Source organism: Neoarius graeffei, chromosome 15 (genome assembly GCF_027579695.1).
Source record: "Neoarius graeffei isolate fNeoGra1 chromosome 15, fNeoGra1.pri, whole genome shotgun sequence".
Lineage (NCBI taxonomy): Eukaryota > Metazoa > Chordata > Actinopteri > Siluriformes > Ariidae > Neoarius > Neoarius graeffei.
In genome coordinates this window covers 11,189,414-11,251,336 of record NC_083583.1, presented here as the reverse complement: position 1 = coordinate 11,251,336, position 61,923 = coordinate 11,189,414, and the positions used below count along the sequence as shown (strand labels likewise).

Below are 61,923 nucleotides of genomic sequence, written 5' to 3'. Positions count from 1 at the left end.
TCAAACCCACTTCAGAGGTCAGAGACCTTGGTATCATAGTTGACCATCATCTAACATTTAAGACTCATGTCAATACACTATGCCTGTCAGTGTACCAGTACCAGTCCCTAACGACCACTGGGAGAACCAGAAAATACCTTTCTGATCATGACATTTAGTTCATGTATTAATTTCATAGAAAGTTGACTCCTGCAATGCCATTCTCTATGGCCTTCCAACAACAGAGATCAAGAAACTACAGTGTCTACAGAATACAGCGGCCCAAATCATCTCAAGAACCAAGAAGTCCCAACATATTAAACCAGTCTTAAGACAGCTTTACTGGCTGCTAGTAGAAGAAAGGATTTTATTTAAAATCTTGTTAACAACATACAAAGCTATAAATAGCATTGCTCCTGATTACATCATGGATCTTCTACATGAATACAAGCCAGCATGTGCTCTACAGTCTGCATCTAGGAACAATTTAATAATTCCCAAAACTAGACTTTCCACGTATGGTGACAGAGCATTTAGTGCCACTGATCCAAAGCTATGGAACAGTCTTCCATCTTATCTTAAAAAAGCCACTATGCCTGAAGCATTTACATCTCGACTAAAGACTTTCCTCTTTCGCAAAGCCTATGGATTATAACTCGTACAACTTTTAGTTAATTTTACAATTATTTTATTTTATTCTATAAACGTATTGAGGCTTGGTGTAATGTGTCTCTAAGAACGTTTTATTATTTTTATTATAAACCCTGCTTGCCTCTGCCAGAAGGATAGCACTTGACCACAGATCGATTATTTAACAAAATGATGGTCCAAATCAACACATATGATTCCAGGACATTTTACAAAATCAAGACAACGACCATCTGAGTATCTGGATTTACACATGAAAGCATATGGTCAGAAATATTGAGAACATCCACATGTATAAACCAAAGAAGCTTAAAATGTGGACCAAAATCATATCCAAGATAAACCTTGTGAGACATTACAGGAAGAAACTCACCAAAATGGTGCAGCAGAAACTGTTCTGGTCAGGAAATCACAAGTCACAGCCATCCATGGACCAAAATTGGCCATGCTCTCAGGTGGGAGAGATGTTATACTGTCCCTTCCCTGTCACAGTGAGACTAGCCAGTTGTGTGCAGCTGTGAGCTCATGTATGCGGAAGAGGGCAGAGAGTGCATTTCTCCAAGTGTGTTACACTTCCCTGTGATGCTACAGTTAGTTAAAAAAAATGCAGCTGGCTGGCTTCACGTGTCTGAGAAGAAGCACACGTTAGCCTTCACCATCTCTGTTTGGTTGTTGTCATGTGATAGAGAAAGCTGGCTTTTGGGTGGGAATTGGCAGGTGACATTAGTTTTCTCAATTAGTTGAGAAAAAAATGGTGAGTTATAATAATATGAATCAGCGTTTGACAGAAAATAAAACTATCACCGCCGTATGTTTAAGCTCATATTATCCCTCATTGCATTCTTTGAATAGGTATATTTCCTAAAGATACTGAAGGATCTGGATGTTTGGAAACCTTAAAAACCTTTTCATTCAAGAGTAGCATAAGAAGGAGGCACTGAGGTGTATGAAGTTTATCTTTGAGTGGTGAATCGATATATCATGAGTCAGCGAAGTGAACAAGTGATATATTTTTTAATACAAGAAGATAAACTTCATATATTTTCACCATCATTGAATGTTCTTGATATTATATGGATACATTCACAAAAAATACACAAGTTAATCAAAAGAATTTTAATTCTGAACCGGTTCGCTATTTTGACAATGCGCATCCAGTCAGCAGGAAAACACTGGGAGTGACATCATCGGAGTGAAATATCAAATTATTATACATACAGGACACTTTTTCGATGTAATAAAAATGTGTTCTATTCCCTTCGAGCAGGTTTTATTCATTTGGTTCGATAGCATGCAATATTGTTAGCATATCGCTTATCCTATGTGTATTATGTCACTCTACCCAATGGAGAATGAGCATTGAATATGGTTTTCGATATTGCATGGTTGTCAAGACAACATGACGTCACACATCAGAGATGTAAAACTTCCACGCTAGCATGTGACTGTGACAATTTGTAAATAAATTGTTTGTTTCATTAAATATGGAAGATTTTTGAGAGAATTTTGAAAGAGAAAGACGTGTTGAACTTAAATCTGAATAATAATAATAATAATAATAATAATAATACAACCCCGATTCCAAAAAAGTTGGGACAAAGTACAAATTGTAAATAAAAACGGAATGCAATAATTTACAAATCTCAAAAACTGATATTGTATTCACAATAGAACATAGACAACATATCAAATGTCGAAAGTGAGACATTTTGAAATTTCATGCCAAATATTGGCTCATTTGAAATTTCATGACAGCAACACATCTCAAAAAAGTTGGGACAGGGGCAATAAGAGGCTGGAAAAGTTAAAGGTACAAAAAAGGAACAGCTGGAGGACCAAATTGCAATTCATTAGGTCAATTGGCAATAGGTCATTAACATGACTGGGTATAAAAAGAGCATCTTGGAGTGGCAGCGGCTCTCAGAAGTAAAGATGGGAAGAGGATCACCAATCCCCCTAATTCTGCGCCGACAAATAGTGGAGCAATATCGGAAAGGAGTTCGACAGTGTAAAATTGCAGAGTTTGAACATATCATCATCTACAGTGTATAATATCATCAAAAGATTCAGAGAATCTGGAAGAATCTCTGTGCGTAAGGGTCAAGGCCGGAAAACCATACTGGGTGCCCGTGATCTTCGGGCCCTTAGACGGCACTGCATCACATACGGGCATGCTTCTGTATTGGAAATCACAAAATGGGCTCAGGAATATTTCCAGAGAACATTATCTGTGAACACAATTCACCGTGCCATCCACCGTTGCCAGCTAAAACTCTATAGTTCAAAGAAGAAGCCGTATCTATACATGATCCCGAAGCTCAGACGTCTTCTCTGGGCCAAGGCTCATTTAAAATGGACTGTGGCAAAGTGGAAAACTGTTCTGTGGTCAGACGAATCAAAATTTGAAGTTCTTTATGGAAATCAGGGACGCCGTGTCATTCGGACTAAAGAGGAGAAGGACGACCCAAGTTGTTATCAGCGCTCAGTTCAGAAGCCTGCATCTCTGATGGTATAGGGTTGCATTAGTGCGTGTGGCATGGGCAGCTTACACATCTGGAAAGACACCATCAATGCTGAAAGGTATATCCAGGTTCTAGAGCAACATATGCTCCCATCCAGACGACGTCTCTTTCAGGGAAAACCTTGCATTTTCCAACATGACAATGCCAAACCACATACTGCATCAATTACAGCATCATGGCTGCGTAGAAGAAGGGTCCGGGTACTGAACTGGCCAGCCTGCAGTCCAGATCTTTCACCCATAGAAAACATTTGGCGCATCATAAAACGGAAGATACGACAAAAAAGACCTAAGACAGTTGAGCAACTAGAATCCTACATTAGACAAGAATGGGTTAACATTCCTATCCCTAAACTTGAGCAACTTGTCTCCTCAGTCCCCAGACGTTTACAGACTGTTGTAAAGAGAAAAGGGGATGTCTCACAGTGGTAAACATGGCCTTGTCCCAACTTTTTTGAGATGTGTTGTTGTCATGAAATTTAAAATCACCTAATTTTTCTCTTTAAATTATACATTTTCTCAGTTTAAACATTTGATATGTCATCTATGTTCTATTCTGAATAAAATATGGAATTTTGAAACTTCCACATCATTGCATTCCGTTTTTATTTACAATTTGTACTTTGTCCCAACTTTTTTGGAATCGGGGTTGTAATAATAATAATAATAATAATAACTGGATTTTTTTCATGGTATTTTAGATATAGTCAATTTAACTCATTCAATATCATGCTAACTGACTGGAATATATCTGATATACCACTCAACGCCAGCCAATATTATTTAAATTTGTATTTCGTATGAAAAATGCAAGTTTTTCAACACAAGAAAATAAACTTAATATCTTAAAGCCAACATGTGATTTTCTTTTTATTATATCAATACATTCACAAACAAAAAGTACCCAAATTTATCAAAACAACTTGCTCATCGATTTCCTCACGAGTGACAGATAGAGATTTAAGTCACAGTTTTGGTTCTCCATGTCCCGGATGGAGCTCGGATGAAAAATACAAGTGGCGTATTTCCCAGTAAAACACTTGTGTCTATAGAATATATATAAAACCATGAGTATACCTGTGATTGATGAATACACGAATGGCTTCACTGGTCTATCTCTCCAGCAGATGGGTCACTCATTTCCATCCTCTCCTTCCCAGAAAGCTGATTATCCAGGCAGCTGACGTTGGGAAGTCCCCACTGTAATGCTACATGGATTAATTCCTTAAAAAGAGATTAAACAGATCCTTTAGCATGCTGCATAAACAAAACATCTACAATTTCTGACTGGAAAAAAGTCATGATCAAAGGCAAAAGATGTTGATTTGCATATTATGGGCCTTTTTTGATTGTTTGTTCAGAAGTGTATGCCATGTCTTTACTTTGGTAGTGTAATTTAATCAAACAGTCTCCCTGGAGCCCTCTTTTCAACATCTATTAAATTACTGAAATAGATTTTAGGCTGCGAAATGCTGTGTAAAGTCATGTCATGCAGTTAATTACCAGATACTGTAATATTTAATGAAACAGTTTCAAACATACTTGTAAAAGTATTTAAGAGCATTGTGTAATTCATATTAAGAGAGGTTTTTTTTTTTTTTTTAGGTTAGCAAAATTGTCCATGTTAGCATGCAGCTAAGATGAACTAGGCTCACTGTGTGTTTCCTGTTTGGGTTCAGCTTGACAGACTAATAGCTATTAATGCCATCTTATGTTAATTAACACTGATATTTCATAGTTTCTCATAATGAGGAGTAAATAAAAGTAGATTAAACACGATAGCACCATCACTGCCTATTGTCTTAACCCATAGCCTATTGATGATAGATAACTAGGCTAGATTAACTTTTAATCCCAATCTTATAATTACGAGATCTTGATATTTTCTCGTAATTATGAGATCTTTTCTTTATGAGACAGTAGACATACCAGACGCTCACTGACCGTGCTGTGAATATTGTGCATGCAGACGCTCATCTAAGTTTCCAAATCTGTTATTGGTTAATGCTTGAATATTTTCTATCATGAATACTATCATTAATAAAGCTTATAATCTCTGCTTTCTAAATAAATTTATGTGGTTAAGATCTGTTCAGGGCGGCACGGTGGTGTAGTGGTTAGCGCTGTCGCCTCACAGTAAGAAGGTCCGGGTTCGAGCCCCGTGGCCGGCGAGGGCCTTTCTGTGCGGAGTTTGCATGTTCTCCCCGTGTCCGCGTGGGTTTCCTCCGGGTGCTCCAGTTTCCCCCACAGTCCAAAGACATGCAGGTTAGGTTAACTGGTGACTCTAAATTGACCGTAGGTGTGAATGTGAGTGTGAATGGTTGTCTGTGTCTATGTGTCAGCCCTGTGATGACCTGGCGACTTGTCCAGGGTGTACCCCGCCTTTCGCCCGTAGTCAGCTGGGATAGGCTCCAGCTTGCCTGCGACCCTGTAGAAGGATAAAGCGGCTAGAGATAATGAGATGAGATGAGATGAAGATCTGTTCAGTACTTTGGGAGTAACGGCAAGTTGAAGTCGGTACAACAGAGTAAAAACTCTGCTTGCGTGATGTCAGGAAACTGCGGGTGCTTTTTGAGTCACGAGAAAGCGGTCAGGCTCTCTCTCTCTCTCTCTCCTGATTGGTTTCTGACTGGATTACTCATGAATATCAATCAGATAACTTTTATAGGGATGTTCTCTCGCTCTCACTGTTTCTGATGAAGGATTCAGCAAAATTTTCCGTCTGCTAGTTTTGATGTTCTGATTCACGGGAGACTTTGAAGTGAGTTTTCATAGCTTTACCTACTTATTTTTTCAAATCAAACTGACTCCTGTAAATAAATAACTTTTTTAGAATATAACTGGAGTTGTTTTGATGAAAAATATTGAGATCTTAGTGGTCGGAATGAGATTTAAAAAAAACAGAAGTCAGAAACATGAGTGCCAATTTCAGTTCAGTTAATGTGAATTGTTTATTGGATGTGGATCAGGCAGTTTTTTCAAGATTCTCCGTGAAAGCTGTGAATATTAATCGAAATAATCATTTATATTCTTTCATATAAACACTAGTAAGCCCTACTTTGGAGAAATACAAAGATCTCCAGAGCACAAAGAGGGGATTAGTAATATTTTTTTAAAACTTTTTTTTTATGAGTATACCAATTTAACATTTTTACCTAATTAGCCCATCCATCCATTATCTGTAGCCGCTCATCCTGTGCAGGTTTGCAGGCAAGCTGGAGCCTATCCCAGCTGGCTATGGGCGAAAGGCGGGGTACACCCTGAACAAGTCACCAGGTCATCACAGGGCTGACACATAGAGACAAACAACCATTGGCACTCACATTCACACCTACGGTCAATTTAGAGTCACCAGTTAACCTAACCTGCATGCCTTTGGACTTGGGGGAAACCACAGCACCCGGAGGAAACCCACACAGGCACGGGGAGAACATGCAAACTCCACACAGAAAGGCCCCCGTCGGCCACTGGGCTTGAACCCAGAACCTTCTTGCTGTTAAGCGTGCCATCCCCTAATTAGCCTAATTAATACTAATTAAATATTAATCTGCATTATTGTTTTTTGCTAATTTTTCAAACTTTGTATTCAGTATACAACCATCTACAGTATGTGCCCATCAATTTTCATGTAAATATCTTGAAAAATAGAAAAGTTATTAAGAAAAAACATTTGATCTCATTGGTTAATGAGGCCCATTTTGGACCATGTGACCCTCAGACAGAATATTACGGCAGTTTAATAAAAATTAAGCCGTTTTTTCAATCTTTGATTTGTAATATCTCAAGAACAGATAAACATTTTAATTCTGTAAAAAGTATGTTGGGCGGCACGGTGGTGTAGTGGTTAGCACTGTCGCCTCACAGCAAGAAGGTCCTGGGTTCGAGCCCCGGGGCCGGCGAGGGCCTTTCTGTGTGGAGTTTGCATGTTCTCCCCGTGTCCGCATGGGTTTCCTCCGGGTGCTCCGGTTTCCCCCACAGTCCAAAGACATGCAGGTTAGGTTAACTGGTGACTCTAAATTGACCGTAGGTGTGAATGTGAGTGTGAATGTGTCTATGTGTCAGCCCTGTGATGACCTGGCGACTTGTCCAGGGTGTACCCCGCCTTTCGCCTGTAGTCAGCTGGGATAGGCTCCACCTTGCCTGCGACCCTGTAGAAGGATAAAGCGGCTTGAGATAATGAGATGAGATGAGAAAAAGTATGTTGTTCTGCATTCAATTCTGAATTCAATGAGACCAGATTCAAGCAATTTGGACTGAATTTGAATTTTAACCTGATATGCCCAGAGACGGTAAGTAGTATTTTCAAGCTAAGGTGTATAATTGTTTCTTTTGTGAACAACACTCAATGGTGAAAAATATCTTTCTCTAAACTTTAGGAACAAAATGGCAGTGAGCTTTTTGGGAGCCAAAAGAGCTGACTCTTAGTGGCGAGCAATTAGTCGAATGATCTGATTCGCTGAAAAGAACCTGGGAACAGAGGACTACTGTCCAACTTTAACTTTGTACTTTGGCAACACTGACCTCTTCTGGTCATTACTCACTCATGCAACAAAATTATGTATGTGTGTATTCAAAGATTCAAAGATTATTGTCAATTCACTATATATCCAGGACATATAGGAGAATCGAAATGCTGTTTCTCTCTCATCTTACTTGTAAAAAAAAAAACAAATAAAGATCACACACACACACACACACACACACACACACACACACACACACACACACACACAACGATAGATAGATAGATAGATAGATAGATAGATAGATAGATAGATAGATAGATAGCCTTGAAAAAGTATTCATACCCCTTGAAATTTTTCACATTTTTCCACCTTACAACCAGGAACTTAAAAGTTTTTTATTGAGATTTTATGTGATAGACCAACACAGAGTAGCACATAATTGTGAAGTGAAACGAAAATGATAAATGGTCTTCAAAATTTTAAACAAATAAAAATCTGAAAAATGTGGTGTGCATTAGTATTCAGTCCCCTGTACTCTGATACCTCTAAATACAATCCAGTGCAATCAATTGCCTTCAGAAGTCATCTAATTAGTTAATAGAGTCCTGCTGTGTGTAATTTACTCTCAGCATAAATACACTTGTTCTGTGAAGGCCTCAGTGGTTTGTTAGAGAACACTGAAGAACAAACAGCATCATGAAGACCAAAGAACTCACCAGACAGGTCAGGGATAAAGTTCTGGAGAAGTTTAAAGCAGGGTTAGGTTATAAAAAAATATCCCAAGCTCTGAACATCTCAAGAAGCACTGTTCAATCCATCATTCAAAAATGGAAAAAGTATGGCACAACTGCAAACCTACCAAGACATGGCCGTCCACCTAAACTGACAGAGCGAGCAAGGAGAGCACTGGTCAGAGAAGCAGCCAAGAGGCCCATGATCACTCTGGAGGAGCTGCAGAAATCCATAGCTCAGGTGGGAGAATCTGTGCACAGGACAACTATAAGTCGTACACTCCACAAATCTGGCCTTTTTGGAAGAGTGGCAAGAAGAAAGCCATTGTTGAAAGACAGGCATAAGAAGTCCTGTTTGCAGTTTGCCAGAAGCCATGTAGGGGACACAGCAAACATGTGGAAGAAGGTGCTTTGGTCAGATGAGACCTAAGTTAAACTTTTTGGCCTAAATGCAAAGCGCAATGTGTGGCGGAAAACTAACACTGCTCATCACCCTGCACACACCATCCCTACTGTGAAACATGGTGGTGGCAGCATCATGCTATGGGGATGCTTTTCTTCAGCAGGGACAGGGAAGCTGGTCAGAGTTGATGGGAAGATGGATGGAGCTAAATACAGGGCAATCCTGGAAGAAAACCTGTTGGAGGCTGCAAAAGACTTGAGACTGGGAAGGAGATTCACCTTCCAGCAAGACAATGACCCTAAACATACAGCCAGAGTTACAATGGAATGGTTTTAGATCAAAGAATATTCATATGTTAGAATGGCCCAGTCAAAGTCCAGACCTAAATCCCACTGAGCATCTGTGGCAAGACTTGAAAATTGCTGTTCACAGACGCTCTCCATCCAATCTGGCTGAGCTTGAGCTATTTTGCAAAGAAGAATGGGCAAAAAATTCAGTGTCTAGATGTGCAAAGCTGGTAGAGACATACCACAAAAGACTTGCAGCTGTAATTGCAGCAGCAGAAGGTGGCTCTACAAAGTATTGACACAGGGGGGCTGAATACTAATGCACACCACATTTTTCAGATTTTTATTTGTTTAAAATTTTGAAGACCATTTATCATTTTCATTTCACTTCACAATTATGTGCTACTCTGTGTTGGTCTATCACATAAAATCTCAATAAAAAAACTTTTAAGTTCGTGGTTGTAAGGTGGAAAAATGTGAAAAAGTTCAAGGGGTATGAATACTTTTTCAAGGCACTGTAGATAGATAGATAGATAGATAGATAGATAGATAGATAGATAGATAGATAGATAAAAATACACTAAAATCAAACAATGTACAAAATAGCAGTAGTGCAATACAGTACAATAACAGAGAAGGTGCTAGAAGAGCAGCTTATGAGGTGTATATGACGTGCAAATGGATGAAGTAGTTTATTTGTGTGAATGAATGTGTTACAGACCAGGGGTAGGGGGTGGGTAGTGGATAGAGTTCAGCAACCTGACAGCCTGGAGGATGAAGCTGTTAGCAGTCTTGTGGAGCGGGCCCGGAGGCTCCGGTACCTTTTCCCTGAGGGCAGGAGGCTGAAGAGTGAGTGTGAAGGGTGGGAGATGTCACCAGCAATGCTGATGGCTCTGCGGGTGAGACGGGAGTGTTAGGTGTCCGTAAGGGAGGGCTGAGGGGTACTGATGATCTTGCTGGCCGTGTTCACTATGCATTGCAGAGTCTTCCGGCAGGAGGCACTGCAGCCTCCGTACCACACAGTGATGCAGCCAGTGAGGACACTTTCAATGGTGCCCCTGTAGGAAGAGCACATGATGGGGGGTGGGACTCGTGCACGCCTCAGTTTGTGGAGGAAGTAGAGGCAAGTTTGAGCCTTCTTGGCCAGTGATGCGATGTTGTTGGACCAGGAGAGGTCCTCAGTGATGTGCACCCCTAGGAATTTAGTGCTGCTTACCCTCTCCACTGCAGCACCATCGATGGTCAGAGGGGGATGCTGTGAGTGACCTCTCCTGAAGTCGACTACAATCTCTTTGGTGTATGTATGTACGTATGTACAACCCCGATTCCAAAAAAGTTGGGACAAAGTACAAATTGTAAATAAAAACGGAATGCAATGATGTGGAATTTTCAAAATTCCATATTTTATTCAGAATAGAACATAGATGACATATCAAATGTTTAAACTGAGAAAATGTATAATTTAAAGAGAAAAATTAGGTGATTTTAAATTTCATGACAACAACACATCTCAAAAAAGTTGGGACAAGGCCATGTTTACCACTGTGAGACATCCCCTTTTCTCTTTACAACAGTCTGTAAACGTCTGGGGACTGAGGAGACAAGTTGCTCAAGTTTAGGGATAGGAATGTTAACCCATTCTTGTCTAATGTAGGATTCTAGTTGCTCAACTGTCTTAGGCCTTTTTTGTTGTATTTACCGTTTTTTGATGCGCCAAATGTTTTCTATGGGTGAAAGATCTGGACTGCAGGCTGGCCAGTTCAGTACCCGGACCCTTCTTCTACGCAGCCATGATGCTGTAAATGATGCAGTATGTGGTTTGGCATTATGTTGGAAAATGCAAGGTCTTCCCTGAAAGAGACGTCGTCTGGAGGGGAGCATATGTTGCTCTAGAACCTGGATATACCTTTCAGCATTGATGGTGTCTTTCCAGATGTGTAAGCTGCCCATGCCACACACACTAATGCAACCCCATACCATCAGAGATGCAGGCTACTGAACTGAGCGCTGATAAAAACTTGGGTCATCCTTCTCCTCTTTAGTCCGAATGACACGGCGTCCCTGATTTCCATAAAGAACTTCAAATTTTGATTCGTCTGACCACAGAACAGTTTTCCACTTTGCCACAGTCCATTTTAAATGAGCCTTGGCACAGAGACGTCATCTGCGCTTCTGGATCATGTTTAGATACGGCTTCTTCTTTGAACTATAGAGTTTTAGCTGGCAACGGCGGATGGCACGGTGAATTGTGTTCACAGATAATGTTCTCTGGAAATATTCCTGAGCCCATTTTGTGATTTCCAACACAGAAGCATGCCTGTATGTGATGCAGTGCCGTCTAAGGGCCCAAAGATCACGGGCACCCAGTATGGTTTTCCGGCCTTGACCCTTACGCACAGAGATTCTTCCAGATTCTCTGAATCTTTTGATGATATTATGCACTGTAGACGATGATACAGTGGTGCTTGAAAGTTTGTGAACCCTTTAGAATTTTCTATATTTCTGCATAAATATGACATAAAACATCATCAGATTTTCACACAAGTCCTAAAAGTAGATAAAGAGAACCCAGTTAAGCAAATGAGACAAAAATATTATACTTGGCCATTTATTTATTGAGGAAAATGATCCAATATTACATATCTGTGAGTGGCAAAAGTATGTGAACCTTTGCTTTCAACCCTCTTGTACAGCAATAACTGCAGCTAAACGTTTCCGGTAACTGTTGATCAGTCCTGCACACCGGCTTGGAGGAATTTTAGCCCATTCCTCCGTACAGAACAGCTTCAACTCTGGGATGTTGGTGGGTTTCCTCGCATGAACTGCTCGCTTCAGGTCTTTCCACAACATTTCCATTGGATTAAGGTCAGGACTTTGACTTGGCCATTCCAAAACATTAACTTTATTCTTCTTTAACCATTCTTTGGTAGAACGACTTGTGTGCTTAGGGTCGTTGTCTTGCTGCATGACCCACCTTCTCTTGAGATTCAGTTCATGGACAGATGTCCTGACATTTTCCTTTAGAATTCCCTGGCATAATTCAGAATTCATCGTTCCATCAATGATGGCAAGCCGTCCTGGCCCAGATGCAGCAAAACAGGCCCAAACCATGATACTACCACCAACATGTTTCACGGATGGGATCAGGTTCTTATGCTGGAATGCAGTGTTTTCCTTTCTCCAAACCTAACACTTCTCATTTCAACCAAAAAAGTTCTAGTTTGGTCTCATCCGTCCACAAAACATTTTTCCAGTAGCCTTCTGGCTTGTCCACGTGATCTTTAGCAAACTGCAGACGAGCAGCAATGTTCTTTTTGGAGAGCAGTGGCTTTCTCCTTGCAACCCTGCCATGCACACCATTGTTGTTCAGTGTTCTCCTGATGGTGGACTCATGAACATTAACATTAGCCAATGTGAGAGAGGCCTTCAGTTGCTTAGAAGTTACCCTGGGGTCCTTTGTGACATCGCTGACTATTACACGCCTTGCTCTTGGAGTGATCTTTTTTGGTCAGCCACTCCTGGGGAGGGTAACAGTGGTCTTGAATTTCTTCCATTTGTACACAATCTGTCTGACTGTGGATTGGTGGAGTCAAAACTCTTTAGAGATGGTTTTGTAACCTTTTCCAGCCTGATGAGCATCAGCAATGCTTTTTCTGAGGTCCTCAGAAATCTCCTTTGTTCATACCATGATACACTTCCACAAACATGTGTTGTGAAGATCAGACTTTGACAGATCCCTGTTCTTCAAATAAAACAGGGTGCCCACTCACACCTGATTGTCATCCCATTGATTGAAAACACCTGACTCTAATTTCACCTTCAAATGAACTGCTAATCCTAGAGGTTCACATACTTTTGCCACTCACAGATATGTAATACTGGATCATTTTCCTCAATAAATAAATGACCAAGTATAATATTTGTCTCATTTGTTTAACTGGGTTCTCTTTATCTTCTTTTAGGACTTGAGTGAAAATCTGATGATATTTGAGGTCATATTTATGCAGAAATATAGAAAATTCTAAAGGGTTCACAAACTTTCAAGCACCACTGTATGTTCAAACTCTTTGCAATTTTACACTGTCGAACTCCTTTCTGATATTGCTCCACTATTTGTCGGTGCAGAATTAGGGGGATCGGTGATCCTCTTCCCATCTTTACTTCTGAGAGCCGCTGCCACTCCAAGATGCTCTTTTTATACCCAGTCATGTTAATGGCCTATTGCCAATTGGCCTAATGAGTTGCAATTTGGTCCTCCAGCTGTTCCTTTTTGTATCTTTAACTTTTCCAGCCTCTTATTGCCCCTGTCCCAACTTTTTTGAGATGTGTTGCTGTCATGAAATTTCAAATGAGCCAATATTTGGCATGATATTTCAAAATGTCTCACTTTCGACATTTGATATGTTGTCTATGTTCTATTGTGAATACAATATCAGTTTTTGAGATTTGTAAATTATTGCATTCCAATTTATTTACAATTTATACTTTGTCCCAACTTTTTTGGAATCGGTGTTGTATGTATGTATGCATGCATGTATTTATTTATTTATTTATTTTAGAGTTACCTCCAGATCCAGTGATCAAATTTTGGGGTTCTTGGAGACTTCTTTTAGCATCAAACGGTCTGCTGTTGTGCTGAGTATGCTACGGTGGCCAGTCCTGAACAAACTGGCAGTTGTTTGAAATCTACACCACTTGTTCATGACTTTCCTTACAGTGGAATTATTTATTCCTAATAATTTGGAGATCGGGCGGCACGGTGGTGTAGTGGTTAGCGCTGTCGCCTCACAGCAAGAAGGTCCTGGGTTCGAGCCCCGGGGCCGGCGAGGGCCTTTCTGTGTGGAGTTTGCATGTTCTCCCCGTGTCCGTGTGGGTTTCCTCCGGGTGCTCCGGTTTCCCCCACAGTCCAAAGACATGCAGGTTAGGTTAACTGGTGACTCTAAATTGACCGTAGGTGTGAATGTGAGTGTGAATGGTTGTCTGTGTCTGTGTCAGCCCTGTGATGACCTGGCGACTTGTCCAGGGTGTACCCCGCCTTTCGCCCGTAGTCAGCTGGGATAGGCTCCAGCTTGCCTGTGACCCTGTAGAAGGATAAAGTGGCTAGAGATAATGAGATGAGATGAATTTGGAGATCTTTTTAAATCCCTTGCCAGATATATAGGCATCACAACCTTTTTTCTGACATCCTTAGAGAGTTCTTTAGATCTTGGCATGATGACACACACCACCTTGCTACTTCTTTTTTTTTTTTGACTGATTTTTTTAAATTAAATAATGAAAATGACTACAGAATGTCAATTTTATGTGTCATTTGTTGGAGTATATTACCTTTATTTGTAGGCACGGTTTCAAAGAGAGTGAAATGTTTGCTTGTTTAAATACGTTGAGAAACATCTACAATTTCCATAGGATGTATTTATGTTTTCACATGACTGTATATAGAGACGAGGATGAAAAGCACTGTAGCATTCCTTTAATATAATGAGTTCACATTTTACTTACATTAATGAAGGTTAATGACAGTCTTGAAATAATGCTACATATTTAATAATAATAATAATAATAATAATAATAATAATAATTATTATTATTATTTAGTGCTTGGACCCCAATAATTCATACTGCATTACTTATTGTCCTGAAATCCGTGAAGTCATGGTGACAAATCAAAGACCTGTGAATAAGTAACTAAAATCCTGAAACACCCAAACAGCTCCTTCTCACACCAGCCCTACCTACATATATATATATATACACACACACACACACACACACACACACACACACACACACACACACACACACACACAGTCCTCTCACACCACTCTTCAGCCAGCAGTAGAAGAGGCACCAAGCCTTCAGCAGCAGGAACAAGATGTCCGGTCAGATTTTTGAATCAAGCATGAAGTCCAAGATGGAGCAGGGCATGAATATGAAAGATGAGGAGAAGATTTACAGGAGAAATGGGATCCTCTACTCCACGATCATGAGCCCACCAGAGAACCTGGATGCCTTGAAGGACCTGGAGGCCAGAGAGGATGATGTCTTGCTGGTGGCATATCCCAAATGTGGTGAGTAAGATATGATATTGGATAAAAGAAATCTCAGCTGTTTTTTTTTTAAGGATCGGATTACACATTACATAATTCCAGATTCATAGCTTAGAGTCTGTAAGTCCAGTGTGAAGTTCAGTGTTCTCAATACTAAAGTTTTGGAGTGAACTGAAAAGTTCCCAGATGTCCAGGATGTTGCATAACACTCACAGTGGTGTGTGCACGTGTGTGTGTGTGTGTGTGTGTGTGTGTGTGTGTGTGTGTGTGCGTGCATGCTTTGTGTCAATACTGCTGAATCACTATTTACTTTTCAAGTAGACAAAAAGAAAATGACAGATTAAACACAACCGCAAACAGATTAATTGCTGAGCCCTGATTATGTCCCAGGTTACAACTGGATGGTGGGTGTGTTGAGGAAAATTATGACTACATGTGGATACACTGTCCCTGAAAGGCACCCGATGATCGAGTTCCACTCTCCAGATGCACAGAAGGTCTGTAGTGTTCTCAAAGCATTCTGAGGTTAAGGGGATCAAACATTCCTGCTATTGAGGTATTTCACCTGACGTCACAGGGTCACGTGACCCCCCGGTGTCCGCCATTTTTAAGGTCAAGCTAGCTAATGTCAACAACATACTAGCTAGTATGTTACTGTAGCAATGTTTACGTTCAGTCATTTGGATGACTGTTAAAACCTTTCAGTCTCAAGTTTTTCCTTTACTGTATTTACTAGTTTACTATAATTATGATCCGGCAGCTATTTACACCGGATCCAGTGTAAATAGCTGCCGGAGAGCGCTCCGGCTTGCTCCCCCTCAAATTAAGCAGCGCGCTCCAGCTTGCTCCTGGAGTGCTCCGGCCGAGGTTCCGGAGCGCGCTCCGGCTTGCTCCCCCTCAAATTAAGCAGCGCGCTCCGGCTTGCTCCCGGAGTGCTCCGGCCGAGGTTCCAGAGCGCGCTCCGGCTTGCTCCCCCTCAAATTAAGCAGCGCGCTCTGGCTTGCTCCCGGAGTGCCAGAGCGCGCTGTTTAATTTGAGGGGGAGCAAGCCGGAGCACGCTATGGCAGCTATTTACACTGGATCCGGTGTAAATAGCTGCCGGATCATAATTACAGTAAACTAGTAAATACAGTAAAGGAAAAACTTGAGACTGAAAGGTTTTAACAGTCATCCAAATGACTGAACGTAAACATTGCTACAGTAACATACTAGCTAGTATGTTGTTGACATTAGCTAGTGCTAACAGCTAGCTGCTAGTACACTGCTACAACACAGACACCGACCCTAATAATACAGTTCTTGGTCATTGCCTGGTAACAGCAAATTTATAACGGGCCATGTCTCAACAGACTAAGAAGTTATTTCAATGACATTTAATAACATTTTGTTTATCCTGAGGACCGAAAGTAAATGAAAATGTGAACAAACCTTAGCTGTAATAAGATGGCGACCACCGGCTCCAGGGACGACCCACTGGTGTAGGCATGTTACCCAGCCTGACACAAAATATTTGTAGGCATCCAAACTCTTATACGCTTTCAGATCAATACCTGTGTATGGCGATGGGTTTTTAACGACATTGGTATACAGATCATGTGGGCCGAAGTCAGGTAAAGACGAGGGCTTCGTGTACTTCCATACGTCAGTGAACAATCCTGGTGGAAGCAGGTAAACGTCGTTCTCTAAGCCTGCTAACCTCAATTTTTGCAAATACTCCTTCTGCTCGCCCTGTAAATGCCCTACGTCGCTGGATAGTGAAGGTGTTTTCTGCATCTCGCTCCTTTTTCTTTTATGTTTTTTGTTTGTCGCCTTCCTCGCATTCAAACTGATTCGAGCCGTGATGTCCAAAATGGCAGCCTCACATGACTTGGTCACGTGGGTGAAAAACCTCAATACTGAAAGCTTTTCTTTTCTCCCCAATTAGTATTCCACTGTAGACAAGCAACTGTTGGGCTGCTTTCACACTTGGCTTCTTTTAAGCACCATTTGTGCTGATATTTAAAAAAAAAAAAACTCACTCAATGTACACTGTGATCATAACAACTCTCTTACCAGTCCGAGCTAGTAATCACTAACTTACTAGCCTCAGCCAAGTTGTAAGTAGTGGTACACGGTAGTGAAAGCATCACATTGAACTCCCTCTCTACTAGTTAAAGTGCTAGTCTAACGAAAATGACATCACCCCTGGAAATTATACCTTATAAAACTAGACATGTTAAATAGTTTACTGCCTAAATTGTATTTTAATATGAGACCGGGAACATGTTCTATTTAGCCACTAAATTTTGGCTCTTTGAGTCCGCCATTATACGAATGCGTTCCTGGTAAGTTATAGTTCTTTCAAAGGAAGTGACGTCAGCTTTCAAACACTTGAAAGTTTGAAGCATTTCTGGCTTTGTCTGCTTTGGAAAGTGCAGTACGTTTTGAACGATTTTTTTAAATTCCAAAACAAAATTCAAAACCAAGCATGCCTCCTATGAGGTGTGTCATTCAAGGCTGTTCAAGTGTAGCTGATAAAAAAAAAAGAAAAAGCAGAATTTCAATCCATTATAGCCCAAAGTTGGCAGGACACTTACAGATTGAATGGGTTCGATTTGTATGGACAAAGAGAGGTAATTTCAAGCTGACAGGATGGTTTGGTGTTTGCTCCATACTTTTGAAAAAGATAAATTCGCATAGAAGGATTTGAGCAACGTCTGGTACGCGGAGCAGTTCCTATGATCTGGAAACAAAAGTCACAAGCGCCATCCCAAAGAGCTCACCGCACAGGAAGTGTCAAACTTGTGTTAGGCACTTTCACATTCAGCGCTGGAGCCAACAGAAGCGGGTGACACGTTGCATTGTATGTATTGTGTGCCGCGAGCACACAGCAGCCAGGAATTTGTTAGGGTTAACCTCCAAAACTAAGTTGCTCATAAAACTTCATCTTTTTCTGGTTATAACAGTGACAATTAGGATCATGTAGACCCTTTCTATTTTGTGGTACAACATTAGGTAGAGGGGTGTGTGTGGGTGTGTGTGGGGTGGGGGTCAGCGCGCAATTACCGTTATTGATTTTTACTAAAATTACTGTATCCCTGCACCCGTAGATGATAGGCCTCCTCCATGATAGGCAGGTCCTCTATGTTGTTGAGGGCAGTGTCAGAGATTGTTGTTTCATGAGAATAAAGTTCAGAGTAATGCTTGACCTGTCTGGCCATTTGCTCCTTGTGGTCAGTGATCTTCTCCCCTGTCAGGGATCCCAAAGGAGCTATCTGGTTCACAGTAGGTCCAAGAGCCTTCTTGATGCCATTGTACATGCCATGAATGTCTCTATATTCTGCACTATGCTGGATTCCTATGCAAAGTTGTTGCCAGTTTGCACACTGTCTGGTAGTGCATTGGGCAATGCTCCAAGCACTTCTGACTGCTGCGAGTGTCTGTCCACTTGGACTGCTCTTGTGTGCCAGGAAGGCTTTGTGTTTGGCCTCGATTACTGGTTCCAGGTGTGCAATGAACCAGTCCTAGCTGGGCCAGTCCTTCTTGCCAAATGTGGACATGGCTGTGTTGTAGATGGCATCCTTCATGGCGTTTCACTTTACTGTACTGTTTGAGTCTGGCAGGTCCTGGAGAGCTTGGTCCAAACCAGACACACATTCTTCCACCTTGAGGGGTATTGACATCTGTGCAGTGTTAATGCAGGTTAAACCTTTTGGTTTAGAGTGGTGTGCCCTACGAGGTTGTAGGTGCACTTTGCTGCATGCAAGAGCATGATCAGTGTCACAGTCTGTACTGTGGTAACTCCTGGTAATGAGAACACTGTTAAGGGCAGAATGCCTAGTGATAATCATGTCAAGTTGGTGTCAGCGGTGAGACCTGGGGTGCTTCCATGACACTTACCCTACCTACCTTGATCAGGTCTTCATTCGTCCGTAGATGAGTCTGCCTGCTCACGCTCAACCAAACAACGTTTGGCGACACGCAGGAGGTGGCATCAGTTCGAGTGGTCTAGCATGCAGAGTTTCCCCATAGAGAAATTGCAGCCTCTGAATGACTCTAGGTCTTTCTCTAAGGTCTTGATAAGGCTCAGTCTTGGATGTCTGACTCCTCAGAAACCATGTGCAGGCACCCAATTCAAGAAAAACTTGGGAAGTCTGCCCTCAGACCTCCTCACTACATGTCCAAAGTAGAGAAGGCAGGTGTAGCTTATCATGATGTCTAGGCTACAGCAACCAGCTCTTTCCCTGATCTCTCGGTTCGATATGTGATCGTAAAACCAAACCTTCAGAATCCTATGTAGACAGGTATGATGGAAGGCATCAAAATGGTGTAGCTGCTGTTGCTTTAAAGCCCAGGTGGTACATCCATAGAGTAGTGTTGTAATAACTCTGTACTCATAGATTTTGGTCTTAGTGGTGAGGGAAATCCCACTGTTCCTCCAGATGTTGTTGAGGAAATGAAGGCACTCGAAGCTAAACCAACCCGAATGTTTATTTCTTTGTCAAGGGACCCATCACTGGATATTGTTGAGCTGAGGTATTTGAAATGATTTACTTGCTCCAGATCTTCATCGCCTACTTTGATATCAAGTAACTCAGAGAGGTTGTATCTCGCTGTGTCTGGGACTTTCCAATGAGCATGGTCTTGGTTTTGTTAGTTCCGATCTGTAAACCAGCAGCCTTGCCGAGATTGGCAATAAGAGTGGTTGTCTCCTGAAGGCCAGCAGGGGAGCTGTCCAGAGCAGCTATGTCATCAGCATAGTCTAGGTTGGTAACATAGACTGCTGGGTACCGAGAACTCGTATGATTCTGCAGCAGAAAACCTCCGGAGGTAGATTTTGCTTTGGTTGCCTGTTCTAGTACCCAGTTTAGGACAATATTGAAGATGAGGGGGGCTTGAATGTCACCTTGCCCTGTGCCAGCCTTTACCTCAAACCAATCTCTCAGCTCATCTCCAACATGCACTGCACTGACTGTGTTGCTGTAGAATACCTTGAAGATGTTAATGTACTTTGCTGGAATACCATAGTGCTCAAGGGCAGCCCAGATATAATCTTAGTTCACTGAGTCAAACGCTGCTTTGAAATCTATAAAGTTGATGAAGAGTGGTAGGTTGAATTCCAAAGCTCACTCGATGATGACTCTCAGAGGAAAAAAGCTGATCAATGCAAGAGTGGTTCTTCCTGAAGCCACACTAGTTTTTGCAAAGTAAGAATTTGATGCTGTCAGAGAGTCTGAAGATTATGATGATCTGAAAAAGCTTGGAAGCAACGCAACGTGATACTTCTGTTGTTCTCACAGAAAGAGGGGTCCCCTTTCTTCCCCAGCTTAGTAATAACTCCTTTCAGCCAGTCAGTGGGTACTTGCTCTAGATTCCACACCTTCTCAAATACAGGCAGTAGTTTCTCCACAGAGGCTTCACTGCCAAAACGAAGCTCTTCATTGCTAATTTGGTCGATACCACCGGCCTTGTGGTTTTTAAGTCTCAAGAGTGCACTACGTAGTTCTTCGGCTATTGGGTGATAGATTGGAAGGTGAATAAAGTTGTCATCCTCAACAGGATTTATAAGGGGGAACGTCTGAAGCAGCTCCATAGGAGGAATTCAGAAGCTCTTCAATGTGCTCCTTCCGCCTTTCTAAATTCTTCTCTTGGGCAGTGATGAACTCACCGTTCTTGTCACGGACTGCAGATGAAGATGTCTGCTTCTTTCTGGATAGGACTTTGATGTTGTGCCATACCTTACGCTGGTTGCCGACATTGGCTGCATGCTGGAGCCTGTCCGCGATACAAGATGCCCATTTGTCATCATCCTTCCTCATGCTCTTCTTAACCTGTTTGTTAGCCTGAGAATAGACTGTGCGGTTTCTCTCATTTGGCTTTGCCTTCTTCAGAAGGTTGCACTTGTTGATGAGAGCAATAGTTTCCATGGAGAGACGTTTATCGTGAGATTTTTCTGGCTTCCTGCCTAGAGTTTCTTTAGATGCTGCATGATAGACATCTTTAATTTGTTGCCAGTCATCATCTAGGGACATGGTTGAGACTTTGTGCTGTGGTTTACACCCACAGAAGGAGTTTGTAATGCAAAGATTGTGATATGAGCATAATTCCAACAGTCTCTGTCCATTCACATTCATCTTTCCAGTGCCATGGTGTCCAAAACATATGGGCCATGACTCATGATTTGCGCCAACTCTAGCATTGAAATCACCTAAAAGGAAAAGGAGCTCATCTTTTGGATAACCCTTGATTAGTTCATCAAGCTGTCCATAGAACTAGCTCTTTGTGTCCTCTGAGGAGTTGAGGGTGGGATTGTAGATGCTGAGAATATTGACAGGGCCCATTACAGTGCTGAAACACATGGACAGAAGGCACTCAGTGCACCCTGAGGGAGACTATCACATCCAGAAGGGTGTTTCTGACAGCTGGTGGGGCTCCTCAGGCCCTCTGCCCTTAAAGAAGAAAGTGTAGCTCTCCTCTCTAAGGGAACTGCTGGCGGCAAGTCTGGTTTCTTGGAGGGCAGCTATGCTAATATTAAGTCGAGTGAGTTCCCTGTCAATAATGGCCGTCTTCCTAGTGTTGTCCACCTCTTGGAGGTCATCAGAGAGACCTGTGCACATAGGGTGCATATTCCAGCTAGCAAGTCAAAGAACTGGTGTCTTTTTTGTTTTCAAGTTTCTGTGTTTGTCAGGTGCAGGGTTTCCATCCACTTATGCTTGAGTAGTGCACTAAGCTCCATACACCCTCTGGAGCAGCAGACATTGGTGGGCCGACACTTAACTGTTCGAGGGCTGCCCGGCTTGAGGTGGGTGGTGATTGGCCAATAAGATATGATGATCCTTCCCACCATCAAAGCTGACCCATGGTGCCCCATACCCTACACCTATTGGGAGGGGCTTATAGCCCATAGACTGACAGCTTCCATATTGTGTCCTCACTCTAAGGCAAGGCTGGAGTGGCCTCTCCAGGGCGCGAAGCCTGGGCAAAGAGTATAGAGATCCTGGGCTGCCCAAACATCAGAATCCCCCTCTCAGCCTTGATGGTGGTAATCCAAAGGAATGTAGAGCATGATGTTTGGCGCCATCTTGGCTGCGGGTTTAAAATCAGGGTGCCTTCCCCTAGATGGACTGCCTTTCCAGGATAATGAGCTCCATCTACCCATGTGCTATTTACCCATAGCTGGGGGTCTGAATCATGGGCATCAGGGTGTGTCCACATGCTGGTGGGCCATGCATGCCACATGTCTGGGGGCCAGACCTCTTCCGAGCTCCCCGCAGTTTAGCCTGGGGCCTTGCAGTGCCCAGTTTCCATCTGTAGCCACGTGGAGGCACTGCGTAGGACTTGCTGTGGAGATGCTATGTACTGTCAGGAGTATTTACGCACTCGGCTCTCTTTTCACAGTGCTGCACAGCAGCTCTGCTAGCCAGTGGTGAGGGCTGAAAGCAAGAGGTGGCAAGCACACAGACACTATGCCTACACACGAGATGCATCACACAGCCATTTACATACAATGTGGTAACAACATGATAATGACTTTCACTCTTTTGGTTTCGATTGGTTTCTTTTTCATGGTGGGAACATCCACTGTAAACAGGATAAAATATGTCAGCCATAGTTTCGGCTACCTGTTTGTGTTAAAGGATCATTTATTAGCACTCTCAAAGCAAAACACACAGGCATGTGTCTTATGTACAGTATGTACAGTGTCTGTCATGCCACTGACTGTCTGAGTGGGTCTGTTACATGCAGGAGTGCCAGGAGTCTGAGATCAGCAGTCATCTATGTGCTGCAGGATTTCATGCACCCAGATTCGCCTTTTCTTCTTCTTTCGGCTTTGCCTTCTGTGCAAAATGAGCATCAAAAGCAGCTCTTCCAGCTGCCACTGTCAGCCATTGTGTGCTGCTGAGTGCACTGGGTGTGCACACAACTGCTACATTTTCTTGCGAAAACCAACAACCAACAATCAGTATTATAGTTGTGGTGTGACTGCTCCAGACTGAAACTAAATTCAGGTGTAGGTATACTTATAGTTATATGTATAGGTATAGTTATTGGTGTTGTGGGACCAGGGCATCACTCCAGACTTTACAAGACAGCCACTGTCATCAAGTGCACCTTTTTCCTCTAATTTATGATAACCACCTAACTCTGAAATCAGATAAGAAAGCTCTGCGGTCCAAAATTAAAAGACTGGAACGTAAAGTAAAAGAAAAGGAAACACGAGTACATGTCAGTCAGAGCAACTGGGTGACTACATTTAAAACTATGGTTGATTCTCCAATAACTGCTTCAGCAGGTACATATACAGGTTTTATTTCTTTATTCATGCTATTTTTATTTCCTTTATTTAATCTGAATTCAAATCCATTGCATTCCTAAGAATGTAATGAATCTGGTGTGCCTAAAACAGTACTCAATATTCCCTACTATAGGCACCTAAAATAAAATTATTAAAATTATAATTATTATTATTATTATTATTATTATTATTATTATGACACTCGTGTGCTATCCCCTTGTAGCTTTCGTCATCTTTTTCAAAAGAATTAGTATCAAGAACACACACCATTGCAGAGAATATTATAGAGTTAGTGTGGGCACGGTGGTGTAGTGGTTAGCGCTGTCGCCTCACAGCAACAAGGTCCGGGTTCGAGCCCCGTGGCCGACGAGGGCCTTTCTGTGCGGAGTTTGCATGTTCTCCCCGTGTCCGCATGGGTTTCCTCCGGGTGCTCCGGTTTCCCCCACAGTCCAAAGACATGCAGGTTAGGTTAACTGGTGACTCTAAATTGACCATAGGTGTGAATGTGAGTGTGAATGGTTGTCTGTGTCTATGTGTCAGCCCTGTAATGACCTGGCGACTTGTCCAGGGTGTACCCCGCCTTTCGCCCGTAGCCGGCTGGGATAGGCTCCAGCTTGCCTGCGACCCTGTAGAACAGGATAAAGCGGCTAGAGGTAATGAGATGAGTGTTGACACAAAAGAAGGCAGTTGCGCATATGACGTCACACACGCACCACTGCTGACCAATAAATCGCTGCAATCTAATGGTGGACAAGCTTTTAGTGATTTTTGGAACAGAATTCAGACGCAAAAAATTTATTTTTTGAGCCAATTTATTATTTATCGGTGAAATTTACAACCTATTTGAGCATATCACACACAAAAACCCTAGGATTTTATGATACAATTTTCATGAGACTAACACTTTAAGATTACTTTAACTTTCTTACTATAGATTAGACTTATGATATCTGTAAGACAAAAATGAAATAAAGATTTCATGAATTAACCCTGAAGATGAGCTGGTTGCTTGGGAATTTTGAAAAGTGGGACTGCACCTATGCTTTTTGTCATCCGTAATAGCTGGCAGGCTAGTTAACTACTTGTAAACTAGCTTGTTGACATTTTAATTTACAGCAGCCAAAATATACCACCACCACCACAACAACAATGCCATTTATCACTAACTAACTAGGAGCAGTCTTGTTAGTTAGTTAGTGTGTCTGTGGCTATAGGTTCCCTGTTCCCATATCATCCTCTTATAATCTGCACATTTGTTTCGATTGAAAATTGACTTAAGCCACCAAATCTGTGCTTGATGAATTAATAATTTCAAGAGTTCAGGATTACTGTAAGATGAATAAATATTACAAAAAGTGGAATTGGTTTAAGTCTGATGTTTAGGAGGGTGCTTGCCTTCACTGTGGCAGAAAATCAGTCAGGATTTTTTTAAAAGCTGCATGTGTGACTTAACTAAATGTAGACACAGTTAAAACACTATTAAATACACATAGTATTGGGGGGGGGGCTGGCCCACCCAATCACAAGGCTGGCCCACCCAATCACAAGGCTGGCCCATCTATCCAAGAGGGAGACAGAGAATATTTTTAGATATATTGTGTATTGGCCTGATGCCAAATCTGATTTTTTTTTTCTTTTCATGCACACTTTCTTCTTTGGATTTTCTCACCCCCAACTTACAATCTGATTTGTTAAGAGGCCTAAAGGTTGCTAGTTTGATTCCCTGGACCAACAAGAATGGCTACAGTGCCCTTGAGCAAGGCACCTAACACCCAAATGTTCCCCCAGGCTGCTCTGGGTCCTGTTGTACATCACTCTGGATAAGAGTAGCTGCTAAATGCCTGTAATGTAACTAAAAATGCTTGCGGAACATCTTGCCTGGACACTCTCTTTCCAGATCACCAGAGGGCACAATCTCAATTTTGAAACCACTTCTTCAGTTCCATTACTCATTTCCTGTTTGCATAGTACAAAATTTGACTTCACTTTGCAATGAAAGAAAAAAAAGGGAATTCTGCAAAGCTTTTTTAAAAAGAACTTGCATTCTAGCTGATTCCCACAGGATGACAAGTAAACCATGTGTTGGTGCGAAGAATGAAAGCAGCCTTGTAGTTTTTCTTCTGTCCTCAGGAATAAAGCTGTGCCAAATTGACTTTTTTCAATGTTTGTCTTTGCAGGCTGTAGCTCAGATGCCATCACGGCGTTTTATTGCAACTCATATGCACCCTGATTTAATCCCTGCTTCATTTAAGACCCATAAAACAAAGGTCAGTGTGAGAGCAATTTGGAGCATGTGACAGATCACATGACTCCAGGTTTACTGTCATTGTTGGATTAATATCAGTTGCACCAAATATTCAATCCTTAATTCTTAGATGATTATTCACCTAAAAGCACACTATTTTACAAACTACCATGAATTATTCAGTAAATATGCTGAAACTATAATGCAAATGTGTTTACATGAGTGAGGAATCAGCCTCACTGATAGGCTAGAACTTAATTTAAAAATCATAATTTTGAGCACATGGCTAGTTTCAGATTTTTTAAGCACTTCAGTTCAGTCAGGGACTTGGGAAATGTTGTGTCTTGGATTTTGTCTTGTCTTCACAGTCACCTTCAAAATATCATTTGCTTTCAGATCTTGGTGATATTTCGAAACCCCAAAGACACTGCCATCTCTTATTACCATTTCATGAACAACAACCCGGTGCTGCCCAAAGCTGAGTCCTGGGACAAATTTTTCTCTGATTTCATATCTGGTGAAGGTAAGGTGAATAATCTAGAACTTCTGAGTTCAATAATGTTTAATTTTTCAAAGTTTGCTGAGTATAGACCTCTTGCACTGACCTGATTTTTACATGCAGTTGGCTGGGGTTCATATTTTGACCACGCCGTGGCCTGGAACAAACGAATGGACGACCCTAATGTGTTGATTGCAACCTATGAGGAACTAAAAGAGGTAAAAGGAAAAACAGTGTGTATATATATACCTGTATAAAACAGTTATTCCACAAAATCGATTCATACATGAGCTGATACCCTATTCAGCTATAAGCCATGTACGAGAAGATTGAGTGGAATAACTGTTTTATTCTATCCACATTCTTTGGATTTTGAGAAACAGAGCATTTTTATTTTAATTTCTTGCAAATTTGATGAATAAAAACTTTATACAAAATGTCTGACAAAATATTTTCCGCTAAGAATATAAACAAACCACTGAAATGACAGTAGCAATTTGTGGAAAATGCTATAATAATTCTTGAAAAATAAAAAAAAGATGTGTTCTGACCATCAAATTCTTTCATTCCATATTTTGTTGCTTTTTTGTATTTTTGGGGTTTTCTTCTTCTTCTTTAGGGATTTTTGGTGGTTGGCAAACCAAGTTAAAGGTGCATTACTGCCACCGACTGGGCTGGAGTGTGGAACAGGAGATATTGGGGAGAACACCTATTCTTTTAGCCATTTCTGATTCTTTGACATACTTGATAACAATTTTGGGGTTTTTGTTTTTTAAGAGTTTTTATTTCTTCCTCGGGTGGTTCAGCAACATGCTCCGCCACTTTGTTTTTCTCTACTCACAGTATATGAGCTGATATCCGAGTAGTAGTCAATCAGAGCGTATACGTAATTGCTCATATCCAGTGAATGTGGATAGAATACACACACACACACACACACACACACACACACACACACACACACACACACACACAGCATTTCTTAATGCACTGGCCATCAAGGTGGCCATGCTTGATTATTACTATTATTATAATATGTATATGAAGTTCAGAGTACAAGAGTTCATATTTTTCTTACTGGGTATCTTTCCTGTGCTTGCAGCTTAAAGTAATAATAATAATGAATTGGGCTCTTTTACCACCTGTAGCAGCAAATGATACAAAAATGCTTTTCTCCTATAACACTCTTTTCTAATCTTTATTAGAACCTGTTTGAGAGCGTAAAGAAAATTGCAAGCTTCTTCAGCTTCAATCTGACAGAGGAACAGGCCAAGATGATTGCCGGAGAGACCACATTCAATGCCATGCAGTCAAGTCATGGACAGTTTCGTAATATCTATTTCCGAAAAGGTAACTAAATTGAGCATTAATGGTGGGTTTGTGAACGGGTTCACCTATAGGCCAAGAGTATGGGTTCTTCTTGCCATTTAGTGACACCCACAAAACCTCCTAACATGCAAACAACCTAGAGAACTGAACATCAATGGTAAAAGAGCACCTCCTTAACACCAAGTCAAAGTCCCTTCCACGCTAGGATCTGGTCTTCCCAGGCAGTCTCCTATCCCAGTACTAACCAGGTCTTTTGAAGCGTATGGGTGCGGCACCGATCACCCATACAGCTAGGGTTACAGTGGGGGGCTAGTCCTCTGGTAACTGCAAGAGTTTAACTTCCCTACTCGCATCTGTATTGCAGCGTGCCTTGCCAGATGGCACTAGGTACCATTTTTATGATGGCCTTTGGTATGGCCCAACCAGGAGTAGAACTCGCGAAAAAGAGCTACCATAGTCTATCAGTGCATCAGCTACTATAGTCTCTCTCACACACACACTCTTCCTCGTTTTCTAGGGTGCCATTACTTACAATCCTGTGGTGGGTTTCCCAAAAGCCTCTTAATGCTAAGAGCATCTTAACGAGGAGAGAGAGTGTTCATTGTGCTGCTCACTCTACCATTTAACAATGCTCATTGTGTTACGATGCTTTTGGGAAACTTGGCACTAATTGGTTAATCTTGTTTCAAACCATACCAGCTGGAAGGCAATAGAAAATAGTAAACTTTCAACATAAAAGCATTGGAAGATGGCCAGAAATCAAGAGAGAAAAATTCTGTGTGGGTGGGATGGCACTCTGCCATGTCAATAACAGTGACACTAACACACACACACACACACACACACACACACACACACACTGGTGTGTGTAAGATCATGTATGCAGAAGAGAATGAATAGCGGTTTCCTCCAAATGTTTTACTCTTCCCTGTGGTACACCAGTTTGAATAGATGTAGAAGTTGGCTTCACATATTAACAATATGAGGAGGGTGAAGCAAACATGTGCCCCCTCCAAAATGAATTACTTAGTGGGTGGGAACTGGCAAGACCAAGGTAAGGAGAAAATATCAATGGAAAATGTGATTCAAACAAACAAAAAGACAGATAATTTGATGTTTGGTGCGATTCAGTATGCAGAAACTGTAGTGATGACATCGTTATAGTGCATTTATTCTGCAAAACAACGCGATTTGACACATATTGCTCAGGTACATAAATATTTAGACATTGGCAAAATTTAGTTCTCTACTGCAGTATATTGGAGATGTTGAATGGTCAAGTTGGACCAGAACAATGGGAATAAAAGAGTATGAGAAGGAGAAGGGAAGGAACTGCTCATGATCTGAGACATATTATGTCATCTTATGGTGTGGGCATGTATGGCTGCCAATGGAACTGGTTCGCATGTATTTATTGATGTCACTGCTGACAAAAGTACCAAGATGAGGGGTCAGTAGTTTATATCATTGTAACAACTCTTTAACTCGTGGGAAACAGAGGAACTGGAACCAGGCTTCAGAACAGGTGTGTTTTTATTTTGGCACTTTTCAGTGACTTATAATGACACATAAATGCACTGTACACACATGCGACGGGATGTCACAGCTCTCTCTCTCATTCCTGGCTGTTTGAAAGATACACAGAGACACAGGTTAATAGACAGCCAGGAATTCGACATGAGTGCACCTCATCACATGTTACCTGCCGGTTCAACCTGTCTCCTCGCCGTTCATAGCGGATGCTCAACCATGCCCCTGCTGCCACATACCCCCCCCCCCCATCACCTGGCTCAGGCCAGGGAGTTGTCTGGTTTGCAGCTGACTCCCCCCGCTGGTGGGAGAGGTAATCCACCACCACCACCTGTGCCCCCGGCCTGTGGACCACCTCAAATTTAAAGGGCTGAAGGGCTAGAGACGGTACCAACGAGTGATCCATGCGTTGGCATCTTTCATGCGGTGGAACTACTGGAGCAGGGCATGGTCGGAACAGAGGGTGAATGGGCATCCTAGCAGATAGTACTGGAGAGAGAGGACCACCCACTTGATGGCTAGACACTCTTTTTCTACTATGCTGTACTTTGACTCTCACATGGAGAGCTTGTGACTGATGTATAGCACCGGATGCTCCTCCTCCTCCACCACCCGGGACAAAACAGCCCCCAGCCCTCTGTCTGATGAATCAGTCTGTAAAACAAAAGGGAGAGAAAAGTCAGGAGAATGCAACAGCAGGCCCCCACACAAAACCACCTTTACCTAAAAGCCTGTTCGCATAGCTCCATCCACTGGACCAGATCTGGCACCCCCTTTTTAGTGAGGGGAGTCAGCAGGCTGGTGACATCCGGACAGTTAGGCACGAACTGCCTATAATAGCCAGCCAGCCCCAGGAACTGCCTCACCCCCTTTGTGGTCTTCGGTCTTGGGCAGGCCATAATTGCTGCAGTCTTGTCAATTTGGGGACACACCAGCCCATGACCCAAGTGGAAGCCCAGATACCGTACCTACACCCGTCCAATTGCATACTTCTTCGGGTTTGCTGTGAGCCCAGCACGCCTCAACAATCCCAGGACTGCCCTTAGGTGCTGTAAATGCCACTCCCAATCATTACTATAAATGATTATGTAATCTAAGTAGGCCATTGCATATGCATTGTGGGGACAGAGCATTCAATCCAGGAGACGCTGAAACATTGCTGGAGATCCAAACAACCTGAATGGAAAGGTGACAAATTGTTGTAAGCCAAACAGAGTGGAAAAGGCCATTTTCTTGCAGGATAATAGTCAAGGGGATCTGCCAATATCCCTTTGTTAAATCCAGTGTTGGGTAAAAGCGATCCATGCCTAACTGATTGAGCAGTTCATCAATGCAAGGCATCAGGTAGGCATCAAATTGAGACACCACATTGACTTTTCTATAGTCCACACAGAATTGGCCTGACCCATTGGTCTTGGGAACGAAGACCACCAGGCTGCTCCAGTCACTGTGCAACTCCTCAATTACTCCCTTTAAGCATAGCCTGGAGTTCATCCTAAACCACATTTTTCTTGTGCTTGGGGAGCCGATATGGGCGGCTGCGCACCACCACCCCTGGGGAGTCTCAATGTGGTGTTCTATGAGGTCAGTGTGACCAGGGAGGGGCAAGAACACATTACAGAATTCCTCCTGCAACCTAATGACCTGTGCTCTCTGGGACAGTAAGAGGTGGTCTCCACAGGGGACCAGGGTGAATTGGGCCGCACTTTTTAGCCTTACGGCTGGTCCCAGCTCCGCCCTCTCTGGAACTACCATCACCAGAGCCACAGGAACCTCCTCTCTCCACGGTTTCAGGAGATTGAGGTGGTAAATTTGACGTGTCAGCCCTGTCTGGCCGTTTGACCTCATAGTCGACTTCCCCAATTCACAGTGTGACCTCAAAGAGCCCTTACCAATTGGTGAGCAATTTTGAACTTGAGGTGGGCAGTAAAATGAGGACTTTATCTCCCAGTGCAAATTTCCTGAGCTGTGCCCCTCTGTTGTACAGGCGAGCTTGATGTTCTTGGGCCTGTAACAAATTCTCCTGGGTTATGTGATTCAGTGTGTGGAGTTTTTGCTCTCAGGTCAAGAATATATTGAATTTCATTTGTGCTTTGAGAAGGCCCTTCCTCCCAATATTCTTTAATGATGTCTAAGACACCACCTTGCACCCATACAGCAATTCAAATGGGGAAAACCTGGGGTACGCTTGTGGGACCTCATGCACTGCAAACAACAGAGGGTCTAGCCACCTGTCCCAGTTTTTAGCATCCCCGTGAATGAACTAATGAATCATGTTCTTAAGTGTTTGGTTAAATCGTTCGACCAGCCCGTCTGTTTGTGGATAATAAACACATGTATGAATTGATTTAATCCCCAATAATGTGTACAATTTCGCAGTGTGCATGACATAAAAGTAGTGCCTAATCAGTCAGAATTTCTTTTGGAATCCCGACTTGGGAGGTAATGTGGAAGAGTGCCTCCACAATACTATGTGCTGAGATATTGTGGAGAGGCACTGCTTCCGGGTATCACGTTGCACAATCCACTATGACTAATATAAAGCGATACCCACGTTAAAATCAATCTAATGGCCCAATGAGATCCATGCCAATTCTTTCGAAGGTGATCTCAATTAATGGTAATGGGTGCAATGGCGTTTTTGGCGTGGCCACTGGATTTACCAGCTGGCATTCGCAACATGCCACACACCACCTGTGGACATTGGCATGAATCCCTGGCCAATAGAAATGGGCCATGAGATGATTTAGTGTTTTATCCTGACCCAAGAGCCCAGCCATAGGATTATGATGAGCTGCATGGAATAAAGGTTCCCTACGGCTCTTCAGGACCAACAACTGTGTCATCTTTTCTTTAGTTTGACTGTCCTGTGTCACTCGATACAGCCTATACTTAATAATACAAAAGTATGGGAAGGAAAGTTCAATGTTAGGCTGGAGGATTTGGCCATCAGTTATTTTCACTTGGTCAAAAGTGTATCTCAGAGACTCATCATGGCCCTGCGCCAATGGGAAGTCCCCTAAGGGATTCCCCAGAGAGGGAGGAGGGCTGTCCCCACTTTCTGTCTTTGGGGATAGGGGAGGGGAGGGGTGAGGCGAGGGAGAGGAGGGGTGAGGCGAGGGAGGGGTAGAAGGAGAAAACAAAAGTGAGAGAGAGAGAGAGAGAGAGAGAGACAGGAGAAGTTGTAACAGCACCTGCTTCCGGAAACACCCCGAGGTGGTCCTCGGCCAGCCGGACCGCCTCCTCTTGTGGCGTCGTCCGGTGACACCAGACCCAAGCTGACATCCTGCTCGGCAGCTGGGCGATGAACTGCTCCAGTGTCACTCACTTGATGTTGGACTCAATGTTGCACTCGGCGGCCAGCAGCCACTGTCGGCAGGCATCCCGGAGCTGTTGTACGAATGCAAATAACCATCCCACTTCGCCATATGCCAGCGAGCAGAAGTGCTGGTGCTGCTCTTCTGGGCTGCAGCCGACCCACTGTAGGGTGGCTCGTTTCAGCTTGGGGTACTCCAGCATGTTGGTGGCTGGGAGCTGCTGAGTCATAAGCTAGACTTCCCCCGACAGGAGCAGCAATAAGCAAGCCGCCCACTGTGAGGTTGACCACAAGCTGTCCTCCACGACATGCTCAAACAGCTTGAAGAAGGCGTTGGGGTCATCGTACGGCCTCATCTTGACCAGCTGGATGGGCATGGTCACCGCAGGAATGACAGCTGGAGCACTCGTAGACTGGATCCAGTTCCGAATCATCTGCTGGTCCTCCGCTTGGGCTTCAAGTAGGGCCTAGAAGCGCCGGCCCTGATCTACTGACAGCATGACAAGGGCATGCTGCTGGCTCTGGAGGTCGTTGGAGAGCATTTGGAGGAGCTCTCTGAATGGTTCAGACTCCATGGTGGCGTTTGTTCCTCAGTCCCGGGTTTCGGCATGAGTGTAACAATGCGTTAACTCATGGGAAACAGAGGAACTGGAAGTAGGCTTCAGAACAGGTGTGTTCTTTTTATTTTGGCACTTTTCAGTGACTTATAATGACACATAAATGCACTACATACATGCAACGGGGTGTCACAGCTTTCTCTCTTCTTCCTGGCTGTCTGAAAGACACACAGAGACACAGGTTAATAGACAGCCAGTAATTCGACACAGGTGCACCTCATTACATGTTACCTGCTGGTTCAACCTGCCTCCTCGCCGTTCGCAGCCAACACACGACCACGCCCCTGCTGCCACAATTATCTGCTCAGATTCAGCCAAATGCTTCAAAACTCATTGGATGGTGTTTCACAGTGCAAAGGCACAGAGCAGACTTCAAAAACAACCCAGGACTTTAAGACAAAGACGGGGAATATTCTGCAATGGCCAAGTCAATCACCTGACCTGAATCCAACTGAGCATGCATTCCACTTGCTGAAGGAAAAGTCAAAGGCAAAAATGCCCCAAGAACAAGCAGGAACTGAAGCCAGCTGCAGCAAAGGCCTGGCAGAGTATCATCAGGGAAGAAATCCAGTGTCTGATGATGTTTCTTGGTTCCAAATTTCAGGTGATGATTGACTGCCAAGAATTGGAAACCAATTATTAAAAAAATGATCAATTATCTCCACCAACTTTGTTGGAGGAGGTTATGTTTTCACCTCTATTTGTTTGTTTGTCTGTTCCCAACATAACTTAAAAAGTACTGAATGGATGTTGATGAAATTTGGAGGAAAGGTGGGCCATTGGCCAAGGAATAATTAATTAGATTTTAATGCAAATCCGGATATATATGTGGATCCAGGATCCAGATGTGTATGTGTACCCAGGATTTCTTTTTGTCTGTTGTCCCAATGTAACTCAAAGTATTGAATGAATTTTGATGAACTTGGGAGGAAAGTTGAGCCATGGGCCAAGGAATAATTTACTACATTTTGATACAAATCTGAATATGTAGCTCGGTGGAGGTATGCCCTCTACTGAGTGGCCTTCTTGTTTATGATTGTTTTTATGTTTTGTCCATTTATGTGTTTGGTCCCTTAAAAAAAGAAGGGATCCAGTTATAAAAAGTGCTGTATTATTTAATTTCAGTTCTGTAGTAAATGACTAAATAATAAATTAATAACTTTGAACAAATATTTATGTTCCTGACTGAATATAATCAACTGCATTGTAGATGTGTTATATTAGGAATGCATACATAAGCCTTTGGAGTGTAGCATCAACTGAAGATCGGGTATCCAAACACTAATCTTTGTTAACTCTGTTTCTTTAATAGGTGTGGTAGGAGACTGGAAGAACCACTTCAGTGAGGCTCAGAGTAAACAGATGGATGAAGAGTTCAAGAAGAAACTATCAGGAACCAAACTGGGAGCCAAGCTTAAATACGAGCTGTACTGCCAGTAGTCTGAAACATTAAACATTGTAAACTTTTTTTTTTCCTCAACAGTGATTTTTAGGCATAAATAATTAACACACTGCCTTTTTCAGAAACAGAATATGATTTAGTTTAAGGTCCAATATACTGCAGATTGCTCAAATGACAATAAGTTAGGACTGTTCGTGTCCTCGGGTGGCACGGTGATGTAGTGGTTAGCACTGTTACCTTACAGCAAGAAGGTCCTGGGTTCGAGCCTATTGGCTGGTGAGGGCCTTTCTGTGTGGAGTTTGCATGTTCTCCCCGTGTCTGCATGGGTTTCCTCTGAGTGCTCCAGTTTCTCCCACACACCAAAGACATGCAGGTTAGGTTAACTGGTGACTCTAAATTGACCGTAGGTGTGAATGGTTGTTTGTCTCTGTGTCAGCCCTGCGATAACCTGGCAACTTGTCCAGGGTGTACCCCGCCTCTCACCCATTGTCGCTGGGATAGGCTCCAGCTTGCCTGCAACCCTGTAGAACAGGATAAGTAGCTACAGATAATGGATGGATGGATGTTAGTGTCCTTATATTGAGGTATGTGATTATCATCTTATATACAATTACCTCCAGACTACTCCAGTGCTATTACCCTGAGACCATTATCCTGATTTGTATTGGTGCTTCTGGATTGTCTGTATTATCCAACATGGCTTATGGTGAGGGATAAAGCACATCTCAGGCATTTCTGTTTACATTTTCTCTATAAAAAACTTACATAAATATGTCTTTTGTATCATTTTGGATACCAGTTTATTTAAAAAAAAAAACACACACACACATGTAATATGTTAGACCTAAAACATGAGGAATAACTTTTTTCAGCAGTACTTTTTCTTTTGCTTGAACACGAGAAGATAAGCTTCATATCTTCAAGCCAACTTGTGATTTTCTTTTTATTATATTGACACATTCACAAACAAAAAGTACCCAAATTTATCAAAACAATTCATCGATTTCCTCATGAGTAACATATAGAGATTTATGTCATGGTTTTGGTTCTCCATGTCCTGGATGTAGCGTGTATGAAAAATACAAGTGGTGCATTTCCCAGTAAAACACCCATATCCATATATGTGTGTATATATACGTATATATATGGTATACAACCCCGATTCCAAAAAAGTTGGGACAAAGTACAAATTGTAAATAAAAACGGAATGCAATGATGTGGAAGTTTCAAAATTCCATATTTTATTCAGAATAGAACATAGATGACATATCAAATGTTTAAACTGAGAAAATTTATCATTTAAAGAGAAAAATTAGGTGATTTTAAATTTCATGACAACAACACATCTCAAAAAAGTTGGGACAAGGCCATGTTTACCACTGTGAGACATCCCCTTTTCTCTTTACAACAGTCTGTAAACGTCTGGGGACTGAGGAGACAAGTTGCTCAAGTTTAGGGATAGGAATGTTAACCCATTCTTGTCTAATGTAGGATTCTAGTTGCTCAACTGTCTTAAGTCTTTTTTGTCGTATCTTCCATTTTATGATGCACCAAATGTTTTCTATGGGTGAAAGATCTGGACTGTAGGCTGGCCAGTTCAGTACCCAGACCCTTCTTCTACGCAGCCATGATGCTGTAATTGATGCAGTATGTGGTTTGGCATTGTCATGTTGGAAAATGCAAGGTCTTCCCTGAAAGAGACGTTGTCTGGATGGGAGCATATGTTGCTCTAGAACCTGGATATACCTTTCAGCATTGATGGGGTCTTTCCAGATGTGTAAGCTGCCCATGCCACACGCACTAATGCAACCCCATGCCATCAGAGATGCAGGCTTCTGAACTGAGCGCTGATAACAACTTGGGTCGTCCTTCTCCTCTTTAGTCCGAATGACACGGCGTCCCTGATTTCCATAAAGAACTTCAAATTTTGATTCGTCTGACCACAGAACAGTTTTCCACTTTGCCACAGTCCATTTTAAATGAGCCTTGGCCCAGAGAAGACGTCTGCGCTTCTGGATCATGTTTAGATACGGCTTCTTCTTTGAACTATAGAGTTTTAGCTGGCAACGGCGGATGGCACGGTGAATTGTGTTCACAGATAATGTTCTCTGGAAATATTCCTGAGCCCATTTTGTGATTTCCAATACAGAAGCATGCCTGTATGTAATGCAGTGCCGTCTAAGGGCCCAAAGATCACGGGCACCCAGTATGGTTTTCCGGCCTTGACCCTTAGCACAGAGATTCTTCCAGATTCTCTGAATCTTTTGATGATATTATACACTGTAGATGATGATAATTCAAACTCTTTGCAATTTTACACTGTCGAACTCCTTTCTGATATTGCTCCACTATTTGTTGGCGCAGAATTAGGGGGATTGGTGATCCTCTTCCCATCTTTACTTCTGAGAGCCGCTGCCACTCCAAGATGCTCTTTTTATACCCAGTCATGTTAATGACCTATTGCCAATTGACCTAATGAGTTGCAATTTGGTCCTCCAGCTGTTCCTTTTTTGTACCTTTAACTTTTCCAGCCTCTTATTGCCCCTGTCCCAACTTTTTTGAGATATGTTGCTGTCATGAAATTTCAAATGAGCCAATATTTGGCATGACATTTCAAAATGTCTCACTTTTGACATTTGATATGTTGTCTATGTTCTATTGTGAATACAATATCAGTTTTTGAGATTTGTAAATTATTGCATTCCGTTTTTATTTACAATTTGTACTTTGTACCGACTTTTTTGGAATCGGGATTTTATATATATATATATATATATATATATATATATATATATATATATATACACACACACAGGGATGAGAATGAAAAATATTTAAAAAGTCTGAAAAAACCAGGGCGGGGCCCATGGCCCAAGGGGGCGGGGCCCAGGGGCAGGGCCCAGGGGTTCCAGGCATACCTGTCAACTTTGAGGTTTGAAAAAAAGCGATATTTCCCAAATTTTTAACTCAAAATAAGGGAAAATTTCGGAAAGTCATACCCTTCACCAAAAGTGGGTGTGTAGTTGAATGGGGGGCAATTTTCTATCTAGTATTTGTGATTTCCTGTATTCTGGTGCATGTTGGTGATAGCCAAGACCCAAACTCAATATGCTTATGGTTTATAGAGTGCATTTGTGAATAAACTATACATTTATTTTTATTTGCTTTCAGTGGTACCAGTTATTTCCAAAATTAAGGGCTAAAATACGTATCTTATGTTAAAATAAGAAAGGTCATTATATAACCAGTCAATAAATTCAATTCCATTGCAATTTATTATGGTTTTACCATAGTCATGGCCCTCGGAACACTAGATAGATAGATAGATAGATAGATAGATAGATAGATAGATAGATAGATAGATAGATAGATAGATAGATAGATAGATAGAGTAATATAAGATATTAAACCAAGAGTGATTTAAAATGGGTAAGTTTCAGATAGAAAATAAAATAGACAATGAGTGGATAAAACAGTTAATACACCAATTAGTTTACACTAGGCTATTTATGAGGTCTTAGCCAGGACATACTTAATGTAAACATGTGTAGCTTACCTTTGATTATTTGGGAGGCTTTCGTTTTCCCCATGGAAAATTTCTTTGCGATGGAAGAGTCTGGGAACATTCCAGCCACGCACTTGTTGAAATCATCAAAGAAAGAGAGGCTAATGTTTTTCTTAGCTATTAGCATCGCCATCTTCACCTCAGACCTAATCAGTGTTGTCAGATACTGCTGATGTTTTCCAGCCCAAAATATGTTCAAAACCCGCCAAAATGCACTTGAAACCGCCCAACTTGGGCGGGAAACCGCTCAATCTGGCAACACTGGACCTAATCACTTGTTCAGCCTCGCCTCCGTACTGATGCCTGAGAGGGCGGGGACGTGAATTCATGGCCTGACTTCCTGCTGTAAACTCCTGTCAGAGGCGCGTCATGAATTCTGGACCTACCGACTTTTTTATATTGTGAAAATACGGGACTTTTATATAATGTGAAAATACGGGATAGTTTCGGGAAAATAAAAAAACGGGAAGACAGCGGGAAATAAGTCAAAATAAGGGATTTCCCGGGAAAAACGGGAGGGTTGACAGGTATGGTTCCAGGGGCTAATGATTTTATTTATTTTTTTTTACCCCAAAACCATTAATTTTATCAGCAAAAAGTTGCAATGTATTTGGAAATAAATTCCCCTTCTTGGCGGACTACCAGGTGAAAACGATTAATATGGTACAAGAGACTTGTTTTTAATCAATTCACAATTGATGATTTCAAAAAAATCAATGCACCTTTTAATATAAACGAGCTCTACAGTATTATATTTCTGCATTTTTGCTATTCATGTCTTTGAATACTCTAATCCTTTACAATGAAGTGCAAACCAGAAAAAAGTTCTGTCATATAATTCTCTGACGCTTTCTTCTGATGTTATCATGGTAGCAGGAGGTCTTGCATATTAAGCAGGCAACATTCAACATCACTCATCACTTCCCTTTCAACTGTTGTGTGGACTAACTAGGATTTATCTGGACAGGATGTTGTGTAATGTAATGCATATACCATACGGTCAATTTGAAGATCGAGATGGTGATTTTGAGTTAAAGAACAGGCATGTACAATGGGCATTACAAATTGGAAAATAAATTTTAAATAAAAAACTATAAGTTCATCTCGGCCTAAAAAAATGTGGGCAGACGCTCCCGCGCGGCACATCCCAGCAATTCCCCCCTATGAAATGAGCAATAAGTAGGAGAGTTATACACGGTATCATACCTAAAATTTTATCAGAAATATTGATATGATACTATGATTCTCCCCAACATGCTACATTAGACAAGCTAACCTCATTTATAAAAAGATACACACTTATATATGACGTGTATTTGATATATATGATGTATATTCATACATTGTTACTTTACGGAAATCTTCAATAAGTTTGGTCTTTTCATGACAGCCTGTTGTAGACCTAAATATAATGCACATGAAATGACGCTCCTCACCTCAACATGTCCTTTACAATCACTTAAGCCACCATGGGCAATGCTGAAATCACTGCTGCAAACAGTACATCGCGCGAAACTGTCATTATTTTCTACCCTTATTAGCAGGGGTGTAGTGGGCGTGGTACGCGGGGGTACGCCGTCCACCCACTTCTCCCGAGGTGACAATTCCCCTGCTGGAAATTGTGAGAGGATGCAGTGCGCGAAGCAATTCGGTCACGCGCAGGTTAGGTTAACTGGTGACTCTAAATTGATCGTAGGTGTGAATGTGAGTGTGAATGGTTGTCTATGTGTCAGCCCTGTGATGACCTGGCGACTTGTCCAGGGTGTACCCCGCCTTTCGCCCGTAGTCAGCTGGGATAGGCTCCAGCTTGCCTGTGACCCTGTAGAACAGGATAAAGCGGCTAGGGATAATGAGATGAGATGAGATGTTTGCTGGCCGTGAATGTGTGGCCTGCTATGACGTTACAATGATTATGTGTGTGCTTGAGACAGCAGCCCCCCCTCTCTCTGCTCCCTCACTGGCCCCAGTCGGCATGGCGACAGGCCTGAACAGGAGCGCTGAGTCACACAAGATCTTGTCAGTTTTCTGCTGTTTTTTGCTCAGGAGCAGGCCCCGAACAACAACGAATAACTCGAAAATGAAAGCAGCTATTCACAAAATTCTTTCACAGTGAGCGCTACATGGGTCTCCTGAATACACTGATGTAATTTTTTTGTCTGTAGTGTTAAAAATGAGGACACTAGAGCGAGTTAAAAATGAGTGACTTTTCTGTCACATTTATAATGGGAGTCAGTGAGGCCTCTTGGCTGCACTCTCCTCAGTTTGAGGCTTCTCATTCAAAAACTGTAAATCCTATCGGTTAGGTAGACACATTGTGTGAATCAGGACAAGTGTGACTACTACTTTTGAGAAAATTATGTCTGTAGAGTGAAATTTGTGGCTGAAAACACAGTTTAAGCGAGAAAGTTTGAGTTATTTTTTCAAGCTCTCTACACTCTAACTAAACGAGCTCCACTGGTGTGTAACGCAATAGACACCCATTCAAAAGCCGGAATTTCTCCCGGAACCCACATGGCGTTTGAGCCGGGACTGATCCGAAAGTGTAGAACCTAGCAGAAAAGTTGAATGCCAGATCGAAGTTTTCCTACGTTTTAGAGTTTGAATCACGTCTCTAGGTGAAAGCATGCCAGAGCAGCGGATGTTTGAAAAAGTGCTTTTTTTTTCAATTAATTCCATAGAAATGAATGGGGTGGAGCCGGCCCCCACCTCCGCGGTGGGGGAATGGGGGGAGGGAGAGGAACAGAAGGAGAGAGAGAGAGAGGGGAGGGGAGGGGAGGAGGGGAGACGTCACGAATCGCGTACCCCCACTTTAAAAATCTCCACTACACCACTGCTTATTAGACAGGGAGATTCTTTTGTGTAATCTGAGCTGAAATGGGTTTTGTACTTTCGTTTTTTGGGGCGCGCGCTCTCTCTCTGCTATGCCGGTCGGTCCTCGAGAAAAGGGATAAAAGCCCGCCCACACTGAAAGCTGATTGGCTTATTTTGCTGAGTAACCCAATCAGGATGCTCTTTGTCTGGCATGCGCTACATGAACAGGCACACAGGCAGTGTTGCCACATTGGGTGGTTTTAAGTGCATTTTGGTGGGTTTTGAACATATTTTGGGATGGAAAACGTCAGCAATATCTGGCAACACTGCACACAGTCTCCCTCGCGCGCGCACATTCTAGATGCGTGATGCAGACCTTAATGTTGCGCGCGCATGCTCTTGCTCGCTTCTATCAATATGCAGGAGACTCCCGGAAGTTCTGGGAGACTTGGGATGTCTGCGTTATAGAGATCTTGCAGTCACGTGACCGGAAAGTACACAGCCGCCATCTTGTCGGTAAAAAACACAGCTGAATGGAGCACTTGCATGTGACGTCACAGCCGATCCAGATTGTGACAGACGCCATCTTGTCGGTCAAACGCCATATTTCCGCCTTCTACTTCTACTTCTGGTTCTACTTCTGCTTCTACCTTTTCTTCTGGAAAACCCTACTATATACAATTCTACTACAACGGCTGCGGCTAAAAGCTCTCCCTACCTGTGCACGGTTTTTATGTTTTTTGTGTGTATTTTTGCGTGTTGTTCGTCTGTACCGGACTTCAATATCCACTACAACCATATGGACTTACTGGACATTGGTTTCCAGCCGCTTTATCCTGTTCTACAGGGTCGCAGGCAAGCTGGAGCCTATCCCAGCTGACTATGGGCGAGAGGCGGGGTACACCCTGGACAAATCGCCAGGTCATCACAGGGCTGACACATAGACACAGACAACCATTCACACTCACACCTACGGTCAATTTAGAGTCACCAGTTAACCTAACCTGCATGTCTTTGGACTGTGGGGGAAACCGGAGCACCCGGAGGAAACCCACGCGGACACGGGAAGAACATGCAAACTCCGCACAGAAAGGCCCTCGCTGGCCACGGGGCTCGAACCCGGACCTTCTTGCTGTGAGGCGACAGCGCTAACCACTACACCACCATGCCGCCCTAGGTGTTGTTTTATTGTTCAAAAAAAATCATATATAATTTATAGAAGTGCAATGTCTTTCCACATATAACATCTGTCAGAAATGCAGCCATGACAACATCATGTAAAGAATACATAACACATGAAAACTACATGCCCTACATGTAAAATTTCACATTCCTTCTTCTCTGAAGTATTAATCTCAGCCAGTTGGTGCACATATCACATGAAAGAGCATGATTTGATATTTCCAGTGATGCTTTCTATGCAACAAAGTGTTATTGAGCAAAACAATTTTGACTTTACATCAAATTTAATTATAGTTACAATCTGCATAGAGCTCTGCCTCCATCTCTACACCTCATACTGGTTTGACTGACTCATGAACTGATCATGCTATAGATATGAAACCTGTATCACAAGAAAGAGCGGAATGGGCACTTTGTATTGATGCTATTCACATTTGTACAGTATTTTTTACATACCAAAGTAATCACATTATGCATACAGATCACACTTTTTTAGAGTAAGGTCTTTACTAATTTCTTACCCTTTTTCATGCTCCTGATTCTCATTTGAATAAGTCACACAGTCCTGATTGCTTCACAATATACCACATACCACAACTAGAAGGGCACTCGATAGAGGGCATACCATCACCAAGCTACATATTCAGAGTTGCATCAAAAGCTAATCAATTGTTTATTGGCCCATGGCACATCTTTCATCAAATTTTCATCAAAATCTGTTCACTACTTTTTGAGTTACGTTGGGAACGGGCAAAAAACAAAACGGAAAAAAAAAAAAAACATGGATCCGCATACATATCTGGGTCCTGGATCCACATATAGGTCCAGATTTGCATCAAAATCTAATCAATTTTTCCTTGGCCAATGGCTCACCTGTCCTCCAAATTTCATCAAAATTTGTTTATCAAAATCTTTTAAGTGTTATGAAAAGGAACAGCAACATTATAAATTGGTACGGTAAGTGCTTTACTGTCCCAACATTTTTTTTTTAAATATGTTGCAAGAAGGGCGGCACGGTGGTGTAGTGGTTAGCGCTGTCACCTCACAGCAAGAAGGTCCTGGGTTCGAGCCCCGGGGCTGGCGAGGGCCTTTCTGTGTGGAGTTTGCATGTTCTTCCCGTGTCCGCGTGGGTTTCCTCCGGGTGCTCCGGTTTCCCCCACAGTCCAAAGACATGCAGGTTAGGTTAACTGGTGACTCTAAATTGAGCGTAGGTGTGAATGTGAGTGTGAATGGTTGTCTGTGTCTATGTGTCAGCCCTGTGATGACCTGGCGACTTGTCCAGGGTGTACCCCGCCTTTCGCCCGTAGTCAGCTGGGATAGGCTCCAGCTTGCCTGCGACCCTGTAGAAGGATAAAGCAGCTAGAGATAATGAGATGAGATGAGATGATGAGATGAGATGTTGCAAGAAACAAAATTGAAATAAGTGTTTATTTTGAAAAAACAATAAAATTCACGAAGTAAAACATCAAATAATGTGCTGTTGTATTGTTTTGAGTGTAATACAGGTCAAATAGTATTTACAAATTATTGTTTTCAGTTTTAATTTCAATTTCAGCATACCATCCCAATTTTTCTGATTTGGGGTTGTACTTAATAGTATATCGATATTCACTCACTGGCCACTTTATTAGGAACACCCAAACATACACCTGCTGTTTTATGCAGTTCTCTAAACGGCCAATCCCTTGACAGCAGCATAATGCATCAAATCACACAGATACAAATCAAGAGCTTCAGTTAATGTTCTGTACTTACTTTTTCACATGATTACCACAAACAAGAATTTCAACACATTTCCCTGTCACACAAAAAGGACAATAAAACTTTGTTCAATCCAAATTCCCTTAAAGTCTAGGCACAGCTGTTAAAGTACATCAGTAGATGTTTTCAATTTTGTTTGCATATGGAGCTCTGAATGTGCAAAATTAATCTTTTCTGAGACATGCAAAGACATGCAGATTCGGTAAAATACCCAGCTATTGGGGTTGCATAAGCCAGTGCATACTTAGTCCCATCCCAAGTCCGAATAGACCGGGGAGGGTTGTGTCATGAAGGGCATCCGGTGTAAAAAAAAAAAAAAAGCCAAATCAAAAACCCCACTGCTATAATTAGTATGACTAAAGGCAATTAATGTGATTAAAGGTAAAGATTAAAAGAATTTGTGGCAATGGCAATATTCCCAGTGAAGACGCATGGCCTATGAATACGCCAAGCCCTTCAGGAAAGGGTGACTTGACCTTTGTTTTGTATTATATTGCTTTAGTGTAGGAAAGTCAACTAAGTTTTACAAGAGCAGTTTTGATGTTATTGACCCAGACACTTGTATTCTTCCAGTGTAATGGCTGTAATTTTGAATTCGCATCACACCGGTACCAAGCCCGGATAGATTAGGGAGGGTTGCATCAGGAAGGGCATCCGGTGTAAAACCAATGCCAAATCAAATATGTGGATCAGGATGATCCACTGTAGCAACCCTTAAGCCAGGGAAGCGGCTTTGGGATCAAAAGGTTGCTGGTTCAATTCTCTAGACCAGCAGGAATGGCTGAAGTGCCCTTGAGCAAGGCACCCAACCCCCAACTGCTCCCCAGGCTACTCTGCGTGTGTTGTTGGGTGTGTATCTGGATAAGAGCATCGTCTGTAATGTTATGTAATTAATGGGAGCAGCTGGACGAAGAAGAAAGAAATCACACAAATGTGTAACTTTAACATCAAGTTCAACAACTTCCCTGAGACTCTGTGCCAGAGGTTACAAAAGATGATCAAATCTCTTTCTGTTCCTTGACAGCTCCTCCTGTACCCTTCTGTACAATTTTTCCATTTTGATGTTTGAAGTGAACATTAATTGAAGCTCTTGATTTGTATCTGCATGATTTTATGCATTGTGCTGCTGATTAGATAACTGCATAAAACAGCAGGTGTATGGGGTTCCTAATCAAGGTCGGTGAGTGCATATTATTCACTCCCCCCCCCCCCAAAAAAAAAAAAAACTACCAGTGATGGTGTGTATTTGCAAATACTAAGTTAAGAACCCAACCCTGTTACTTTTTTCTCAGGGAAAAATAAATAAATAAATAAATAAATAAATTAAAAACCTTGTTAAAAATAAAACCACACAAGTTTCCATTGGTTGTCTTCACAAAGTCTCCTAAGAGCCCTTCTTCTGTTTCAGCGACGCTTTCTGCTACACTTCTTGGCTTCTCTTTTCTCCTGTCTTTCTTCCTACTTTAATGAATGAATGAACCCTTTATTATCACTGTTACCAGTGAAATTGACCATCAACCTGTCCTTACAGAGGGGGAACAGGACAGGAAGACAGGGATAAAAGAAAAAGAAACACAGTAGTAACATGAAGAAAGATGAGGAAAAAAAGAACACCCCCCACTATGCTCCTATCAGGAGTACAGTGTGAGAGCATTTAAAAACCTCCGCACAAGCACACAATAACACAAGGACATTTTAAAACACGGGACTTGAGGAAGGGAGGGGAGGAGGTAGAGGTAACCCAGCGCAAGCAAGCAGCCGTCTGCTCCTGCAGCCATGAGGGCGCTGGTCAACGCACCCGCTTGTCACACTGGGGGTGAAAAACGGCGACCACGGAAAATTGGGGAAGGAATGCAAAGAATGCGAGAGTGTCTCCCAGCAGTGACCTTCTGGGGGAAATGTTGCCCCAGCAATGGCCTTGATCGAGGCCGGTGCTGTTCAGGGAGCCGAATGTTGATAAGATATTGTTTGGTCTTTTGAACAGACGCAGTCTTTACACGTCCACACCACTCGTCCATATCTGTCCATTTCGTCCATTCTGTTCAATTCAATTCCATTTGGTCTCCGAAATACTTATTCTTTGCAAAGCCGAAAGCATCTCCAAGATGACAACCATGTTGTGGTTCAAGTTCTGCCACAGTCTGAGTGCCGACAGCTTTGCCCACCACTTCAATCATATCGGGCAGCTTTGTGGGGCTTTGAACAGCTGTCACCGTTGTCTGATTTCCTCGATATACCAGGGCAATGCCTAATCCAATCAGCAAAAGTCCGGTAATCATGGTTCCGAATAGGTAGATATCTTCAATGTCCTCCACAGACGTTCTGGCAGGACAGGTGGGTTCCCCCGAACCCAGGCTTCACGTCGAGAAAACTGTGTCAATTTTGTTAGGAGACCAGTTTATCAAATCCATGCTTTTTTAGTTTAGAAATTCAATGCGGAGAGAGTCTCTCAAAAAAAAGTATAGGCAGACGAGACGAAACAAAGAGCACAAGCAGGAAAAAAAGGAGAGGAGAGGAGAGCAAAGAAATGCGACCGCCTTCCGTGAGAGCACGGAGAAAAAAAAAAAACTTTAGGAGCTTTAGGAGCTAAATGCACAAATTCCATGACAATGTGTGTGTGTGCGTGTGTGTTATTCTGTGATGGACTGGTGTCTCATCCATGACGTGTTCCACCTTCACATTCAGGATGTGGCCACACAACTCTACCTTTGAGTCGTCTGTCCAGAGCTCATTATTCCAAAAGGCCCGGTCTTTGCCTATATGTTCACTGACAAGCTCTAGTCTTGCTTTCATGTTCCTTTTGGACAGCAAAGGCTTTTTCCTGGCATGCCTCCCAAGCAGGTCAAATTTGTCTAATCTCTTTCTGACTGTAGATGTATGCACTTTCATATGAACAATTGCAAGAGTTACCAGTGATTAAATTTTGGGGTTCTTGGAAACTTCTTTTAGCATCAAATAGTCTGTTCTTGGGCTAAATTTGCGGGGTGGACAGTCCTGGACAAATTGGAAGTTGTTTGAAATCTACGCCACTTGTAGATGATTTTGCTTACAGTGAAATGATTTATTTCTCATAATTTAGAGATATTTTTAAATCTCTTGCCAGATTCACAGGCATCCACAACCTTTCTCTGAGGGCCTTAGAGAGCTCTTTATATCTTGGCATGATGACACCACCTTATTTATTTATTTTTGACTGATATATTTTTTTAAATTAAATTATGAAAATGACTACAGAATGTCAATTTTATGTGTCATTTGTTGGAGTATATTACCTTTATTTGTAGGCACTGTTTCAAAGAGAGTGCTTGTTTAAATATTTTGAGAAATGTCTACAATTTCCATGGGATGTATTTATTTTTTCACATGACTGTACAAAGAGATTACGATGAAAAACACTGTAGTATTCCTTTAATATAATGAGTTCACATTTTACTTATGTTAATGAAGGTTAATGACAGTCTTGAAATAATGCTACATATTTATTATTATTTTTAAGTTGCTTGTACCCCTAATAATTCATACTGTATTACTTAATGTACTGAAATCCATGTAGTCATGGTTATCAATCAAAGCTCAGTGAATAAATAACAAAAGTCCTGAAACACCTTCTGACGCAAGCCCCACAAAACACACACACACACACACACACACACACACACACAGTCCTCTCACACCAGTCTTCAGCCAGCAGTAGAAGAGACACCGAGCCTTCAGCAGCAGGAACAAGATGTCTGGTCAGACTTTTGAATCAAGTGCAAAGTCCAAGATGGAGCAGGGCATGAATATGAAGGATGAGGAGAAGATTTATAGGAGAAATGGGATCCTCTACTCCCAGATCAGTTGTTATGATTGCAGTGTACATTGAGTGAGATTTTTTTTTTTTAATATACACTACCATTCAAAAGTTTGGGGTCACTTTGAAATGTCCTTATTTTTGAAAGAAAAGCACTGTTCTTTTCAATGAAGATCACTTTAATCTAATCAGAAATATACATTCCTAATGTGGTAAATGACTATTCTAGCTGCAAATGTCTGGTTTTTGGTGCAATATCTACATAGGTGTATACAGGCCAATTTCCAGCAACTCTCACTCCAGTGTTCTAATGGTACAATGTGTTTGCTCATTGCCTCAGAAGGCTAATGGATGATTAGAAAACCCTTGTACAATCATGTTAGCACAGCTGAAAACAGTTTAGCTCTTTAGAGAAGCTATAAAACTGACCTTCCTTTGAGCAGATTGAGTTTCTGGAGCATCACATTTGTGGGGTCGATTAAATGCTCAAAATGGCCAGAAAAATGTCTTGACTATATTTTCTATTCATTTTACAACTTATGGTGGTAAATAAAAGTGTGACTTGTCATGGAAAACACAAAATTGTCTGGGTGACCCCAAACTTTTGAACGGTAGTGTAAATTAAATTTTAATAAGATTTAACCAAAATAGTAACAACTCAATTAAATAAATACTACACTGTCTTAGTACTACTAAAATGCATTGTTCTCACTAAACACTTTCCAACAGAATTTTTAAAAAGCACTAGAAACACTATCCAAATTCTATCGGAATGCATCAAAGGAATTTGCTCATTTGCAAACTTTGACTGAAAGTTTGCAAACAAAATGGAAAATGGCTCTATAAATACTACCATACTATCACAATATACTCCACAAAGAAATTCACTCGAATGCAAAATTTTAGTACTACCAAAATACACTCACTAGTAATCTTTCACTTAAAACCTCAAAACTCTATCAAAATCAATCACTTTCCAGATAATTCACTCGTAAACTTTAACTTAAAACTTTCAAACATAAATTCAAAATAGCGCGAAGACACTACCACATTATTCAAATACACTCATCAAACAAATTCTCTGTCATGCAAAATTTCACTAAACACTTTAGAAGTTGTATAGTTTGTTTCTGAAATGGTATGGAAGACTAGTTTAATTTCACACTCAAATGTCCACATGGCCGTAGCCAGCTATGAGGCCCCCGAGGTCCGGACCTCTGTCATTTTTAAGAGCTGAAAATACATTTGTACGCTAAATATTCAACTGGATAAAAAACATAAAGAATAACATTAAAACATCTCCGTAAAAAGTGCATTGTTAATTATGTTAAACGTTGATTCTGTCTTCTGTGTCTGTTTCGTGCATGCGGCTCTGAAACCAAGAACACAAAAATGAATGAGTGCGTGACTCGGGGGAGGAACGCAGTGCAGTAGACATGTTTTTTTTCATGGTAACCATCAGCACACTTTCATGAAGCTGTTAAATTTACATTTTCAAAGCAGCGCAGTTTTGTCCTCATTGCTTGGGCCAGATCAAACCATTAAACAAGCTTAAATTATTCTTACTCTTGCCACATACATGATTTATTTTTTCAAAACTGATGATATTCAGTTCAAACATCATTAAAAGTAATTTCAGGAATAGATCTCTTGTGTGACATGTAATTCACCCCTCTCATTTAAATATGTCGAAAATTTTTTGGCGCGTGCTTTGCACACGCATCACGGACCTCGGTGATTTTAAAATGCTGGCTATGGCCCTGAATGTCCATTATATTCTGATTTAAGGTATCTTTACCTTAAAATGTGTAACTGGCTGGTTGAACATTTACTTATCCATGGAAATTCATTCTCCCATGCAACCTGGTATTTGCATTCATATTTTTGCCATTTGGTATTTAGTTTAGTGGCCATGATGAATGAATGCTTGTAAAAAATGTCGGACAGCCTGGGTGAATCCTACATGACAGAAGTGACTGTCGTTCTGTTCGTTGATTGGTTAAAAGTCAGTTGGCGTCAGCAGTGTTTCTCATACGATTCTGATTGGACATAATCAGGAGTATTTTTAACTTGGTGGTATGGATTTCCCAAAATCGGGAGATTATCCAGTTTTTAACAAATACGATCGGGAGGCAGGAGACGGAGGCTAAAATCAGGAGCCTCCCGCCGAAATTGGGAGGGTTGGCAAGTATGAGTCTGGGACTTGGGAAATGTGTCTTGGATTTTGTCTTGTCTTCACATTCACCTTCAAAATATTGTTTGCTTTCAGATGTTGGTGATATTTCGAAACCCCAAAGACACTGCTGTCTCTTATTACCATTTCATGAACAACAACCCAGTGCTGCCCAAAGCCGAGTCCTGGGACAAATTTTTCTCTGATTTCATGTCCGGTGAAGGTAAGGTGAATAATCTTGAACTCCTGAGTTCAATCATGTTTAATTTTTTAAAGATTGCTGAGGATAGACATCTTGCACCAACCTGATTTTCACATGCAGTGGGCTGGGGTTCATATTTTGACCACGCTGTGGCCTGGGACAAACAAATGGACAACCCTAACGTGTTGATTGCGACCTATGAGGAACTGAAAGAGGTAAAAAGAAATATAACACACACACACACACACACACACACACACACACACACACACACACACTGTTTTGCAAAAGTATTCATCCCCTTGGTGTTTGTCCTGTTTTGTCACGTCACAACCTGGAATTAAAATGGATTTTTAGAGGGTTGGCACCATTTGTTTTACATAACATGCCTATAAATTTTAAAGGTGAAAATTGTTGTTTTATTGTGACACAAACGATAATTAATATGAAAAAACAGAAATCTGGAGTGTGCATAGGTATTCATCCCCATTTCATATGAAACCCCTAAATAAGAGCTGGTCCAACAGACTGACTTCATAGGTCACATAATTAGTTGATTAAGATCCACCTGTGTGCAATCAAAGTGTCACATGATCTATCACATGATGTCTGTGTAAATCAACCTGTTCTGGAAGGACCCTGACTCTGCAACACTACTAAGTAAGCAACATGAAAACCAAGGAGCCTCCAAACAGGTCAGAGACAAAGTTGTGGAGAAGTATAGATCAGGGTTGGGTTATAAAAAATATCCCAAACTTTGAATATCCCACAGAGCACCATTAAATCCATTATAGCAAAATGGAAAGAATATGGCACCACTACAAACCTGACAAGAGAAGACCACCCACCAAAACTCACAGACCAGGCAAGGAGGGCATTAATCAGAGATGCAACAAAGGCACCAAAGAGAACACTGAAGGAGCTGCAAAGATCCACAGCGGAGATGGGAGTATCTGTCCATAGGACCATTTTAAGCCGTACACTCCACAGAGTGGGGCTTTACAGAAGAGTGGCCAGAAAAAAGTCATTTCTTTAAAAAACATGTTTGGAGTTTGCCCAACAGCATGTGGCAGACTCCCCAAACACATAGAATAAGATTATCTGGTCAAATGAGACAAAAATTGATCTTTTTCACCATCATGGGAAATGCCATGTGTGGCACAAACCCAACACCCTGAGAACACCATTCCTACAGTGGAGCATGGTAGTGGCAGCATCATGATGTGGGGATATTTTTCATCTGCAGGGACAGGAAAGCTGGTCAGGACTGAAGGAAAGATGGATGGCATGAAATACAGGGCAGTTCTGGAGGAAAACCTGTTTGAGTCGGCCAGAGGTTTGAGACTGGGATGAAGGTTCACGTTCCAGGAGGACAATTACCCTAAACATACTGCTAAAGCTGCACTGGAGTGGTTTAAAGGGAAATATTTAAATGTCTTGGAATGGCCTAATCAAATCCCAGACCTCAAGCCAATTGAGAATCTGTGGCATAACTTGAAGATTGCTGTACACCAATGCAACCTGTGGGGGGTGTACCTATACGCACTTCACATTTCTGTTTTTTCATCTTAAATCTTTACCCCTTAAAAGCAGTTGCTACGGCCACCCTTGGTGGCAAGTATATACTGTTCACGCTTAGAACATATTTACAAGAAAAAAAAGTCAAGGCAAGGTTTTGACAAGGTTTTAGACAAGGCATCATATGTCGTCATTATGGGATATACACAGGGTCGTTATATTATGTTGTCATTAAGGGGTAAAGAGTTAATTATTGTTTGTGTCACAATAAAACAACAATTTGCACCTTTAAAGTGGCAGGCATGTTGTGTAAATCAAATGGTGCTAACCCCCCAAAAATCCATTTTAATTCCAGCTTGTAATGCAACAAAACAGGACAAACACCAAGGGGGATCAATACTTTTGCAAGACACTATATACAGGGGGCTGCAAAAGTAGATATACAGTAATGAAAAATAAAACATTCGTACAAAATGTTTTCTTATTGATTATACAAACATATCAATAATAACATAAATAATAAATGTTTTAATCCCTCAAATGTTCAAACTGTTTGCCCCGTCATCCACACACTCCACTAGCATGGATACCCATGCACACTCTGGCACAATGGTCTTTATCAGCATCAATTTCCTGGCAAGCCTCCCGTATGAACTGAATCATGGCATCAACAGAATGTGGCTTGCATGCAAAAACCCTGTCTTTAACACATCCTCAGAAAAAGAAGTCCATAGGGGTGAGATCCAGCAAATGTGATGGTCAGTCAACGGCTCCCCGACATCCAATCCACCTGTTGGGAAATTCTTTGTCAAGTAGTGCACGCACATTGAGTGTGTGTATATATCAAGAAGGTCCGGGTTCGAGCTGGACCTTCTTGATATATATATCGAGAATGAATATATATATATATATATATATATATATATATATATATATATATATATGTGTGTGTGTGTGTGTGTGTGTGTGTGTGTGTGTGTGTATAAAGAACATTATTGTAAAGACAAACCACCTGCTTGACCCCCTACAATTTGCATACCGAACCATCAGGGGTGTCCAGGATGCAACCATAATCCTGCTGAACCTCATTCTTAAACACCTTGAGGGCTCAAAGACCCATGTCAGGACAATGTTTGTAGACTTTTCATCAGCCTTTAACACCATACAGCCCCATCTGCTGGTGCAGAAGCTCATACATAACTTCCAACTGGACCCCAGCATTTCTGGCTGGATTCTGGATTTCCTCACTAGCAGTCCCAGCATTTTTCTGTCTACCTAGAAGACCCACATAGGGGCCATTTGGTCCGACCGCTTTTCCCCAATACACTAATCACTCATTTTGTTATGGTAATGAGGCTGTTAGTGACAGTGTGTGGGGTGAGGGGGTCACATTTCACACACTTCACACTTCAGTGGTGAAGTCATGTTGGCTACTTCTGTGTGAATGTGAGAATGAGGAATAAAAACACATTCTATTCTAAAATGTGAACATGTGAATGTCCCATGTGACCATAACGACTCATGTGAGAGTAAATGGTCACCAATCTGGATTATCCTTTACATCTACAGGCTCTCCTCAAGGCTGCGTTTTATCTCCTCTTTTATACATTCTCTACACTGACGACTGTCATTCTGAGACTGACAATCGCCACATTGTTAAGTTTGCGGACGACACAGTCATTGTGAGCCTGCTGGAGGACAATGAAACAACACATGGCCCTATCATGGACTATTTTGTTAATTGGTGTCAGGAAGCTATGTTGGAACTAATGGCCCTTTTCCACTACCCTTTTTCAGCTCACTTCAGCTCGCTTCAGCTCACTTCAGCCCGACACGGCTCGCGTTTCGACTACCAAAAACCAGCACGACTCAGCTCGTTTCAGCCCTGCTTAGCCCCTAAAACTCGCACCGTTTTGGAGTGGGGCTGAAGCGAGCCAAACCGTGCCGAGTGAGGTTGGGGGCGTGAACAGACACTCCCCTGTGCACTGATTGGTGAGGAGGCGTGTCCTCACATGCCCACACACGCCCCGCGAGCGCGCTGGGATCTGTAAACACCGCAAACCCGGAAGAAGAATAATTACGAATTACGAGAATTTCTGAAGCCTTATGCGCCTCGCCTCATCTATACGCTCTTGCCAGTATCTGTTGGCGTTGTCGGTGACAACAAGCCACAGCACCAAGACCAGCAACACTAACGACTCCATGTCCTCCATGTTTATTGTTTACTATTTGGGTCGTGAGACTACTGCTTAAAAGATCACTGAATCAGTGACATACAGAGCATCGTGGATGAGTTCGCGGAGCGCAAGGCTCGTCGTATGCCCTTCAAATAATGCGCGCAGTAGGCTATTGATGTTTTATTATGAGCCATGTACAGTATGTCGCCTAATGTTTTTTTGTTTCTGAGTTACATGTTCGTTTGAAGGACTTAATGTACAAAATAACATAGTTGCACCCCGTAGTGTTGAAATTGGTAAACACAGTGCATTCAGTGAGGTTTGCACCGCCCTCCTTTTATTTCTGACTCTTCCTGTCACCGTTGCAACCTCTGAGCGCTCATTCGTATGCCCTTCAAATAATGTGCGCAGTATAGGCTATTGATGTTTTATTATGAGCCATGTACAGTATCCTAATGTTTTTTGTTTCTGAGTTACATGTTCGTTTGAAGGACTTGATGTACTAAATAACATAGTTGCACCCGGTAGTGTTGAAATTGGTAAACACCGCAGTTGCGGACATTTTGTAGCCTAAAATGATGTTATGATAAGCTTTAATAAAGGGCCCGGTCATTTGCCCCGCCCCCGGCCCTGCTCTGACTTGTTCCGCCACTGTCACTGATGTCACTGTTTGCGCTGCTTAACGACATCACGTGACGTCCACCCACTTTTGCTAACTCCACCCAATGTGTCCACCCACTTCCAGCCAGCACGGTTCAGCGCGGTTGTAGTCGAAATGCAACTCCAACAGCCCCGCTCAGCTCGACTCAGCTCGACTCGGCACGGCACGGCTCAGCCGCGTTTGTAGTGGAAAAGCAGCATAAATGTGTCTAAGGCCCTGTCCACACGGCAACGGATTCAGGTGACTCCGATACAATTGCTTATCGTTTAGGCCTGGCGTCCACACGGCACCGGCGTTTTGGGTGCCCAAAACGCAATCTTTTTGAGAACGGGTTCCAGAGTGGAAAGATCTGGCAACGTTGCCGTTGTGAAGTCGTCTGGATGAGTAGAATGGATTTGTTTACGATGACGTCACAACCACATGACTGTGAGTGCTTCACGCCGGGTAGAAGTGTAACGAACTCGATGCGAGTTGTCAACAAATCCTATAACTTGGTTCATGAAACGCGCTTACAAAATATTTTCACTGTGAATATTTATTGTGTAATGGTGCAAAGTGAGAGAGAGAGAGAGAGAGAGAGAGAGAGAGAGAGAGAGACTCTGCCCTTAGGGCAGAGTCAATCCCGCCAGCAAAAATAGGGAAAAAAAAGGAGCGATCTTACCTCTTCAGATGTGGGTTTAAGTCCTACAATACATTCCTCAAAAAGGGCGTAGAAGAAATTAATCCATCAATGTGTATCATTCAATTTATTCCGGACCATTAAAGACGCCGCCTTCCGCGTAGAATCATACGTCATCCTCGTCGCCATATTGGATAGGTCAAAGCGGAGAATAAAGATTCATGTGCTGCGTTTAACTGTACCAACAGGTTTACCGTCCAAACGAGATCATATGGGATTACCTTTCACAGGTGAGAAACAACAAATTAATCCATCAACGTGTAGCATTCAATTTATTCCGGATCATTAAAGACGCCGCCTTCCGCGTAGAATCATGTCATCCTCGCCGCCATTTTGGAGAGGTCAAAGTGGAGAATAAAGATTAGCTGCGTTTAACTGTACCAACAGGTTTGCCGTCCAAACGAGATCACATGGGATTACCTTTCACAGGTGAGACTGGAAAAATACTTTTCATTGTATTTGGTCATTATAATGTAATTTTACGAACAGATTTTTCTGACTTTGTGGCTAATATGAAGTCTCGCGCATAATAGATTATGTGCATGCGTCCTTACTTCTTCTATTGTTCTGGTGTCTCCGAAGGGACCGTCTTACAGCGCCCCTAGAGGTGTGGCATGTGTATTGCATCGTTTTCAGCAAGCGTTGCGTTGCCATATGGACCTGATATTTTACTGATTGTTGCCCATTTGGACGCGATATATTTTTACATAACATCTCGTTGCCGTTGTCATGTGGATGTAGCCTAAGGCTTTGACCTATCCAATATGGCGGCGAGGATGACGTACAGTATGATTCTACGCGGAAGGCGGAAGACCAAGGACATGTGTATTGATTTTAGACACATCATCTGCAACCCAACTACAACTAAGAGTAACTGGCAGGACATTGAAATTGTTCATCAATACAAATACCTGGGTTCCATTATTGATGACAAATTGACTTTTACCAGTAACACAGACATGTTGTGCAAGAAAGGGCAGCAGCGCTTATACTGTCTCAGGAAGCTGGCAAGGTTTCATGTTGACAAGTCTTTAATGACCATGTTTTATAGATCTTTTATTGAATCCATACTTACTTTCTCTGCTATCTGTTGGTATGCATTTCTCAATGTGAAAAACAAAAATGCCATTTCTAAGATCATTAAGGTATGCAGTAATGTAACTGGTGTTCAACAGAAAAGTATGACTGCATTGTATGAAGAGCAGGTAATCAGGAAAGCTGAATCTATTTTGGATAATTACACCCATCCTCTGCACAGTGAATTTCAGCTTTTGCCTTCTGGCTCCCGTTTTAAATATCCATTAGCCCGGACCAACACGTACAAGCACTCTTTTATACCTTCTGCTGTTCAGCTGCTAAACTCTACCAGGAAACACAGATAGCCATATGCCAAGTTGTGTACTCATTTTTTAGGTATCTTAACAGTGGGCTTTTCATTTCCCCACTGCATCTATTTTATTATTTTAATTTTTACACTATGCACCCACTCCTCCATTGAATCTTATTTATTATTTTTAACCTTTTGTGTGTTTCTTTACATTGTCTTGTGGAAGCGTGAGTGTTGTGCGTACGTGTGTACTATTACTGCAAAACAATTGCCCAAGCTGGGACAAATAAAAGCTACTTGACTTGACTATATATATATATATATATATATATATATATATATATATATATATATATATATATATATATAGAGAGAGAGAGAGAGAGAGAGAGAGAGAGAGAGAGAATAATTTGTGGCAGATCACAGAATCCAGGGACACATGTCGGCCGAAACGAATCCGAGATAATCGTAAAAGAAGCATTTTTTTTTTCGAAATTTGTGATTTTTGTTTTTTTCCATCATGTGCAAGTTGAGATATTGAAGAATGCAATCAGTATTTCAGATAATAGATTGTTTTGTTGGAAAAGCATACATTTTTTGTTGCAAATTGTCTCGTTTTTGTCAGGACTGTAGCCTGCTGGGGGGTGTGGGTAAATTACCATATGGGCCATTCACATGATGATTTAAGTCATTTGTTTTTTTTTTTCCGCGAATCAGCTGCATGATCCAAGTTGAGCGCATGGCTACTTAACCTGCATACAGGCGTGTGATTTCACTATGGAATGAGTTACTAAACAGAGCGCAGAGGAGCAAACACCGCGAAGCAAACAGACACTCGGTATTTACATCGGAGATCACCATTTCTAGCAAAAAAAAAAACGCAACCTCGTTTTCCAGATTGAATGGAATACTTGAATGATCGGATGATATACGGACCGTTCTAGGATTACATTCCATCGGAGGCATTGGTGTGTGCAAGGCGCCGTTTCTCTTTCTGATGGGGTAAGTTTATTAATCTAAGGCTGTGTGGTTATTTTTGCATGTAACGGAGAGTGTTGTGGTTTGGTTAAGCCTAGGTCACAACCGGACGTACGATTTTTTGGCCGTGTGATTTTTGGCGTTTCCCAAATCGCTGTGGGGTTTTTTTTGTTCACGGAGAAAGACGCGCGTTGGCCGTAAGTTTGTCTTGCAACCTGAAAAAATGTAAGCGCCCGTAGAGTTTGTTTGACATGACAACGAACCTCTGCGGCCGGTCTGCGGCTCGAAAATCAGCACATCACACGCGCGCTCTCGTGCTTTTCACATGCGCGCTCTCGTGCGTTTCATGCCCGCTCTCCGTGTGTTTCTTGCGTTTTTTGCATGTAGACCGGCTGTAGGAGCACAGTACGGCCAGTTGTGACCGAGGCTTTACATGAAACTAGTGTTGTGTTAGTTGTGTCATCATCGTGCTATCTTTCTTTCTTACGGTGTAATTTTTCAACCACAAAACGTTAAAGTATACTTTAGGACTTATTTTTGTACTTCATAATTGTGTTGGGCATACTTTGCATGGAAGGAAAATTGATGTGGTGATTTTTGTTTACATGAAAGTAGTATCGTGCTAGCTAGTAGAGGGTAGGGCTTTCCTTAATGTCATGCAAATGAGCACCATTATGTGCCCGCCCTACACCCAGAGTAGCTGAGATGGAAAACTTTGAGGGCGATTTTCTCCCTTTTCTGTTTTAAGAAGTATACACATTCAAAAGGCCACACATTCTTCAAATATTGTCAGATCTCCACATGGAAGGCATCATTGGAAAGCTTAGAAACTGTACTTTCTGAATCTGTCAATAACTCAAAATGCCCCCAGGCCGACATGTGTCCCTGGATTCTGTGATCTGCCACATTTAAGCTTGTTTAATGGTTTGATCTGGCCCAAGCAATGAGGACAAAATGTAAATTTAACAGCTTCATGAAAGTGCGCTGATGGTTACCATGAAAAAAACGTGTCTACTGCACTGCGTTCCTCCCCCGAGTCACGCACTCATTCATTTTTGTGTTCTTGGTCTCAGAGCCGCACGCACGAAACAGACACAGAAGACAGAATCAACGTTTAACATAATTAACAATGCACTTTTTACGGAGACGTTTTAATGTTATTCTTTATTTTTTTATCCAGTTGAATATTTAGCGTACAAATGTATTTTCAGCTCTTAAAAATGACAGAGGTCCGGACCTCGGGGGCCTCATAGCTGGCTACGGCCATGTGGACATTTGAGTGTGAAATTAAACTAGTCTTCCATACCATTTCAGAAACAAACTATACAAGTTCTAAAGTGTTTAGTGAAATTTTGCATGACAGAGAATTTGTTTGATGAGTGTATTTGAATAATGTGGTAGTGTCTTCGTGCTATTTTGAATTTATGTTTGAAAGTTTTAAGTGAAAGTTTATGAGTGAATTATCTGGAAAGTAATTGATTTTGATAGAGTTTTGAGGTTTTAAGTGAAAGATTACTAGTGAGTGTATTTGGGTCGTACTAAAATTTTGCATTCGAGTGAATTTCTTTGTGGAGTATATTGTGATAGTATGGTAGTATGATAGTATAGTGCCATTTTTACATTTTGTTTGCAAACTTTCAGTCAAAGTTTGCAAATGAGCAAATTCCTTTGATGCATTCCGATAGAATTTGGATAGTATTTCTAGTGCTTTTTAAAAATTCTGTTGGAAAGTGTTTAGTGAGAGCAATGCGTTTTAGTAGTACTAAGGCAGTGCAGTATTTATTTAATTGAGTTGTTACTATTTTTGTTAAATCTTATTAAAATTTAATTTATATATGATATTATAGTTCTCTGTATTTTTGCATGAGCTTACAGAAGGAAAACACATTTGATGCAATCCAATAATACTTTCATTCACTTTGATTATTTTAAGAAATTATAAACATTCTTCTAAAGCATCACTTGTTATTTTCTGTGGGTCTCTGTATGTATACAATATTCAGGCAGGAGATTTTTCAGCTAAAAATCTGATTTAAGACTTCCCTTTCATTGTTATTATATTAAAATTCAAGACGAGTATTATTTCAGGTTTTTCACTCTGAGCTCTCATGCCTGATACATGGATCCCATAACCTCGAGTAATTGATAGAACAATATCAACAATTCAAAAAACTCTTTAATTGTATAAATTTCAAATGGTTTGCAATTAATTGGGATCCACTGTTTTTATCATTTCAACCGTGCATCATACCCTCGTCCAATTGAAAATGTCGTTCACACACTTTTCTCCCCCATGAGAATTTTGAAAAGTTGGCAAGTATGCTGACTGAACTGAAGTGCTTAAAAAATCTGAAACTAACCATGTGTTCAAAATTATGATTTTTAAATTAAGTTCTAGCCTATCAGTGAGGCTGATTCCTCACTCATGTAAACACATTTGCATTATGGTTTCAGCATATTTACTGAATAATTCATGGTAGTTTGTAAAATAGTGTGCTTTTAGGTGAATAATAATCTGAGAATTAAGGATTGAATATTTGGTACATATGAGTCACAATAAAACGCCGTGATGGCATCTGAGCTACAGCCTTCAAAGACAAACACTGAAAAAAAGTCAATTTGGCACAGCTTTATTCCTGAGGGTACAGAAGAAAAACTACAAGGCTGCTTTCACTCTTCGCACCAACACATGGTTTACTTGTCATCCTCTGGGAATCAGCTATTAAGTGTGTGCAAGTAGTGTTTAAAAACGCTTTGCAGAATTCACTTTTTTCATTCCAAAGTGAAATCAAATTTTGTACTATACAAACAGGAATGGGCAGCACGGTGGTGTACCGGTAGTAGTTGGCGCTGTCGCCTCACAGTAAGAAGGTCCTGGGTTTGAGCCCCGTGGCCGGCGAGGGCCTTTCTGTACAGAGTTTGCATGTTCTTCCCATGTCCACGTGGGTTTCCTCCGGGTGCTCCGGTTTCCCCCACAGTCCAAAGACATGCAGGTTAGGTTAACTGGTGACTCTAAATTGAGCGTAGGTGTGAATGTGAGTGTGAATGGTTGTCTGTGTCTATGTGTCAGCCCTGTGATGACCTGGCGACTTGTCCAGGGTGTACCCCGCCTTTCGTCCGTAGTCAGCTGGGATAGGCTCCAGCTTGCCTGCGACCCTGTAGGACAGGATAAAGCGGCTACATGAGATGAGATGAGAATCTAATCAAGCGGAAAAAAAAATCAAACTAACAAAAATTATTTGTTTTAATAAATACTATTTGTTTAAAAAAGATATTATTCCTTTAATGTCACTGCACAGGCAAGGGAAGTTAGTAAGCTATTGTATTCACATTTTTCATGAAGTCGCTTCATCTCACATTGAAAAAAAAAGAGAAAACTCCAACCTTTAATTGAAAAAAAATATTCAGTGAAAAATAAATCCTTCATCAAGGAATAATTATTGTCAACAAAAACATGTGCCAACATTATTGATGCATCCATATTTAATACTTTTGTACACTCTCCCTTTGCCTGTAAACCAGCACTGAGTCTCTCCTATAACATTTTATAAGGTTGGCGATATAGAGCAGGGCGTCTGAGCCCATTCCTCTTTACACAATCTCTCCAGGTCATCCAGGGTCCTCGGCTCTCTCTTGTGTTTTCTCCTCTTCAGCTCACCCCACAGGTTTTCACTGGGGTTCAGGTCAGGGGACTGAGATGGCCAGGGCAGAAGTTTGATTCTGTGCTCAGTGAACTGTTTTTGTGTTGATTTGGACATATGCTTCAGATCATTGTCCTGCTGGAAGATCCAATGATGATCCAGTTTTAGTTTCCTGGCAGAGGCAGCCAGATTCTGATTTAAAATGTTCTGGGATTTCATGGAGTCCATGATGCCATATACCCTAACAAGGTTTCTAGGGCCTTTGGAGTAAAAACAGCCCCAAAACATCACAGAACTTCCACCATATTTTACAGTTGGGATCGGGTTCTTTTCATTATAGTCATCCTTCTTTTTACACCAAATCCACCTTGAGTGTTTATTGCCAAAAAAGCTCTGTTTTTGTTTCATCAGACCAGAGAACACAGTTCCAGTCAAAGTTGTAGTAACATTTTGCAAACTTCAGGGGCTTATGTTTGTGGTTAACTGACACAAAAGCTTTTTTTTTTTTTTTTCTGGAACCTTCCAAATAATCTGTTGGCATGGAGGTGGAGTGTGATGGTGGTTTTGGAGACTTGGAAACTCATAGATTTTACTTTTTCTTATAAATTCACCAACAGTGATCCATGGGGATTTTTATTTTTTATTTTGCCAAGCCAGATGGGCACTGTTCTTTACATGTTTCAATTTCATGATATCTTTCCATCCTGGCACCAAGAACACCAAGGCAGATGCACTGTCCAGAATTCACAGCTCCTCTCCACACAACTCAGAACCACACCTCATTCTAGCCTGAACAAAACATTCAGGTGCTATCACATGGAATTTGGACAAAGAAATGAAAGAATCACAACCTCAGACACCTCCAGAAAACTGCCTCCCCCCAGTCTCCTGTACATCCCACACAACCTCAGAGGCAGGCTCATTACTTGGGCTCATGCATCTCCCACTCCCACCCAAGACCCCCCCCCCCCTTCCTCAACCCCAATGTAGAGAGGGAACCCATCTACCAGGTAAACAAAACCCTGAACTCCAGATGTAGACAAGGACAACTAGAGTACCTGGTAGATTGGGAAGGCTATGGACCCAAGAAGCAAAGTTGGGTATGCTCGAAGGACATTTTGGACCCGCTCCTGATACAGGAATTCCACCGCCAGCAC

At 41.8% G+C, this 61,923-nt stretch overlaps 2 protein-coding genes across 2 annotated transcripts; both read left to right on the top strand.

Moving 5' to 3' along the window:
* The first annotated feature begins 14,847 nt into the window (after positions 1 to 14,847).
* Positions 14,848 to 35,068, top strand: LOC132898743 (sulfotransferase 6B1-like). Its single transcript, XM_060940410.1, has 7 exons — positions 14,848 to 15,106; positions 15,476 to 15,582; positions 25,538 to 25,627; positions 26,002 to 26,128; positions 26,228 to 26,322; positions 27,310 to 27,454; positions 34,209 to 35,068. The coding sequence occupies exons 1-7, from the start codon at positions 14,911 to 14,913 to the stop codon at positions 34,334 to 34,336; spliced, it is 888 nt and encodes a 295-aa protein (XP_060796393.1). The 5' UTR covers positions 14,848 to 14,910; the 3' UTR covers positions 34,337 to 35,068.
* Positions 35,069 to 47,344: 12,276 nt separating this feature from the next.
* On the top strand, positions 47,345 to 56,242 carry LOC132899787 (sulfotransferase 6B1-like). Its single transcript, XM_060941905.1, has 4 exons — positions 47,345 to 47,473; positions 49,680 to 49,806; positions 49,906 to 50,000; positions 56,234 to 56,242. Exons 1-4 carry the CDS (start codon positions 47,345 to 47,347, stop codon positions 56,240 to 56,242), a joined length of 360 nt encoding a protein of 119 aa, XP_060797888.1.
* The last annotated feature ends 5,681 nt before the right edge of the window (positions 56,243 to 61,923 follow it).

Bases quoted from the DNA above. Each gene is read 5' to 3' on its own strand.
- LOC132898743 (XM_060940410.1), top strand. From the start codon at position 14,911: ATGTCCGGTCAGATTTTTGAATCAAGCATGAAGTCCAAGATGGAGCAG. The intron at 15,107-15,475 runs GTGAGTAAGATA...ATTATGTCCCAG, and splicing joins GGTGGCATATCCCAAATGTG to GTTACAACTGGATGGTGGGT. The intron at 27,455-34,208 runs GTAACTAAATTG...TTTCTTTAATAG, and splicing joins TAATATCTATTTCCGAAAAG to GTGTGGTAGGAGACTGGAAG.
- LOC132899787 (XM_060941905.1), top strand. From the start codon at position 47,345: ATGTCTGGTCAGACTTTTGAATCAAGTGCAAAGTCCAAGATGGAGCAG. The intron at 47,474-49,679 runs GTACATTGAGTG...GTTTGCTTTCAG, and splicing joins TCAGTTGTTATGATTGCAGT to ATGTTGGTGATATTTCGAAA. The intron at 49,807-49,905 runs GTAAGGTGAATA...TTTCACATGCAG, and splicing joins TGATTTCATGTCCGGTGAAG to TGGGCTGGGGTTCATATTTT.